At 34.3% G+C, this 70,619-nt stretch overlaps 8 protein-coding genes and 2 non-coding genes across 13 annotated transcripts; 3 read left to right on the forward strand and 7 right to left on the reverse strand.

Annotated features, from left to right (window-relative positions):
• Positions 1-7,576: 7,576 nt before the first annotated feature.
• On the forward strand, positions 7,577-12,754 carry LOC107018387 (protein LTV1 homolog). The gene is made up of 5 exons (XM_015218856.2): positions 7,577-8,124; positions 8,590-8,982; positions 10,459-11,049; positions 11,222-11,349; positions 12,309-12,754. The coding sequence occupies exons 1-5, from the start codon at positions 7,687-7,689 to the stop codon at positions 12,310-12,312; spliced, it is 1,554 nt and encodes a 517-aa protein (XP_015074342.1). The 5' UTR covers positions 7,577-7,686; the 3' UTR covers positions 12,313-12,754.
• Positions 12,755-13,756: 1,002 nt separating this feature from the next.
• Positions 13,757-13,829, reverse strand: TRNAE-CUC. Its single transcript has one exon. It is a non-coding gene; the product is annotated as a tRNA-Glu (tRNA).
• Positions 13,830-15,146: 1,317 nt separating this feature from the next.
• LOC107017859 (uncharacterized TPR repeat-containing protein At1g05150-like) lies at positions 15,147-18,305 on the reverse strand. The gene has a single exon (XM_015218139.2). The coding sequence runs from the start codon at positions 17,895-17,897 to the stop codon at positions 15,489-15,491; it is 2,409 nt and encodes an 802-aa protein (XP_015073625.1). The 5' UTR covers positions 17,898-18,305; the 3' UTR covers positions 15,147-15,488.
• Positions 18,306-20,285: 1,980 nt separating this feature from the next.
• LOC107017766 (kinesin-like protein KIN-7E) lies at positions 20,286-26,550 on the forward strand. Of its 3 annotated transcripts, none has more exons than XM_015218020.2 (14): positions 20,286-20,611; positions 21,217-21,632; positions 21,729-21,818; positions 21,902-22,002; positions 22,106-22,219; positions 22,303-22,384; positions 22,461-22,528; positions 22,620-22,682; positions 22,787-22,911; positions 23,034-23,370; positions 23,797-23,880; positions 23,969-24,829; positions 24,979-25,295; positions 25,828-26,550. In XM_015218020.2, the coding sequence occupies exons 2-14, from the start codon at positions 21,407-21,409 to the stop codon at positions 26,138-26,140; spliced, it is 2,781 nt and encodes a 926-aa protein (XP_015073506.1). In that variant the 5' UTR covers positions 20,286-20,611; positions 21,217-21,406; the 3' UTR covers positions 26,141-26,550. The 3 variants fall into 3 exon arrangements, with proteins under 3 accessions (XP_015073506.1, XP_027771917.1, XP_015073505.1); XM_027916116.1 differs by having other exon boundaries at positions 24,985-25,295; XM_015218019.2 differs by having other exon boundaries at positions 20,393-20,620.
• A 126-nt stretch (positions 26,551-26,676) lies between these two features.
• Positions 26,677-31,502, reverse strand: LOC107017767 (protein ACCUMULATION AND REPLICATION OF CHLOROPLASTS 6, chloroplastic). Its single transcript, XM_015218021.2, has 6 exons — positions 30,902-31,502; positions 29,803-30,027; positions 29,080-29,340; positions 28,023-28,992; positions 27,568-27,707; positions 26,677-27,174 (listed from the first exon to the last, which is right to left on the reverse strand). Exons 1-6 carry the CDS (start codon positions 31,469-31,471, stop codon positions 26,881-26,883), a joined length of 2,460 nt encoding a protein of 819 aa, XP_015073507.1. The 5' UTR covers positions 31,472-31,502; the 3' UTR covers positions 26,677-26,880.
• A 3,979-nt stretch (positions 31,503-35,481) lies between these two features.
• Positions 35,482-39,248, forward strand: LOC107015950 (probable LRR receptor-like serine/threonine-protein kinase At4g36180). Its single transcript, XM_015216403.2, has one exon. The coding sequence runs from the start codon at positions 35,655-35,657 to the stop codon at positions 39,063-39,065; it is 3,411 nt and encodes a 1,136-aa protein (XP_015071889.1). The 5' UTR covers positions 35,482-35,654; the 3' UTR covers positions 39,066-39,248.
• A 3,046-nt stretch (positions 39,249-42,294) lies between these two features.
• Positions 42,295-44,345, reverse strand: LOC107018262 (V-type proton ATPase subunit c2). Its single transcript, XM_015218696.2, has 3 exons — positions 44,186-44,345; positions 43,812-44,097; positions 42,295-42,686 (listed from the first exon to the last, which is right to left on the reverse strand). Exons 1-3 carry the CDS (start codon positions 44,262-44,264, stop codon positions 42,554-42,556), a joined length of 498 nt encoding a protein of 165 aa, XP_015074182.1. The 5' UTR covers positions 44,265-44,345; the 3' UTR covers positions 42,295-42,553.
• A 2,661-nt stretch (positions 44,346-47,006) lies between these two features.
• On the reverse strand, positions 47,007-60,006 carry LOC107017678 (lysine-specific histone demethylase 1 homolog 3). Of its 2 annotated transcripts, XM_015217892.2 has the most exons (9): positions 59,846-60,006; positions 57,151-59,745; positions 54,692-54,833; positions 52,145-54,511; positions 51,966-52,059; positions 51,101-51,579; positions 49,887-50,603; positions 49,686-49,760; positions 47,007-47,639 (listed from the first exon to the last, which is right to left on the reverse strand). In XM_015217892.2, exons 2-9 carry the CDS (start codon positions 59,376-59,378, stop codon positions 47,574-47,576), a joined length of 6,168 nt encoding a protein of 2,055 aa, XP_015073378.1. In that variant the 5' UTR covers positions 59,379-59,745; positions 59,846-60,006; the 3' UTR covers positions 47,007-47,573. The 2 variants fall into 2 exon arrangements, with proteins under 2 accessions (XP_015073378.1, XP_015073379.1); XM_015217893.1 differs by lacking the exon at positions 59,846-60,006 and having other exon boundaries at positions 57,151-59,839.
• On the reverse strand, positions 48,174-48,274 carry LOC114077025. The gene has a single exon (XR_003578120.1). It is a non-coding gene; the product is annotated as a U6 spliceosomal RNA (small nuclear RNA).
• Positions 60,007-63,264: 3,258 nt separating the features above from the next.
• LOC107017438 (aldehyde oxidase GLOX1-like) lies at positions 63,265-64,922 on the reverse strand. Its single transcript, XM_015217668.2, has one exon. It carries the CDS (start codon positions 64,920-64,922, stop codon positions 63,285-63,287), a length of 1,638 nt encoding a protein of 545 aa, XP_015073154.1. The 3' UTR covers positions 63,265-63,284.
• Positions 64,923-70,619: the final 5,697 nt, after the last annotated feature.

Consider the following 70,619-nt stretch of genomic DNA (forward strand, 5'->3'; position numbering starts at 1 on the left):
TCAAACACCTTAAGTGTGTCACTTAAATTGAATTAGTTGTTGCAACTACAGAATACTTGTTAGAATTAAAAAAAAAATAAGCAGAGGCACATCTAGTTACATAGATTTTAACAGCACAAACGAAAAAGTACTATAAAAGAGACTTTGAGATAGAACCAGACATGCATGAATAAATTAGAAAAAAATTGTTAATAAGTACGTATAAAATCTAATAAGAGACAATTTAAAAGTTGTCATAATGATTAAAATCAAAGAAACTGCACTAAAACAACAAAAATTTAGGGAAGAGATACATCAGCAAAAATAGCACACAATTAGAAGGCCGAACAATCAAGGAAGAAGAGGTGAAATTTGAGATTCCAAATAGAAAAATTAATTTTCATAGAAAAAGTAAAATGGAGAAAGAGGAGATAAATTACCAAAACAAATGATAGAGAAACTATGAGAAGAGTGAAGAACAAAGCCAATGTTGAAAAGAGAAGGAAGATAGAAATCTGTAAGATAGTCTGTTTGCAATATGAAGTGGTACGTGGTTTGCTAGAGGACAATACACGTGTTAGCAGAAAAAAATAGGAAAAACTAAGTTTGTTGTACAATTCAGTAAACCTTTTGTACAATCTGCTTATGCTGTGTTCGTCCTCTAATCTGTCATTTCTAAAAAGGGGGAGATAACGAAGGAAATCGATCGACGATATATACTACTTAATCAGAGTGATAAGTGTTTACCCAATTATAAAAGTTTATTATCTCAGTTTTTTTTTTTTTGTATTTTTGTAATTTTTTTATCGTTATGTTGATTATAATTTTAATGTTTTATAAGATTAATATTGATTCTTGACTAATTAATCTCTTCAATGTTTCTACTACCTTGCTGCTAAAGGTGTGGTACATGTTTAAGAAAATATTTTTTTTCATGTTTAATTAATCAAAAAATATTTTCTTTAAAAATAATAAATTACTTAACAATATTTGCTACATCCCATCAAATAAAATTTCAAAAGGATGGAATCGACGTCAAAATATCTTTTTTCCAAAATTGCCAAGACGAAAGTTATTCCTAATTATACAATAACTTCAAATTATCCATCAATATGCACTAATCATAGGGGGTGGCTCTAAAGCCAACTTAGAATTTATCGGCCTAAACATGGTCATATAAACAAAAAAAAAATTAAAAAAAACTAAATCGCTGCTACTGCAGCGACTTATTTTTTTAAAAAAAAAAAAGAAAAAAATTTTGACTTAAATCGCTGCCATTTCATTTATTTTTTAAAAAAAAATTATTAAATTTAGCAAATCGCTGGTGTTGCAGCGATTTTGCTTTTCCAGTGAGCAAAATCACTGCTCTACCAGCGATTTTGCCGTTTTGGTTAAATTTAAAATTTATATATCGTTTTAGAATTTTTGTTAACATTTTGTACCCATTAAGCTTCGGACTCCATCTTGTATATTTGATTTGTCACTTATTTAATTTAACTAGGACTTAAGTTTTCTTTTATACATACTTGAGATTTTCATAGAAGGTATACTATACCTACCCATCACCAAATCTAAGCATATATCCTTTTTTATAAGTATGGCGGAACCACAGAAGGACTGTGAAGAGATTGTTCATGCATATGATAATTTCAGTAATCGTGAGGAAATTATACATACGTATGATAATTCTGAAAATCGTGAGAAAAATGGCCGTTGCTTTATCTTGAGGACCATAGTTTTGGTTTTGTTTGCGATATCAGCAAAACATAGTTTCTATAATAATTTTGAATCGAAGTTCTTTAGGTAAAAAAAATGAATAAAAAAAATGTATCTCTTATTTTTGAATGGGGAGAAAAAATTAAAGAAAGAAGAATTAGATAAAGAAAATCAGGTTATTTAAAATTATTTTTATGATACAGACCTAGCTTATTTGCTACTTTTTTATTCAATTTTATTCGAATATATTAATTTTTATTTTTTAGGGGGTATCAAAATGGGCCATCAGTGGGCTTACAAATTGTTTGGATTTTAAGAAATTTGGGCCTATTATATGTTGGAAGGGAAAATTATAGGAAAAATAACTTAAATACATAACTATAAGTTTTATATTCTCTAATTTTCCCTTCTTTTTTTAAATATTACATAATTCTCATTTTTTTAATTTTAGTGTAAGTTTATAGATACATTACATTCTCTCTCCTATAATACACAATTACCCATTTTAATGCCTATTTTTTCTCCATTAAAACACTCAACCTTTTAAATCAGTTTTTGGATTTTGAATTTTTACCATGTAAACACTCAACCTTTTAAATCAGTTTTTTGATTTTGAATTTTTACCATGTAAACACTCAACCTTTTAAATCAGTTTTTTGATTTTGAATTATTAATTGTAATTAATTTTAAATAAAAGACCCAATTTTGAAATTTTGAAGTTCAAAATTCAAAAAATTTGAAATTTCAAAAATCAGGACAACTTCTCTTAACTTCTCCCGTTTTGTTCTTACTCCATCAAGTTTCAGTTCTTTTTTTCCCATAATCATCTTCATTCTTCTTAACCCAGCATATTTTATTGGTTTCTTCTTTTTATTTTTAATCCATCATCGTCTTTTTCTTCTTAATCTGTAATCGTCTTAACCCAGCATCTTTTTATTATTAATTCATCATCAGTTCGTCTTTTCTTCTCTTTTTTGTTTTTGTTAATTGTTTTATTACATCATAGTAATTGATCCGTTAATTAATAGAAGGATATATGATTTCGACGATGAAAATTGGAAAGAAAATAGGAAAAACTCTTTGCATGATCCTATTAATCTTTAGAATGATTCAAACAAAGACTCTGGCGAAACATCAAAATCAAAAGTTGTCAAAATACAACAAAAAAAGAAAAAAGAAGCAGCAAACATTGTTGTTAGGCCTACATTGTCTCGGGTTAGTATTTTGGTACTTAAAACTGTTGTTAAACTTAGTAAAAATTTTAAGGAATCAAGTGTGCTTGCTGATACATTTGAATAAGTGTGTATAGTGTTTTAGATGGTGAATTGATACATGAATTTGTTGTGTATCATAACATTTTATATGTATCATGAAGTTTTGAAAATTGTTATAATGTATCATTCAATAAGTTTAGTAAATGCGTCATCAACTGTGCTTGATGATACATATAGAATCAGTGTGTACAGTGTTTAGTCAATGCACTGACACATGTAGTAGATATGTATCACATGTTTTGCATGTAGTATGAATTTCTGAAAACTGATATCATGTATCAGTAAGGTATTAGTTGTTTAGTTGATGTACTGATACATGTTTTGAAAATTGTTATAATGTATCATTCACTAAGTTTAATAAATGCGTCATCAACTGTACTTGATGATACATATAGAATCAGTGTGTATATTGTTTAGTCGATGTTTCTGATACATGTATTAGATATGTATCACAAGATATAATGTTTTAGTTAATTCACTGATACATGTAGTAGACATGTATCACATGTTTTTCATGTAGTATGAATTTCTGAAAACTGAAACCATGTATCAGTAAGTTATTAGTTGTTTTATTTAGTATTTATATTTCAATATCGTTATAATTTGCTGTTTTATTTTCAAATTGCAGCCACTGAAGTACAAGATTAAAAAGATACCAACACATCCCATAAGGTTTGCTGTCAATTTTAACAACAATTTCCTAAAGGACAGGAATGTGATCAGATTCCAGAGGGGAGGAGTATCTTCAGCAGACTGATTATGCAAGGAAACTGTACTGCATATAAACACCAGAGGCAGAAGCATCTCCAGCTTCCAAAGACCTTTACTTGCTTCAAATTCATACCCTTAGGTCTTGTAATTAGAGAAGTTGTTGTATTGTCTTTTTATTCACTATGTAAGATTGTTTCTCGTGTTTTGTAGCTGTAGCATGTATAGACTTTTTGTAATTGATAGGAGTGTAGATAGTTATCATCTATTTGTTTTGTATTGAACACTATTGGATGAATAGAGTGCATCGTTCACAAAAAAAAGNAGATATAATGTTTTAGTTAATTCACTGATACATGTAGTAGACATGTATCACATGTTTTTCATGTAGTATGAATTTCTGAAAACTGAAACCATGTATCAGTAAGTTATTAGTTGTTTTATTTAGTATTTATATTTCAATATCGTTATAATTTGCTGTTTTATTTTCAAATTGCAGCCACTGAAGTACAAGATTAAAAAGATACCAACACATCCCATAAGGTTTGCTGTCAATTTTAACAACAATTTCCTAAAGGACAGGAATGTGATCAGATTCCAGAGGGGAGGAGTATCTTCAGCAGACTGATTATGCAAGGAAATTGTACTGCATATAAACACCAGAGGCAGAAGCATCTCCAGCTTCCAAAGACCTTTACTTGCAAATTCATACCCTTAGGTCTTGTAATTAGAGAAGTTGTTGTATTGTCTTTTTATTCACTATGTAAGATTGTTTCTCGTGTTTTGTAGCTGTAGCATGCATAGACTTTTTGTAATTGATAGGAGTGTAGATACTTATCATCTATTTGTTTTGTATTGAACACTATTGGATGAATAGAGTGCATGTATCAGTGAATTAACTAAAACATTATCACATGTGATACATATCTAATACATGTATCAGAAACATCGACTAAACAATATACACACTGATTCTATATGTATCATCAAGTACAGTTGATGACGCATTTATTAAACTTAGTGAATGATACATTATAACAATTTTCAAAACATGTATCAGTACATCAACTAAACAACTAATACCTNAAGCATCTCCAGCTTCCAAAGACCTTTACTTGCTTCAAATTCATACCCTTAGGTCTTGTAATTAGAGAAGTTGTTGTATTGTCTTTTTATTCACTATGTAAGATTGTTTCTCGTGTTTTGTAGCTGTAGCATGTATAGACTTTTTGTAATTGATAGGAGTGTAGATAGTTATCATCTATTTGTTTTGTATTGAACACTATTGGATGAATAGAGTGCATCGTTCACCAAAAAAAGACAGATATTCAACCAAGCATAACATACATAAAATAAATAAAAGCTAGAAACCCCAATATTCAATTATAATTAAAGAGAAACATTATATATTCTTATTGTCAGATTGACCGTAGTGTACTTTAAGGATTTCAAAGGATTCTTAGAAATGATCAACAATTATTTAAAGAAGCCAGATTGAAAAGATAAATAGACTTCCCCTTGTTCAATTATTTTTTAGAGGTTGCACGATAATAGAACAAAGCACTCCCAACACTGAATCATCTTGATCTCCTACACGATTAGCTAATTCTATATTGCCACTCACCCAAAAAATTCTTGAGTCCTCAATATGAGTAGAATTTCACCTGCACTCATCCCAATCATGGATTAACTCAAGTCTTAATACTAAAACACCAGCAAAAAGTCCAAGTCATTTTAACACAAAACAATGGAAGCAAAAAAAAAAGGCTAATTAAAAAAGGAGAAAAACAGAAGTCTTCAAAGTACAAATTTCTTTCTTATAACCCAAGTGTGCTTCCAGAAGAATGAATCCTAAAACTGAAATAGTACAAATTAACACAGAATTTGAGCTCGATGTCGATGAATCACCCATGCTATTCATTTATTATGAGTTGGCATTCATATTGTCTGAACAGACGATTCCATAACCTACTAGTATAAGCTCATCTACTGATAATTCTTAGCGACGGTTTATTGATCTACCCCAACACCTCACAGCAAAGAGAGATTAGCCACATGCCAATCCTCCCAAAACTTCAACTTTTACTGCCTATATCTCTACCCTCTTACAGCACTCTTTCCTTGATACATCAATATCCAACTCGGCTTGATACATCAATATCCAACTCGGCTGCAATTGCTGCTTTGAGATTAGAAAACGAAATTGAATCTCCAACAACGATTCCATCGATTTTGTAACTTTCATACTGCAATTCGTTCACCCAAATTCCGGAATGTCTCATCAAAATCGAAGTATTCATCTTGAAAAATCCACTGTAACAACAATAAAATTAATGTAGTTCGAAATTTAACAAATTGTTCATAAAAAATGTTTTCAAAATAGATGATATAATCTTTGATTTTCAAAATTTGAAATTAATATCCAATTACGTGCTGATTTTATAGTGATTAATGATCTGTTAACTTAAATTAAGCTGTTTTAGTAACAACATTAATTGTACCGTTTTCCCCCCATTTTTTTCTCAACAGTTTAAACTTACCATGTATCATTTACCATGTATCACTAGAGTCTAAAGTATCACAGAACAACAAAGTTAAGGGATTTTTTGTTAATACTAAATTTGTCGGGACAGAATGTAATTATTGAATTACACTATGGGATTCCTTAAATTTTTACAAAATTATATATAATATCAAATTATTAATTCAAATTAAATGATATAGTTATAGTTGATTTAATTATATCTCGTAGCAAACTATTTCTAATTCGTCTCTACCTGAGAAATCTCGCTCGCCGCTCTCGTTCTCTTTGGGCAGTCTCCCGCACCTTTCTCGCTTTTATACAAACACAAATGTATAAAATGCAATTATATTTGTAAAAAGCGAGAAATATTGTACATATACATATATTATCGTTCTCCTCTCCGAGATTTCGCTCGCCGCTCTATCAGATCTTGTTCACCAACCTCACTCGCCTCTCTCACTTTATATAAACACAAATGTGAACATTGCACTTGTATTTGTATAAAACGAGAGAACATTGTATCTACAAATACAAACGTATATATTTTCGTTATATACACTTATGATCCTACAAATACGATCTTCCCCTGCCAGTTTTCTTTTGTCTTTCTCTCTTTCTCAGTTTATACAAATACATATTATATTATTGATTCTTTTGTATGTGTATACCGAAATAAATTATATAATTGTTTCTTTTGTATCAGTATAGCGAAATATACATATTAATAGCCAAGTTTGATATGGAACGCAATTATACAAAGTTACAAACTATAGTTATAACATATACATATGAATTTTTATGTTTGCTAAATGTGAAAGTTGCTCTACATTGAGTTGTGTTCGGCTCAAAGTTTTTGATGTGGTTTGTTTGAAATTTATTCATAAAAATAAACAAATTAATGTCTATTGTATTGTCAATGAATAGTTTATTATATGCTTAATTGTTGAATGTTGGATAGAAAAAATAATAATAATTGTCATATTTTACTTTTAAAAGTAAATTTAACTAATCTTCTTCTATATAATTTTGTATATAACTTTTTAGCTGTTGAATATAAAGTTAGTTTTTCTCCATATATCATCAATATTTCATAATTTCTTTTATTATGCATCACTAAAAAATTGTCAATGACTTTTTAGAACTTGTTTAAAATCAAGTTGTGACATAGAACACTAATGCAATACAAATGGTTATGTGTCAATATATATGGTTACTTGTTTAATTTTTTTATTAATATCTATTTGCGTATGATTAAAATTTGAAGGGATAAAAGACAATAAATACAAGTTAAAATACATATTTAAATTTTAAATAATTATATAACAATAACAATAATAATTATTTGTTTATTTATTTATTATGAATATATTTGGACAAACTTAGGTTTTTAGGGTTTTAGCATACATATAGCTTCTTCTACAGACGAGCAAAAATCGAGTTCGAGAAAACACTATCTGTGCCGGCGATTGCTTTTTTTGGATAACAATGGGGAAGAAGAAGTTCATCGACAAGAAGAAATCAGCTACTTTTCAGTTATTCGCCTGTGATTCATCGGATCCAGCTTACGAATCCGGCTCCTCCGGCGCCGACAGAGTGTTCGTCAGAGTTGACAACAATACATCCTATTCAGTCGATGCCTTTCACTCCTACGATCAATTTAACCCAGATGACCCGAATTCGATTTACGCTGATGCTCCAGAAGATGAAGAGGCGTACAATGGATGGGCAGCCGGGTATTCGGGTACTGGAAATCAAGCTGTGATGTTACCTGATAATGTAAGAAAGGAGATATTGGAGCTAGGGTTTCCTGATGATGGGTATAATTACTTACATCACTTGAGGGAGATTAAGAACACTGGTGGAGGCTCTGCTTATTATGAGAATCCCAAGGCTAAGCTTACTGAGCTTCCTCGTGATGTGAAGGTTTGTTAATTCTATGAATTTTGTATTTTTTTTTTTACTTTTTCTGCCTAAAAATGTTAGCTTTGGTTGAATTAGTATTATTCTGTATCATAATTATGTAGAATTAGCATTATTTGTTTTGTATGTGAGTTTCAATGGAGTAACACTAAGGATTAAAATTTAGTCAACCCCAATTTGTTTGAACTGAGTTTAATTGTAGACTTTTAGTTGTATTATATGGAAGTAGTATTAGGATTTCAGCTTTGGTTGAATTATTATAGTGATACAATCAACTATGCCTCAATTCCCTTTTAGTTGGCGGTGTATAAAAATCCTTTATGAGTATAATTCATGATAATGATTACGTTGGTTCGTGTCAGTATACTTATTGAATGAAAGGAAAAACAAAGAATTGATTAATAATTTTTAAAGACAGTAGCTTTGTGGCTCATCTTTTCTAGTTAACAAATGTATGGTTTTGGATAGGCATATGATGCTTCAAGAGTCGCGGTTGCAAAAGTGGATGATGATTTCAATGAGAAGTATGTATACAATGTGGCAGCCAAGACGGTAGGGGTAAGAGTTCAGAAGGCAGTGGATCCTGAAGTTGCTGCTTTGCTAGATGACAGTGATTTGTCACGTTTTGGGTCTGATGATGAGGATTTAGAGTTGGAAGAAGATTTTGTTATCACGGCAAACCTACCCGATGGGGCAGATAATGTGGAACTTGACAAGAATTTAAGGTTGCTAGAGAGATCAGATGTTGACAAAGTAGGAAGCAATGATACGGCTGGACATGTGCAGAGAAATGAGGCCAAATTTGCGACTATTGAAGAGAAGCCAAGAGCACGCCGCCCTCTGGATGAACAGTTTGATATGGTAAGCTGTTTGTTTCTCCTATATTTTCTTTTTCTTTTTGTTCAAATCTATAGTTTTCTTCACGTGAATTTTTACAAGCCCGATTACGACTTAAAAGAGAGAAATATGACTCCCCCACAAAAAAAAAAAAGGTGAGGCTAAAGTGACCATAAGTGTGTTATAAGAGAACATCGGCCCATGATAAATGAATTGGTCTAGTTTGCCCTTTTTCTGGTAATGTGGTCCAGTCCATTTGGTGCTCACCTCAATCAACTCATTGAAATATTTTCTAATTTCTACCTTGCACTTGTTGAGCTCAAATTTCCCTTCTAAAAGAAAATGTTTCTATCTTGCAACTAGCACAGGTATTTGGTAGCTCTTCCTTTGTCTTAGGTAGATGGGGTTTACCTAGTCATAGTGGGGAGGCTGAGGAGCAATGTAGAATAGTGGAGGTGTGCGCAAGTTTCTATCTTTGATAGATAGGCCACCTTATTAGGTCTGAATTTGCAGCATCTGCTTTAAAAATATTTTTCCAAGACATTGTTTCTTTTTGAAATTCTTTTTCTCCTAGTGCTTTACTCGATAATAGAGGCAATCTAAGCCACCTTTTGCGTGTCTTATCATAGTAATTGCTTGTAAGATCTTTTACTATCCTTTATCAGTGTCAACTGATATAACTTCACATACATGTACAGATGGCATGTTTTCAGCTGAAATTGAGTTGAAACATTCGTTTTTTGATAAGGTAAAGGTTAGCAGAGAATGAAATTATTTTAGTCTTTGTTATAGGTATCAAGTATTTCCACTAAAGCTCATCTTTTCCCTCAAAATGACTTCTAAGTAGTACATACAGTTAGGTTTAAACTATTATTATCCAATAGATTATATGGATTTTCATGCCATTTATCTTTGCTTAATCTAATTTATTCAGCAAGCTGTTAGAATCATTCCTCGAGCTTTTTGTTCTGATGACTGGTTTCATACCATGGTTGCATCATCATTGGGCTTGAAAAAAATTATTAGTCGTTATGGGCTGAAAGAGGAAATATTTTGTCTTGCATCATTGAATGAAGCCATAAGCATGTGTTAATTTGTATGTTTAGATTATTTATATTTTCAGTCCTAAGTTGCTTCTTGGTTTTAGGGTAATTGCATTAGCTTATAATGTGTGTAGTTTGATTAATATGTATTTTTGTAGTATTTTCTGCAGTGTTTGTTTCTTTAGGTTGTTAATGTGTATGAATTTCCATGTTTAGATTTTGAGTCTACTTGTCTTTAGGTAGATGAATAAGATAGTCTGCTTATAGTAGATCTCCTTGTAAATTTAGCACCACTGTTAAGAAATGTGAAGTCTCTTTGTAAGTTTTTTATTCACTAGAGAGTTGATAATTTTACATTTGTTGTTGTTTCTTCATGATTAAGACAATGTCCGTTCTTCTTTATTGATATTTTTGATTGAAAGTTTTCTTGTCTCTGTCTTGCATCTCATCTTCTCAGCTTGAACTTGAAGAGTATGGATCTGATACCGAAGAAGAATATGATGGTGATATGATTGAGGAAAATGAATGTCACGAATCCCTTGCAGAAAAGCTTAATCATGCATTTAAGGAGCGTGCCATTGATGGCTTGGAACTCAATAATTATGGACCAGATAATGCGGAATTGCTTGAACCTGAAGCTGATGTCATAAACCGGTGCAGAGAATATGCAGAGAAGTATGAAAATGAAGGTCCAGCGGAAGAAACAGCTATTTTTGATGAAAGCAGCAGTGACTCAGAAGTATGGGATTGTGAAACTATAGTGTCAACGTATTCAAATCTTGATAACCACCCTGGAAAAATTGTAGCTCCTGAAGCAAGGAGAAAAAAGTTGCTCCCTGCTATTTCTGAAGCTTCACCTATAATATCCCTTAAAGGAAAAGCAAATCTTCCTGTAGACTATTTGCCTAGCAAGGGAAAGCATGCCTTGCTAAAGGAGGATAAGAAAAAGCAAGGTTCAGAAAAGGAGGGAAAGGACAACTCAATGAAGGAGCAGCTCAAAAGAAAGCAACATGGCCAAGAGTCAAAGGAGGAAAAGAAAGAAAGAAAGGTCAATTGTTTTGTATATCAATATTTTTTTATTGTGGAATTGTATTGCTCGATATCTCTCCTCTGCTGAGCTCGTTTTTACTTTGCCTAGTCCTTTTGGATTTACTTTTTCTTCTCAATCGTACATAAAAAATCTGATATAATGTTTTAACATTGAGGTTCTACCTTTTCAGGCTGCTGTGAAGGAAGAACGACGTGAGGCGCGCCGTATGAAAAAAGAAACGAAGGAGCTATATAAGTGTGAAGCACAGCGTGCCCAGAAGGTTGCTGCTTTTACCGGACCATCTGCCATACATCTCATGTGAGTGTCCCTTCAGAATTTTTGTCAAAATCTGGCAACATATAAATGCCTTTGTAGTTTTGTACGTCTGAATTTAGGGAGAAGTCACGTGTCTCCATGGTTTTGTAATTCTGATGGAAAAGTGAGCAAGTTGCTAGGGCGTTGGATGAAGTTTTGGTTGGATCCTTGGTGCTTTGTTCAGCTTTGCTTAGGGGGTGCAATCACTAGAGTCCATGTCCTATTTGTAGACAACTTCTTCCTTCTTTCCTACCATTAAATTCTAACGTCTTTCTAATCAATTTCTTCCATGTCATCCTTGCTGAAATTTTCTTTCCGATAGAAGTATAGCTGTCCCCGAGTTAGTGTTCACAACCCCTTGTATCAGGCTTATACTTTTGAAATTTTCTTTGGTGTTAAGCTCATTGTTTTTCCCCAATTGCAAAGAGGTGGCCCGCAGGCTAGTTCAAGAACTCTAAATACTCGTGCTCCCATGTTTATTGGTTCTAATCCAGAGAAACTTTAATTCACTACAGCATTGCAGTTACTCTGTTAACAACCCAAAAAACCATGAAGTTTGAAATGCTATGTTAAGAACCATGGAAACCAGGTCTCATAAAAAAAGAACCATGAACCAGACACCATTAACTTTAGGCGCTTTTGACATTTTAACTGACAAGTAGCTAGATGGTAACGTATACAGAAGATTTTGTCTATAGTCTAGCAATCCAAATCCAATTCTCAACTACAATCCATTCTATTATGTCTTAATGGCTATTTTCTTGCCCCTTTAACTCAAAGCAATAATTTAACAAGAAGGTACTGAATGTAGTTTTTCGTTGGCTTCAAAATTCAAAATTCAAAATTTCCTGATGGCAATTTACCAATGAAAATATCTGGTTGTGTTTCGCATTTAACAGTGGAGTAGTTTGTGGTTTCAAAAGAAAACTGATATAATCTTCGGTCTGTTTATTCTCTCACAGGTGACATTGTTTCGGTTGTGTACTTTAAAGTAAGAGCCTTTGCAGCTGTAGTTGATCCTCTATTGCACCCAAAATGGGAGCTGTTGGTTGACACGTTCTTTAAACATCAAGACGATGTGGGAAAGCTTTTCTACTCTTAGATGGTATATAATACATGATAGATCCTCGAAACAGTTCTCAGCTACATAACGTATGTGTGTGGCCAAGCAGAGTTGCAATTTTGATGAATATTTACTGTTTAATTGGTGGAGTATGCAAGACTTGTGGACATTCTATGTAGCCTTTTTACAGTGTGATGTTATTGGAGTTTTTAACAGTTTGCGAAATTCATGTCGTGCATTTAATTCTTAATTGAGTTTCATTCCTGTAAAGTTCATCATTGTGATTTGTGGATTGGAATTGGATTCTTGGAGTTCTGTTATCCTAGTGCTCAGCTGTATCTGCCATATGCTTGAATCTTTTTCTGTTGTGATGAACATACAATTTGTTCATAAGCTAATATTCACCATAAACTTGTCTGCATTTATTTGGTAGCATTACAAAGTGCGAAATCTGAATCAAGCAGATAACAACTCTTACTTACATCATTTCTTCATATCATAAACGGTGATTGCTGCTACTGAATACTGGTGTGAATTAGAGACTAACAACTGTGTTTGTAGCACTTTGCCTTGTGCTCCGTATTATGAGGAATGGGAGCTGGATCACCTCTACCGAAGTATGGTGCTGGACTCAAGGAACCATAATCTTGGTAGTGTTGTTCTGTCTGAAACTGATATGTGATATCTTTGAACTTGTTTAGTTGTTCTTCTTGGATTGACGCGTAGTTGTTGTTGAGCTGCTCTTCTTCCTGGAGTTGCGAGATTACTGATGCTGGTGAATCTGATGGTGACAATGGCGATTTTGTAGCCATGAATAGTACTATAAAAACCAGCATACATAGAAAGTGCATGATTGACCTTACAGTAAATATTGGCATGCGGAAGTGATTTATAGATTGTTGTTAGTAAATTTTGTCAATTGATGTTTAAGTTTAACTTGTGCTGGTATTTGTTATGTTTCATGTATTGGGGATGACATAATCATGGTTCTTGCATGTACAATTTTTGTGAAGCAGCTCATGTCGTCACACATTCAACTTCTTTCTAGTGCTAGTTTTCCTCGACTTCCATGCTATTCTATCTGAGATCATGTTCTTGTTCTACCTCTATTTAGGTTTCGTATTATCCACCTCTTTCATTTTTCTCACCTAATTAGATGATAAAATTAAAGTTAGTACATGTAATACATTCTACCAATCGATCCCTAAGAGATAAATTGTCATTTAGAATCTCCTATATTTTTCTTTTACCCCTTGCTTCTCTTTTCTCACTGATAAAAATTAAAAAATTATGTCATTTAAAATCTCCTATATTTTTCTTTCACTCCTAGATAAAATTAAAAAATTATTCCGTTGCCGGGACTTGAACCCGGGTCTCTCGGGTGAGAGCCGAGTATCCTAACCAACTAGACTACAACGGATTTGGAAATTTGACAGAGTATTAGTATATAAACTTATAATCTACAAATCAGAAAGGTCAACTTGACTGCAGGTAAAAAGAATCATATTCAAAAGTTGAATGACAAATTATGATAATTTTTGTAGAATAATTTGAATGCATGGAGTTCATTTACTTTGTGTTGGTTCTTTGTTAATATCAAGGATAAAAAGAAACAATTTGTTAATGTCAACAATTTACATAGATCAAAGAGTATAATAAATGATGAAATAAAGCTATTTTAAATAGTAAAAAAAATAAATTTAATCATTTTTTTCCGTTTAAACTACCTTTTATGAAAAGCCTTAAAGTAAAAGTATAATGATAAAGAATATTATAAACTATCATGATTCATAATGATAGTTAGGTCCCTGATTAGTTTTATACTTATTTCTGTATTATTTCTACTTATTCCATTATAATATTAGATTTTCATAATTGCACTCAATGTTTTATAAAATAAATAATTCAGTATTGATCGTTAAAAATTCAAGCGATAGAACAAATAAAAATGTCATAAATTATGACGTAGGCTCAATCAGAGAAACCAGCCTAGACCACAGGCCTTCATGATTAAGTGAGAGATTCCTATAAATAAATTAAATTTAAGCATTCGTTTAATATAAATATTGGATGGGATAAAAGTTTGATCTTGGTGCCAAATGGATTTTGTATAACGAAATAAAATGAATAAGGACATATAAATAAACCATTTGCTTTTTATACTTCAATAAATAATAAATATTTTGCCTAATGACTTGGTCAATACAATTGCCATTTGCTTCATCTTTTCTCTGATTGCTTAATTATTATTGCTTCAGACTCAACAATTCTTTAATACTAAGATTCTATCTTCTTATTATAAAAAATATGATTAGTATATAGTCCAGGCTGGCTAAACACATAACCAACATTCCCTTTTAATATGGCTTCCTATACACATTTGTCAGGTAGTTACAGAGCTACATTGATCCAAAGAAAAATTAAATTCCCTTCGTCGAAAAATTATAAGAAATTATTTATAATTTTTTCTTCGTCGAAAAATTATAAGAAATTATTTATAATTTTTTCTTCGTCGAAAAATTATAAGAAGTTATTTATAGTTTTTGCTATTTGTTACTATTACCTCTTTTAGTCTTTCGGAAATAATTTCTACCTTATCAAGGTAGACGTAAGATTTGCGTAATACTCTATTTCTGGTATTTCGCCGAGTTGTTGTTATTGTTGTTGCATTTACCTTCTCATATATAACCTAGATACACATATTAAAGAAATCTATGAACAAATACTCTTGTGCTAATAAGTAGAATCAATTGTTGGTTAATGCAATAAAAATCCATCCATAGCCATGTTCAGTACTACAGAATGAAAAATCAAAGGGGAGAACATAGAACTTTACACTGATGAACTTACAAGAGATACAATCCCTCAAAAAAGTCAGAAAAAAAGAAGATTTAAAGGCACCCACAAAGAACTACAAGTCCCTAAATAGTAAAATACTGCCTTTTAAACAAAGAATTGATGGTCACAACTTGAAAGGGTTATTGTACAAGAGGCATTGAAGCCCAGAGGAACATGGTTCATAAGCTAGATATAGTTCACACCCTGAACATCTGAAAAACATACACGAGTACGCGCTAGGCTAGGAAGCAGTAGGCGAGGATGAGCTTTTAGAATGGATACCGAACCACATGCACTTATCTTTCACTGCCTCAGCTTCACTAGCATATTCTTTAAATCTGTACTCTTCTTGTTTGCTGGTTGGGGGTACTTTTCCTTCACTGTAACACTGACTGCATAAGCTAAAATGTGACTTTATCTCCTTAAAGCGAGACCCAATGATTGGGTAACGACAAGTTGCACAAACATGGCTACCATGACGATTCCTATCCCCCGTTTCAAGCTTCAGCAAAGTGGACATTATACCAAAACCCCAATCAGGATCATCAAACATTGCAGTGAATTCTGCTAAAGACACTAATGACGTGTCCATCTCCCCGTGAATTTCTAGCATTTCACTTGCTCCTTGGGAAGGAATGTAAATAGCTCTCAGAAGTTTGATGTACCTTTGAGCATCAGTTTTCCTTATTTGGTTGCTACCTTCATTCACAGGACGCCACAAAAGCGCCTCATATGCAATGCGTTTTCTTTTGTCTGGTGATCCTCCACAGACAGGAGCAAGAACAGCAAAGAACATGCCCAAATCCAGCCGACCTGACTCTGACTCATCTAAAACAGAGAGAACTTTCTGGTTAATGGCTTTAACAGCACCTATAAAGGTTTCAGGCTTCAAGAATTTAAGCAATCTGTGCAGTATCTCTTCCAGTGAAGCCTTGCGTATTGACTTTTCAGGTACACCACCGGAATAAGACATTGGTACAACAGTTTCATTCATTTCCTTCTTTATCTGATCAACATCACAACGATTAAGACGAGTAATCCTCTGAAAACTTCTAATATCGAGAGCAGTAGATAAATCTGCTCTCAATGTGGTTTTCTCACCCACGGACTTGAACTTAGAGGGTTCAACAATGATAAAGGCCTCCTCCCCATTGCCACCACCATTCCCCTTCAACTTCTTTTTCTGAAGTTGTTTCAGATGTGCTACTGCATCATGCAATTCAACTCTGTTCGTCATCTTCAGAGCTTCTTTCAAAGCTTTCTTAGCTTCCTCAGTTTCCCCAGCCCCCAATAAAGCCACAGCCTTATTGAGCTGTGCTCTCCAGTGATTTGGCCAAACACTTAGTACCCTAGTGTACATCTCTGAAGCACGCTGATATCTACCCATATCCATGTAAAGTCCACCTAAATTGTACAAAGCATCAACATGACCAGGTTTCAAATCAATAGCTCTCTGAAACTCCTTAATAGCATTATCATCATCACCCATTGCGTGCAATGCAGAAGCAAGATCACAATGTGCATCAGCATAGTCACTCTTCATATAAATGGCCTCTTCTAATGCCTTAACAGCTGCCTTATACTCACCCACGCCAAAAAGTGCACTACCCAAAAGTTTCAAAGCTCTAAAATGAGTTGGACACAAAATAGCAGCCTCTCTATAATGTTCACAGGCACTTATAACCATACCTTCGCCTTCAAGAGCAATTCCCAAATTCACATGAATCTGAGGAAGCAAATAAGCCCACTGACTGCCGCCAGCTTCAGCAGCCTCCAATGCCAGCAAGAACTCCTCTTTCGACTCACTATGTCTCCCGAGCACATACAAACAATTGCCAGCCCTGAAATGTGGCCTAACATCAGCAGGCTGCAACTCACAAGCTCTCTTAAAGCTCACCAGTGCTTCCTTAAACAAATGTTGATCATACAAAACCCTGCCAATTGCCATGTGACCATCAAAAGCTTCTTCCCTTGACCTCGACCCATCAGCCCTCGACCTCAACACACCCAATTCCTTCACAAACACAGCATAGTCATGTCCAGTCTCCTCCCAATTAACACGTTTATCCGTAATCTCAGTGGAAGGCCCTAATTCCCTCGACCAACCTTCCGAATAAACATCAGAATTATCATTCTTCAGCTTCCCATCTTTCGATTGTTTCGATTTAAGCCTCTTGATCAATATCTCAAGGTCATCTACAAGCTTCCAAGTATCATCAAACACAATGCCATGATTCGGAGAAGCTGCCCAAGCTGCAGTCCGCTGTTTCTTATGAGGCTCCATCACTCTCTCATCCGCAATCGACGACGAAGAAGCCTCCTCCGCAGCAATTGAAGTTCCAGCATTATCCTCCGGCTTAAGCTCAAGCCCAAGAGCGTCAAAATCACGATCAACATCACCAGCACCATCATCATACGTACGCAAAAGTCCCTCATAAGTAAGCCCCTTTTCACCATCAATAAACTCGCTGTACGTACGGAAAACCTCATCGAGAATAGCATTAATTTGCTCTTCGCTAAACTTAACCCTAGGGTTTACAGCAACCACCAAAGCTGCCATTTCCTCTCGATTAAGACCCCCATCATGATTACCATCAAATTGCTGAAAAATCCTCTTCACCTTCTCCGATCTGCTTCCCCTCGTAGCCATTTCCCAAAAAATTAACACCAATTCAAGTACAAATTCTAACCTTTCACGTTATTGGGTGTCGAAAACTTCAATCAAGATTCAAACTTGGTGAATAAAAGGTAGAGAACCTGTAAAAATTAGGGTTTTATACTGAAAGCAAAAAAAGATGGGATTTTTAGGGTTAGGGTTTCAAAAAGAAGATAAATTAAGGAAAATTGGAGAAATAGAAAAATGGGTATTGAAAAAAGATTAAATTTATGGTATAATTTGGATCTGGAGAAAGAGAAAAAGGGCAAAGATGAAGAGGAAGAAGAAGAAGAAGACAACTGTTTTCTGTTTACATTTTTTTTCTTTTTTCTTTTCGTTCTTCTCCTGGTTGTGATGATGGGGAGTGGTGGTGGGGCAGAGTGACTGGAAAATTTCAAAGATCATAGAATTTTTTATTTTTATTTTTATTGTTGCTTTTTTTAATTTGTTTGGCTAAAATAAGAAAAAGTTTCCAACTGTCAAAGAAAAAAAGAGGTACTTAGTTAAAAAGAAGAAAAAGAAAAAAGAAAAAAGTGATTTTTGAGATTTTACATTTTAATTGGTAGATGAGACACATGTGAGTTGATGATGATTAGTAATAGACACAACACATGTCAATGTCATGCATTATTTATTTTGGTTAGGTTAAAGTTTATCTACCTAGGGTATTTTTAAATTAGGAGGTTAATACCTTGTATTGTTTAGTTAATTTATTGATTTTTATAATTAAGCATCAATTAATATGAATATTGTGATAAAATATTTATATCAATTCTTACTTTTAAAGAGTTTGTAAAATTCAAAATAGACAAATAAAAAGGAACGAATAAGAAAAAACATATATTTAGTTCGAAAGTTGCGAAGAAAATATGATTTAATGATAATCATGTTTGGGAAGACATATGTTTATGCATTTTATTTGGTTGTGGTGATATGCTGTGTGAATAATTCTTTACTATATTGGTGTGTTTATTTAGTCGTATGTTTTGTGAATCATATTTAATTTCAACTCATTTTATTATATTTGTAATTGTTTTCATGTTTTATTACATGTATTCTGATCTTTTATTACATGTATCTTGATCACACTTTTGAAGAGGTACACATCAATAGCATTGAATGTCTAATACGAATGAAATTTTATAATAGTGACTAGATATATAATTTATAGGTTTTAGACCGTTATAATAATAAAACCTAATAAAACGATCATTATATCACTTCAAATTTTATATTTTATTTTATGACTAATATTTTAAATTTACATGAAAAATTCTCTTTCGAAAAGTTAGTTCTTCATAAATTTTACCTTTTAAATTGAGAATGAAACAAGAAAAATTTGAATTACCCTTATATCGAATTGATTTTGCTGTTTAGTTTGGAAGAAGAAAGTCAAATTTAAAAGTGAAATATATAGAGATAAATATTATATATTTTGCTTGAAAGTTACACATTGCATTGTCATAACCTTGTTCTTGTAGTTAACTTATTCTTGAAAATTATTATTAATTAGTATTATTTCAGTGATATTGATTGATGAGTTGAAGAATTAATGAACAAAATCCAAATCTATAATCTTTAATTCCAATTCTACTCACATTATGAAGTTTTCTTCTAACTTCATGGCTGCCACTCATCCTATTTCTATCTTCAAATAATTTTTAGTTGATGTTGATAATTATTTATTCATAACTTAAAAACTATATTTCCACAACTTATTTAAATGGAACTAAAATTATATCTAGACGAAAAATTAATCGGAGTAGTTCAAATCCCCCTTTTAACTACATGAATCATAATTATACAATATGCTGAAGTTTTCATTTCACTCGAACAACACAATTTTACAAGTCCTATAAATAGGATCTATAAAGGATCATGTACGCAAATCTTATCCCCATCTGTAATACTACATATAGTAATACTATATCCGATCAAGTCAAGTAAAACAAAACAAAAAAACATTTACCAAGTTACAAGCAACAAACTCCATTTCACTTGAGCAATTTGCATAAATAACCTTTTTAAGGTTACTATTTTAAATTATGTCCCAATTAATCCAATGTGCTAAATTTATTCCACAAATGAACTAACAAGTACAACATGGACACAATGTAAAGAGCGTACTTGAAAAGACCTTACAAAGATTGTGATAAAGTGATAAATACTCTTTCATTCTTAATCAAAAGTCTTGAAAGAAAATACTTTACCTCAATATTAAACTTTTTAATATGAATTCAAATTTAATCAAATTCTAATATGAAAAATAAAATAACATCGACCCTTGAAAAAAAGGCCACGTTGTGCAAATGGATAAAAATGTAAAATTTTGTCATTTTTATCGGTGCTTATTTAATTCCTTGCAAATTCCAGTTGAGTCGTTATAGTTTTAGCGGTAGCTGTTTATTTCAAAGTTCCGTACAAATCGCTTTAAAATGGAAACACAGAAAACAGTGAGCGTTCCAGAAAAATTCTCAGCTCAAATTTGTTACATTTTTTCGACCATAAATCTCAAATTCCGAGTTTTTAGCGTGTTTTTCAGCTCACCCCATTATCTTTACAACAGCAAATATCATCATCTTCACCCTCTCCTCCCAAAAAAAAAAATCATAACAGTTTCTTCTTTTTCTTGCATAAACCACAAAATTTTAATTGCTGTACTTTGGTTTGCCAAAGATAATTTTCAAATACCACTACCAGCACCAAAGGTGAGCAAGGTGATGATTATTCTTGGCAATAATTTGAAAAATATGGAGCTTTTTGTAAATGATTATGGTTCAGTTTGTGGGGTTGAGGTGTTCGATGAAATGCGTCTAAGAACATGTTATGAGCTAAAGAACCAATTTTTAGGTGTTTTTTTGTTACTTTTTTTTTCCTTAGTTTGTGGGGTTGAGTTGTTTGACAGAATGCATTCAAGAGTTGCAATTTTATGAGCTAAAGAGCCCATTTTTAGGTGTTTTTTTAATTACTGATCTTTTTGAGTTTGTGGGGTTGAGTTGTTTGACAGAATGTATCCAAGAATTGCATGTGTATGAACTAAAGAACCCATTTTTAGGTGCTTTGATTTCCATAACTATTTTTCTTAGTTTGTGGGGTTGAGTTGTTTGACAGAATGCATCCAAGAATTGCATGTTTATGAGCTAAAGAACGTATTTTTAGGTGCTTTGGTTTCCATTGCTATTTTTCTCAATTTGTGGGGTTGAGTTTTTGACAAAATGCATCCAAGAACTACATGTTTATGAGTTATAGAAAACATTTTTAGGTGTTTTGTTCTTTTTCCCCCCCTGATGTTCTGTTGTCTGAATTTTGGCAGATAAGAAGATTATATACGAGTTTTTTGATCAAATTAGGCATATACAGAGGGTAGGGAGGTGGTTATAAGGCAGTTCCTCTCTTTTCATACAAAGAGAGGGACCATATGAAGATTTGTAATTCATTGATATAATCTATTTGCTGGTCCTCTTCAAGTGCATTGATTCAGGGGAAAGAAGAGGGTGCTAAAAATGAGCTCAGTTTATGGGGAGGAGGCATCTCAATATGGTGATGATCACGGATCAGTTGCACATGAAGAGAAAGAGAAGATTTTTGTTGCAGTTAGATTGAGACCTTTGAATGAGAGGGAGATTACATGTAACGATGTCTCGGATTGGGAATGCATCAATAACACCACAATTTTTTATAAAAATTCTATGTCAGAGCGTTCATTGTTTCCAACTGCTTGTGCATATGGTAAGCTTCTTCACATTTTCATTTTCCTTTGCGTTGTGTTTTTATTTTTTGAATTGAAAAGATTCCTCCTTAAAATTGGTGTATGAAATTGAACAGACCGAGTATTTGGGTATGATTGCTCCACAAGGCAGGTGTATGAGGAAGCCGCCAAAGGAGTTGCTCTTTCAGTTCTTAGTGGTATTAATTGTAAGTACTAACCCTTGTTCACGGTCCATTTTCTGCACCTACATAATGATGTTACAGTAATAACGTATGAAATATCTTTGCAGCAAGTATCTTCGCATATGGACAGACAAGTAGTGGGAAAACGTATACTATGTCTGGAATCACCGAATACACGTTAGCAGATATATATGATCATATATGCAGGGTGGGTAAACCTTTCCTATTTTCCCATGCAATTGATTTATGCTGTACAAAATTCAGAGTGTCTGATGCTTTTAAGGTACCTTTTTATTTTCAAAAACTTTTAGAACGTAGACCGAGAATTTACACTAAAATTCTCTGCCATGGAGATATACAATGAAGTTGTTAGAGACCTTCTAACCCCAGAGGACACTCCACTTAGACTCCTCGATGATCCAGAGGTGAATATATGTTTTAAGCATGATCAAGTTTTGTTTTATTCGCAGACAATATTATGCAAGTAAGTAACCTCTTTCATTTACAGAGAGGAACTGTAGTTGAAAAACTTACAGAGGTAACACTGAAGGACTGGAACCATCTAAAAGAACTGCTGTCAGTATGTGAAGGTAAAAGGCTGAGACTGCTGTGTAGTGTTTCCAGCAAGTTAATATGATATAACTTCAATTGTTACCATTCTTGCAGCTCAAAGGAAAATAGGAGAAACTGCTCTCAACGAAGTGAGCTCAAGATCTCACCAGATTCTGCGTTTGGTTAGTGCATTGGTTACAAGATGGTTTATGAATAATAATATATAAAGGAAATACATCATTTTCTTGACTTGGACAAATGATCTTTTTGCAGACAGTTGAAAGTACCGCTAAGAAATTTGTTGGCTTAAACTCAAGCACTCTGACAGCTGCAGTGGTGAGGAAAATTACCTCTGCACGGACATCACTTAGAAGGATTATTGGAGTCCTTAGTTCCTATGAAAATGATTGATAGACAATATTTTGTTCTTCTTCCTGCAGAATTTTGTTGATCTTGCTGGAAGTGAGCGTGCTTCTCAAACCATGTCAGCAAATGTAAGACTGAAAGAAGGCAGCCACATCAATCGCAGTTTGCTGACTCTTGGAACTGTCATTCGCAAATTAAGGTTGCCACATAACTACAGTTTGCTGAGCTTCAAATTTGTTTTTGTTTTGGCTTCTTCCTTAGATTGCTGAAAGGCTATTTCAATAAGTCTTGTTCATCAATATATTTTTGTACTTTTATCAGCAAAAAAGGAAATGGACATATTCCTTTCAGAGACTCGAAGCTGACACGCATACTACAGAATTCATTGGGAGGCAATGCCAGAACTGCCATCATTTGCACCATGAGTCCTGCACATAGCCATGTTGAGCAATCCAGGAACACTTTGTTGTTTGCAACTTGCGCCAAGAATGTCATTACTAACGCAAAAGTTAACGTGGTAATGTCAGAGAAGGCACTGGTGAAACAATTACGAAAAGAACTAGCTAGATTGGAAGCTGAGCTAAGGAGTTTATCGGCACTTGCTGCCTCAGGTGGATCGTCAGAGGCTCTGAAAGAAAAGGAGGATCTGATTGAAAAGGTAGCAATGGTTAACCTTTGCAATATCTAGTATTCTGGGGAACTCCTACAATATCTTTTCATACATTGTTCTTCAACCTAATTTTGATCTCTTAGGACTTCTCCATCATGCCTATAAGACATGGCAAGAAAAGAATTGTTCCAAAACTAAATGTCTCAATGATGATTTATCTTTTGGTTTGCTATGGATCTCAAAAACTTACTGTTTTAGCATCAAACATGTGAGTCTATTAATACATATGTCTGCCTTTTGGTGCAGTTTGGGCGCAGGACGTTAGTATTTGTCATAGATGACAGTTCAGATTCAGTGTTTCTCAATGATTAAATATTTATCTAACTTCAATTGCTTGAACTTCGATCTAAGTATAGTGGCTTTCATTCAAGACAAGACATCCATAACCTATTCCCTTTTTGTATGACGATGCAGATGAGCAGAGAAATAAGGGAGCTAACCCAGCAGCGTGATCTTGCTCAATCTCGTTTTCACAATTTTCCAAGTTCAGGGTCATGGGTACGTGTAGTTAGTCTTGAATGAGCTCATAAACTTTTCAATTCATAATATACATCGGGGAGCTTAATCTGTTCTCTCTCTCATGTAGACTGAACTGAGTAGTGTGTCATCTCCTGATAAGGCCCAATGGCTGGATGACTGTGCAGCATCAGAAGTATCAGAATGTGTATATCCTTTTCGTCCTGATGGTGTATCCGCTGTATCTCAATATGGCAGATACGGAGGCCTTAATTCTAACAAGCTAGGTGAACAGATTCCTGAACCTCCAGAAGATCAGTATCTCTGTGATGACACCTCCCCAAGGCTGTTTATTGAGAAATATTTTGGACCTGATCCATGTAAGGGATGGGAAAATAGTGCTCAAAGAACTGTTCAAAATTTGGAAGATAACTGCAAGGAAGTACAATGTGTTGAAGTGGATTCGAACACGAAGAGTATAAGCTCTGATAAACATTCATCACCTCGAAAGGGAGATCAGGAGTCAAGTTTCATTGACAAAGATCATAACGATAAGGAACCAAAGCAAACTAGCAATCTAGTCGTGGAACACTCTTCTTCTTCTTCTTCCGACACAGATTCTGACTCAAATAATTTACCAAGGAGCAGAAGCAGTGAAGCAATAATCATTAACGTGCCAGTATCAGAAGGATCTGAAGTAATTAAGGAAAATGTGGACATATCAAGTAAATCTGAGGAAGAGTTATCTATTAAAAAGATTGATATTGAGGAGAAACATTCTCAGCCGGAGCTTTCTGCTGATAATGTTAAGGTGTTATCAAAAGAACACAACCGCAGTTTCACGATTGAAGTAAAGCTCAAAATGTCAGGTGAAGACTGTGAGAAGATTTGTGCTGAGGAATCAAAAATGTCCGGTGAAGATAGCACAAAAATTTGTGCAGAGGGTGAGGTTGCCAAATCTGTGCCTGAGAAGCAATCAGGGTATAATTTGGTAAGTAACTTTCTGCTTGAGATTAATAGCTAGAACTGCACATCTCTTCAACACAAAAAAATTCTTAAATGTGCTTTTTAATGTATATCGATATACATACTTTGATAAGTTCGTGAAGAGATCATAAGAAATTAACTTTACCTTGTTAGGTCCAGGATGATGAGCACACCTCCAAGGACTTGGAAAACTTTGCCGCTGATTCCTTAAATTCAGAGAATGAATCAGAATTATCTCCTTCCAGACAGTGGATGGAATTTGAGAAACAAAGGCAAGAGATAATAGAACTATGGAATGCATGCAATGTGCCCCTTGTTCACAGAACATACTTTTTCCTACTCTTCAAAGGGGATCCAACTGACTCAGTTTACATGGAGGTGGAGCTTAGAAGACTGTCCTATCTTAAGAACGCATTCTCTTTAGGAGCTAAAGTTGTGAAAGACGGTCAAATTTTCTCACAGGCTGCAAGGTACTCATTTATATCTTTTTCTTTTCTGTAGTTTTTGGAGATTTCTTGCATGGGCTGCTATGTCTCAAGTTCTGTCCCACTTTCACAAGCAATGAGACAAGACAAATTTCATATCGGGAAAATGGTCAAATATACCCTTCTACTATCCTCAATATCTTAATTTTACTCTCCATTACACTTTAGATCATTCATACCCTTAGCAATTCGTCTCATATTTGTCCATGATGATAACGAAGTTCTAACATTAAGTATAACAAAGGGTAATTTTAAACCAAAAGTAGAGTCTAACACCTTTTTCCTAGAATTATTTACACGTGTGGAGTCCACATTAGAGCTCTGCTAAAGTCAAGGGCAAATACGAGACAATGTGCTAACAGCAAGTCCAAAAATATAGTGGGGAGTAAGATTAAGATATTTCGTACAGTAGAAGAAGGGTAGATTTCGAAGTTTTTTCCTTTAATATATTTCAAAATTAATCTATCTGAAAGTATGATAAAAATTGATCCTCAAGTACTCTAATCCTTTCGAACAGTTTAAATGCTCTGAATCGCGAGAGGGAAATGCTGAGCAAGTTGCTTCTTAAGAAGTTTTCTTCAAAGGAGAGAGACAGCTTATACGAGAAACGGGGCATTGGTCTTAAAACTAAAAGAAGAAGACTTCAACTGTGCCATCAGTTATGGAAAGATACCAAAGACATGGATCACATTAAGGAAAGTGCAGCACTCATCTCAAAATTAGTTGGATTCGAAGCACAAAACGAAGTCCCAAAAGAGATGTTTGAACTCAACTTCTCACCAGGGCCAAAAAATCTCAGGTCTTTCAGCTGGAAACCAAGAAAAGCCTAATGTGATCTTCTAAAGCAAAAGATTTAAGGATTATTTGAAGCATTGTAGTGGCTTCAAAATGAATTAACCCCCCCTAATTCATGTAAAGTTTAGAAGTTAAACCACCCCCATAGTATCTAAATATACACAAAAGATGTCCCATACTTGTACTTAATACACCTTCTCCCTACTCATCGACGAGCTTTATTAATGTACATTATGTATATTCAATCCACAACCTCGAGATCTCAAGTTCAGAGAGTCATCCCTGTATGTAGATGTAAGAGGAAGATATATTGCAGCTTATATGTATGTAAAACAAGACTCAAAATCGTTGGGACAGCATAGGATAATTGTCTTCAAAAGGCATCATATTTTGCAGTTCTTTTGTTCTGGTTGGAATATAAACCCACATCACCTTCTTTTCCTTCTCCTTATCTGTTTGGTTTTTCCTGGGATACTTGTCAATACAATTAAGCCAACTAGTTCACAAAATATGTACAGAAAAGACCAAAATATAAGTATATAAAACCTATACATTGCATACTCAGCGCGAATTCGGCAACGGTAACCTCTGTTTCATTATAGCATTTAACTCGAGATGAATCCGATCATTTTTTTTTACTACACTCAGCAATTCTTTGGATCCAAACAAGGTACATTATAATTAGCCGAAACTAACCATTTACCTGACTTTGAAAGTAAAGCAAAATAATCAAAAAGATGCACTTTACATGAAACTTTGTCAACATATACATCCATTATCGCGATTTAAGAACGGCTCCTTCCACGATTTTCCAACCGGAGTTTGCCCAGGACATGTCGTACCTAGTTGTATAGGTAGTACTGTATGAGTCATTGTGCTCTGGATGGGCTACATCAGTTAAACTTGCTGATTCCTCTAGAGTAGCTTCCACAGTAGCACGTCGGCCATCAGCTGAGACAGTTACACTGTCAATGGCAAGGTTTAAAAGCTTGTACTCCCAAAACCAACCGTGCTGCGCAATTTCTGTTGCGCGGTCTGTCCAAATCTTCAGCATCTGACCATCCAAAACCTGTCATTTTGAACAATGTCGTCAGGCAAAATACAAAGGCGACACCAGAAATAGCAAGGAGGTGGATAAGCTGCATTTGGACAACAGCAAACAACAAAAAAGATGCTGGGTAGTTCCTCACGAAGCAACTCGTGTTGAGCAGCTGAATTCTACAAGAAATCATTTGGCTCTTACAAAAAGTTGGTGTGTATGACATTTTACTGTAAAGATAATATCATAACATTGTATAGAAATTGAAATAGAGCAGCTAACACACAATCCTATCTCTTGCTTTGGCAGGAAGCAAAATCCATTAAGAATTATCTCAAGGCTTTCAGGTTCTATTGCATTTCACGTTATACTATAGTGAAACATAATCAACACTATAAAAAGAAAGGCATTACATATTCATACCTCTGACAATCTGTTGAGACAGTGATCGATTCCAAGAGACTGGGATTTGATATTCTGCCACTTCCGAACTATATTTTCTGCAAGCCTTGCATCCATTCTAGGAACCTCACGAGGATTTTCAACTGGTGAGGCAGAGGCATCTGCAGTAGCAGATAAAAATTTCTGATATTCAGAAAAAAAGGGAAGGTTGGAGAAAGAAAGCAGAACTGAAACCCTCGCACAAGAATTTATAAGAACCCCCGACTTAAGAAAATATAATAATAACAATAACAGAAGAAGATAATTATTATTAGATAGCTGTACAACTACCACTTGTAACACATTATAAGATCTTTTCTCTCGAATCCAGGTCGTTGACTGAAGCAGCAGAGAAAAGAAAAAGAGAACGGCTCCACAGGTCATATTTCGCCAACCCCGAGAGTTATTTAGAAACTAAAATGATCAGTGAGTCATACCCACATTGATGACATCCGAGGCAATGGCTGAAACAGAAGCACTAGCACTATGGTGAACTGAAGACCCGTGTCTAAAGGAAGAAAGCTTCAATCCAACCAAAGTCAAGAGCCCAACCGCTACTCCAGCACACATAATCTTCACACTTGCATCTTTTATTCTGTCAGTTATCACATCTTGCTCTTGATAGTTAGAACTCTTTCTCTCAGGATCCCCAACAGTCGTTATAAAATTACTTTGATCACGGGGTTCTCCAAGATCCTCAAATGGCTTAGCAATATCAAATTCGTTCATCTCATTGTCGCCATATCGCCTTACACTGCCTTCCTTGTCACCAGCAGGAAAAACTTTCTGTAATGCCTGAATTGCACTAGCCTTAACACTATCAAGCACAGCTGTAGCTTCAGCTCCAATCCTTGCAATAGCTGCAGCAGCAGCTAAAGGTGAAGCACCACCACCTTCCAGCCTTTCCAAATATCTTAAAACAGTAGGGTCATCATAATAGTCTCCAAGCTTGAAATTGACATCTTCTGTCTCTCTGAATCTGGGAAAGACCACTTCCATCAACCAGGTCTCCAAAAGCTTACATAGTCCAGGGAGAAGATCATTTTCGTTGTCATCCTTCGAGTGTTCAGCAACAAAAGTCACTATAGATGGATCTCTATAAGGGGAGTCCTCACTGTCTAGGCCCAACCATGAGCGACATCCATCGACTTCTCCAACAAGCAGTGAACAAAGGCCCCTCTCCAAAGCAAAGTCTATTTCACGGTTTTCTCTAACAGTGTACACAGACACAGAACTGCCATAAGCTGTAACTTTGGTCTGCTGAAGCTGCTGAAAAAGGTTATCAGCATCTTGAATGAGATGAGGCTTTTTTCCAACAAAAGCTTGAGCAACAAGTGCAAGCGCCACCCCGTAAACTTCAAAGCTTTCTGCAGGAATGTTACTTGGCGTTGCGACGAAGAGGTCCACCTTTTAAAAAGAAGAGGAAAATGAAGAAAAGGAGTGAAAAGAAAAGTTACAAAAGAAACCGAAATATATGAATGAAGTTAAGCCAACCTGCTCAGCAGCTGTCATTCGTAGGAAGGCCTCATTCATGAAATCTTCTCGTGTGAACCCCCCTGAAATTGCAGCTGCTCCTCCTCCTCCAACAGCCCACAAGATATTGCGCACACCTTGAAGACCCTCTGCTCTTTTCATTCGGTATTCATCACCAAGAGGAAAAGCTAGAAGTTCAAGTGCATAGCGTGGATTTATCTCTTCTAATGTCTCATCTATCTGGGATTGCAGATCAAGGGCAAGATTACTTGCACCTTCTTCCTGGAAAAGGAAGGCAGAAAGTTCCTCATTAATTGCTCTTCACTGTAAGCTTACAATTCGCTCCAGAAAAGACATGCATCAGCATTAAAGCAGATGAGAGGGAAAGAAAAATTGCACAGGCACACAGACCACACACACAAACATTAGCAAAAACAAACAAAACGAGATGTCTTAAGTGTTTGCCCACGACTAATATCTAAGACTATTGAATGATGGATGACCTAGAAGAGCACTATACTCATTAATAGGTAGATCAAAATGAAGTTAGCATTCAGTACAACGGTACAAACCCTCTTCCACTACTGAAGTCGTTTGTTAAGAGACATTTGCAGCTGTAAAAAAGCTGTGTCATAGTGCATAAACTATAGAAAGCAGATATAACCATGTGTGTTCCCTTTATAGAATTTCAAATATACCATCATATTCACTCTAACTTACTCATATCATCAGAAGTCACTATACCTGCAACAGCTTAAGTGCTCTTTCAAGCAGTTCACAACCTTGAACAAAATCAGGAGGTGAAATTGCCATCGCATCTCGCGAATGGTCAACATAAGCGAGTGCCATTGCCAAGACCACATCTTGCTTGAATGACTTTGGCAAACGCTCTTTCAACAAGCTTTCCCCAATCTGAAGAACTACTTCAGTCTCACCAGCTTCTTGCAAAACACACAATGCTCCCGGAACCTGTAAAAGCCATGACATGCTTTTAAATTCTTTGCATCCCACAAAAACTTTTAGAATATTTAATTTTTATAACCAACCCAGGTACAAATTTTACTACACTATCAATTAGTTATGCATTGAGAGCTAATTACAAGTAATTTCTAGTAGTAAGTGTAGACTGTTAATCTGGAAAATAGGTAAGTGACATGTTACAACAGGTTAAATTACACTGGTCATGTTTTTTTTGAGACAAGGTAACTTTAAATTACACTGGTCATGTACAAAACCTTTTCTTTAATTTGCATAACTTAAACAATTACCTTTACCAATAGAAAGTGTGGTTTGGTAAGCAACAACTCATTAAACTACAATGATCATGTTGTTCTCACCGTATACAACCTTCTCTTATAACCGCGGAATTAGTTTTGGCCCAATCCTTAGGAACAACCGCAGCCTTCAAAACTCAGGAATAAAGGGCCCGTCCCTCTATCCTTCTCCGCTTAAATACTAGGCTTAGTTTGCATAGCTAGAATCTATGACCCAAATTACAAGTCCCTCAACCTTGGCGACTTGAACTAAGCCTAGATGCTCTCATTGTATATAACTTAAAAACTACAAACTTCTACAATTTATTCACTGCTACTTGCAATTGGTAATTTGTAAAATATGATAAGCAACATGCTACAATTATTAGCTAAATTATACAGATAGTATATAATTGAAAAAAGGCATCTAAGATCAACCTGACTTACTTGGGGAGCCTAAGTTAATACAGATAAACTTAATTCCAAGTTTCAAACTCCCTATAGCACTTTTCAATTAGCTAAAAAAATTATTCAATTAAGAATGTGGGCAGTAAATAAAAAAAATGGAGTAATTGAAGGTAAAATGGTACTTTATCCCAGGGGACCGGAGTTAGAATAGTATCGAACTCATGCTGAGCGAGGCCTTGATTGTATTCTCTACGAGAGGTAGAGTCAGCAAGGGTTTCACAAGCAGCTTGAAGAATCTGTCGTCGGCCAATCAATGCCTCTTGACTGTACCCGTACTGCGGCGGCTTAGTAATCCTAGCATCGTAGCATCTCCTGATACCATCACCGAGGAAGTGAGCTTCAGCACCAAGCACTCTATAAAAGTCTATAGGCATTGAAATGTGGCGGTCTGAAGGAGCAACGGGAGGAGGAATAGTCGTAACAGAGGTTGTAGAAGTTGAATTCTGGAAATCCGATGAGTCGGAGGTGGTGGTGGTGGAAGGAAGGAATTGGAAATCGGCGAGAAGACGATCCGCCCATTTACTGGCGGAGAAGTTCGTCGGTACACTACTTGTTCCACCGGTAACACTACTAGCTCCTCCGGTAACAGCATTGAGTCTCAGCGGCTTCTTACCGGCGCCGCCGGCTAGTTGAAATGGTGGTGAAAGGCGTGCAGTACAAATGCCAAAGCTTAGGTGTGTTAATGCCTCCATTGTTAAGGAAGCTTCAAAATGTGCTCATAATTCATTGTTTTTAACTCTTTCAGATATTTTTTGTTCACTCGTAAAGCAATTGGGCCGACTCTTTTCATATGGGCTAAAATTTCTTGTTGGGCTTCGAAACTGAATCTTATGGATGGATAAGTGGATAGGCCCGTTTCATTTGAATGATTAGATGGCCAATTGCACGGTTTGCTATTTGAATGAACTTATAGTTATCAGATATTATGATGCGAAAATATAAATGTAGATTTCGTAAAAAAAGTTACTCTTCCCGTCTCATTTTGTATGCCATTTTTCGCATTTTGAGATTCAAACAAGTCTATCAACAGACCATAAGTTTTTCATAGACCTTTTTAATATTTTGAATTATCAATTATTATGATTTATAGTACTCTTTATGTAGTTTATAAATATATAAATTTCATTTTTAAAAAATTTAAAAATTCCATACGCAAATGTCCGGTCAAAGTTAAACTGTTTGATTCTTGAAAAACGAAAAAAATCACATAAAATGGGACGGATTGAGTATTTATTTTGAGGGCTAAGAATTAAAGACCAACACAAAATAAGGACAAAACTGCAAAAGACACGTTTTATATCAATCTCTAAATTAAAGGAGTTTTTTACGAGTAAAATTGGACGGAATTGTGGTTCAAATATGAAGGAAAATATTTTATGAAAAATCAGTTTCGTGGTGAAAAATGTTTGTGACACATATAACAACTATATTATACGAAAATAAAACACGGTGATAGTGTTTTGACGATCGTAAAATTGTTGTATTTGTAAAGAAAAAAAACAAACAAATAGAGCTTTAGAAGTTACTTGCAATGTTTAAGCTGACCACTTCTAGAGTATTCGACAAACACAAAAAACCAGATGACATGGAACATATCGCCATTGACAAAACATGAAGACAACTTCAATCTCACATTCTGCAAGTACAACAATAAAAACGACAACCTTAAATTCATTACATTAAGGGATCGGAATCAAAATTTCTCCATACTTTTTATTATCATCATATTTATATCGAACCAAATTAAATCATATATCGAATCGGAATAAGTTTGAATATTGCAACAAATTCATTGCTATTCCGTCCTAATAATTAGTGGGTGGTCCCATTAACACCAGTAAGTATTTATTTTTGTCATAGTTGACATTTATAGTCATTTGATTGACTCAAAGCATGCAACTTTTATAATTAACAACATCTTAATCATGGTCCCTAATCTTATTTACAATGTGTCTTATCTTTCTTTGTTTTTTTCTTATATACATCATTAAAATAGAGACTATTATTTCACCATTCCAAAGTAATACCATCTAAATATAATCATTTGGTTAAGTGAGGAGTAATAGTAATTACTTTAAGTATTAATAGCGAAATCAGAAATTTGAATTAGAGGATTCAAAAGTTAATAGCTATACAAAGAAGTTATTGATTCAAGGAGTATTATAGATTTAGTTAGTCTTCTTCATGTATTAGTAATACGTGAATTCTTATTTCACGTCTCATCCTTTATGAGATAGCATGCGATCTTCATATATAACTGATACGAGCGTTATTTTATACCTATTTCTGTGATAGGGATTATTTTTGGTAGTGTGGCAAACCAAGAGACCCCATATAGACTAAAGATAAACGAGAAATGTTACTATTATTGGGATGTTTAGTTTGTTAGAAATGGTTAACTATTTTTGGAGTGACATATATAATATCATTGTATATCTTTTGTACTAGCAACTACATCTATGTATACTACTCAATTCACCCCCCCCCCCCTCCCTATCTACCTAAAACCAACTCAACATATACCATATTTCAACCATAAGAGTTTGAGTAGTGGGTGATAGTGAATAGTGGGTCCAAAGAATATTGTTCATTGCATTCAACTTCCTCACATCTTAAAAGTGATATATGGAGTTGAAAGAGGCAATGGCAATGGAACAAGTGGACACACTACCATCAACTATCGTGATGAAATGAATAGAATTTCTCCCGTTCTTAATAAAAAGTCTGGGATTCAAACTTTTCAGGTTGGTATTTTAAAAAAAAATCTAGTAGTGAGGAGCAAATTGCAACGATACTTGATTTTGATGTTGTTGTTTGACATTTGCTCATTTTTTAAAAATGTATACACACTTCGAAATAATTTCAAATATAGTTGATTTGACAAAAATCTTAACTTCAAACACAATTTTTATAATTTTATATGACTGAAGTTTAAACACATATGATATTGTCTAAATAGACTTTCCCGTGAATTTTTTACGGTTGGAAGCTACTATTTCTCTTATTGTGTTTGAAGTTTCATATAATTGAAGTCCAAACACACATTGACGACGTCCTATTTGACTCTCTCGTGATATTTTTTTATCGTATAGTACTGGTGTTTGTCTTAATAATCCAATACGAAATGAATCGATTTTAAACGAGATGGTAACGTAGATATCGATTATCGATTAAGAAAGATAAATTTATAAAGTGCAATTGGACACGAAATTAAGAGGCCCCCAATTGATGACATTGATTGCAAAAATGAAAAGAAAAATGGCTTTATTTATTAATCAATCTAAACTTTAAAGAACATATATAATGAAGATATCAGGCTAAAGGAGTGAACATCGGCTTTTAATGTTATAGACATTATATTATACATATTTGATACTTACGTGACCCTCTCAACTAGAAAACACAAAGAATCAAGTCGCATTTAATCATTGCCAAATGCACTTTTACCTTCATTTATATTAATGTCAATTAATCATAGAATTATTTTGTCAAAAGCCGCAGAAAGGTAGTAAACCCTTATTTTCAGCCCCTTTTAAAGACCACTTTTTCATAATTTAAAAAGTAAAAAAAATGTTAAAAATGGCCCATAAGATTTAATGTAACCAACCATAAAATAGAACGTTTTATTTTTATCGAAGTAATCTCTCTACTTTGAGATAAGAATAAAATTTGTATATACTTTATCTAGTTTAGACTATATTTCGTCGAATCATACTGAATATATAATTATAAATATTTATCCTTATAAAAAGCGTAGATATATTATGTCGATAAGAATATAGTAATGATAAAGACAAATTCGATTCATAAAGTTAAATTATTTTTCATTGGAGTGGATTATCTCCCCTTACATTAGATTAAATTTTTTGTTGTATAAATAAATCACTTCCATCATATTTATACTGTTACGAATAAAGACAATTTTATGGGAAGAGGTAAAAGGGGAAACAGACCAACAGAAGAAAGGTAAAAATAAATATAAAAAGAGAAACGCATAGGCCCACAAAGGGTAAAATTTATCCACTTATAGTTACATCAAATTAACATGTAGATGTCATCATATATATGGGATTATAAAGTTTTTTCAATTTAATCATAATATAATATAATTTTAACATATATTTTTGTTTCTTTAAATCACTTAATTATAATTAACTATAGATAGCGATTATGAAAAACAATCTCTCTGTATCATAAAGATAAGATTAGGTCGGAATACATTCTTATCCGGTCCACACTTCACTTACGAAAATTACTCCACTTATTATTGTTCTTACTCAATTTATTTGCTTTATTTTTCCATTTTCGTGATTTAACTAGGTAAATATTTATCAATATTTTTAAAATATATTTTTACTTTTACTGATATGAGAAGAAGAATAATTTATGATTTTGAAATAAAATTTTCAAATATCTATATTTTAATATTAAATTAACTAGTTACATATAAGTTCTTATTATTTATATAAAACAAAATTAATTAAATTGATCATCGAAAATAAAAAATATACTTAGTAATACATAAATTAATGTCATTGATGTAGCAACAAATGTTTTACACCATACTTGTGCAAGTGATATTTTTCATCTCAAAATAATATTAACAAAAACGCGTAATAGATCGTTATAATAGTTTAATTAGACGTAAATATTGAATGAAATAAATATTTAGTACCAAAAGCCACAGTGCATAGCACAACACATGGCGTTAGTCTTTGTCAGTGCTGCTGCTTCTTCTTCTTCTCAAACTGAAACTTTTTTTTTCAGTTCATACGCTCCTCTCTTCCCCACTTCCATTAACACCCACCATTCTTGATTTTTCCTCCATTTGATCTTCTTCTTCTTCTCTACCCTTACCCACCACCACTCTTTCTCATGTCAACGGCTACTTTTCTTCTCTCTCCGCCATTGGTGGTGGTGGCACTTACATTGCTACTTATCAGTGTTTTTTCCATGGCTGAAAACGTTATAGAGACGGAAATGGCAGCGTTAATGTCATTCAAAAGGAATTTGGAAGACCCACTTGGGGTATTAGACGGTTGGGATTTATCTACCTCATTAGCTCCGTGTGATTGGCGTGGGGTTCTGTGTGATGCCGGCAGAGTTCGTGAACTCCGCCTACCTGGGTTACAGCTGAGTGGGCGGTTAACTGACCAGGTTGGTAATTTACGCCAGCTACGGAGGTTAAGCCTACATTCTAACAACTTTAATGGCTCTGTACCACGCTCTTTAGCTCAATGTGCTTTGCTACGCGCTGTTTACTTCCATTACAACTCTTTTTCCGGCGAACTCCCGCCGGCTATCTCGAACCTTACCAATCTTCAAGTTTTAAACCTTGCTCACAACTTTCTCTCCGGTCATGTCTCTGGTAATGTTCCAGCAAGTCTTAGGTTTCTCGATCTTTCTTCTAATCTCCTCTCCGGTGGCATTCCGGGTAACTTTTCAGCTGATTCTCAGCTCGAACTGTTAAACTTGTCGTTTAACCGGTTCTCCGGTGAGATTCCGGCGAGTATCGGAGCTTTACAGAAGTTAGAGTATCTCTGGCTTGATTCTAACCAACTTTACGGCACTATACCTTCAGCAATCTCTAACATTTCCACATTAATACACTTGAGCAGTAGTGATAATCATTTGCAGGGATTAATCCCGGCAACAATCGGTTCACTTTCCAGTTTACAGGTAATCACATTGTCGCAAAATCAACTATCGGGTGTGGTCCCTGCATCTTTTTTCTGTAATGGGTCAGTAAATGCTCATGCTATTAGGATCATTGAGCTGAGTTTCAATGCAATCACGGGTTTAACTAAACCTGAAAATGCGACATGTTTGAGTGCTTTAGAAGTCTTGACCCTTCACGGGAATCACATTAATGGTGTTTTTCCTGAATGGTTGACGAATTTTTCGTCTTTGAAGGTTCTTGATATCTCCGGGAATGCAATTTCTGGAACTCTGCCAAATGATATAGGGAATTTAAGGTTCCTTGAGGAGCTTAGACTGGGTAACAATACATTAACTGGTGATATTCCTTCTAGTATTGTGAACTTTGGTTCATTGGGGGTACTTGATTTAGGTGGAAATCGGTTTTCTGGATTGATTCCACAGTTCTTGGGTAAAATGACAGGGTTGAGAATGCTGTCTCTTAGTGGAAATCGCTTTTCTGGTTCAATTCCGGATAGTTTGGGGAGTCTTTATCAGCTGGAGTTTTTGGATTTGAGCATGAATGATTTGAATGGTAGTTTGCCTCAAAACCTTATGTTGCTTAGCAATTTGACTAGTTTGAACTTGTCCAGCAACTTGTTATATGGTGAAATTCCAAGAGGAATTGGAAACTTGCATGGGTTAGAGGTTTTAAATGTTAGCAATTGTGGGTTCTCAGGGAACATTCCGACTAGTATCGGAAGTTTGTTGAGGCTGACAACTCTTGATGTGAGCAAGCAAAACCTATCTGGTGAATTACCCTTTGACATTTTCGGGTTGCCAAGTCTACGAGTTGTGGCTTTACAAGAGAACATGTTAACTGGGGATGGTCTTGAAGGTTTTAGCAGTTTATCTGGTCTGGAATATTTGAATCTGTCATCTAATGCCTTTTATGGACAAATTCCGAAGACATATGGTTTCCTGACATCCTTGAAAGTTCTTTCTATGTCTAACAGTGGTATTAATGGCTCAATTCCAGCAGAGTTGGGTAACTGTTCAGGCCTTCAAGTGCTTGAGCTTCGAGGAAATAAGTTAACAGGTCGAATTCCGAAGGATTTCTCACGTTTATCTCATCTAAGGAAGCTTGATTTGGGACACAATGGATTAACCGGGGAAATCCCTGAAAACATCTCTAATTGTTTGTCTTTGGCTACTCTCTTGTTGGATTCTAACCATATTTCAGGTCACATACCAGAGTCGTTGTCGAAATTATCAAACTTGGAAATGCTGGATCTCTCTTCAAATAATTTGAATGGATCAATTCCTTCAAGTCTGTCTCTGATTTCCAGCCTGAGGTACTTGAATATTTCCCATAATCATCTCGAGGGTGAGATTCCAGAGGCGTTGGGTTCTCGGTTCAAGGACCCTTCTTTGTTTGCTGCGAATAATGATTTGTGTGGAAAGCCATTGAAGGAGTGCAATGACGCTAGAAGGAAAAGAAAGAAGTTGATCTTGTTCATTGTTTTGGCTGCTGTAGGGGCCTTTTTCGTGGCAGTGTTTTGTTGTGGGTACATCTACGGCCTTATACTTTGGCACAAAAAGTTAAAAGGTTCAGCTGAAGGGAAGAAGCGAAGCCCAGGCCGTGCGAGTTCAGGAGGAGAAGGGGGCCGTGGAAGTGGAGAGAATGGAGGTCCAAAGCTTGTTATGTTTAACAACAAAATCACTTATGCAGAGACTTTAGAAGCGACAAGACAATTTGATGAGGAAAATGTGTTAAGCCGTGGAAAGTATGGCCTAGTATTCAAAGCCACTTTTGCAGATGGAATGGTCTTGGCTATCCGTCGCCTTCCTGATACATCAATCGAAGTGAACACATTCCGGAAGGAAGCTGAATCCCTCGGCAAGGTGAAACATCGCAATCTGACTGTTGTTCGTGGATACTATGCAGGACCGCCACCTGATGTTCGATTTGTTGTGTACGATTACATGCCTAATGGAAATCTTGCCACACTTTTACAAGAGGCATCTCATCAGGATGGCCATGTGCTCAATTGGCCAATGCGCCACCTGATTGCTCTTGGCATTGCTCGTGGCTTAGCTTACCTTCATTCCGTTTCATTGATTCATGGGGATGTAAAGCCACAAAATGTATTGTTTGATGCAGATTTTGAAGCTCATCTTTCGGATTTTGGTTTAGATAAACTAAGCCTAGTAGCAACCCCAGCAGAGACTTCAACATCTTCCACCCCAGTTGGAACTCTAGGCTACATTGCACCTGAAGTGGCATTAACTGGACAACCCACAAAAGAAGCTGATGTATACAGTTTTGGGATTGTATTGTTAGAGATACTAACAGGAAGAAAGCCAGTAATGTTCAACGGGGACGAGGACATTGTCAAGTGGGTGAAGAGACAACTACAAAGAGGCCAAATTTCAGAATTGCTCGAGCCGGGGTTGCTGGAACTGGATCCTGAATCATCAGAATGGGAAGAGTTTTTGTTGGGAATCAAAGTTGGTTTGCTTTGCACCATGCCTGATCCTCTAGAAAGACCATCGATGACCGATATTGTATTCATGCTCGAAGGCTGCAGAGTTGGTCCTGACATTCCCTCTTCAGCTGATCCTACAACTCTTCCTTCACCAATGTGATATGAAAATTCAGTTCTTTGCAATGAAATCAATTTGCAAGAAAAATTTTCTCAGCTCAATGTTGTTCATGCATTTCTTCAATGTATTGTTATTACTCCATTCATTATCATTTTGTTTGTACATTGTTCATTCAAGAGTTTGTTGGTTCTGTGCAAGTATTATATTTCAAGTCTATTTTCTCAATGGCTTTAGTAACCCTTTGATTATCAGGTTGACTTATTGGTTATCAGTTTGTAGAAATGCTAAATCGTTATAGAATCATTAAAATATTAGCTTATCGGTTATTAATTTATCGGGTTTTGATCGTTATCGATTTAACCATTAAAGATTTGACACAAAAGAAAAAAATATTGAAAATCACTTAGAAACAAAGTGATATGTATATATATGATTTTTTATCCGAATATATAGTCATATGGAATATCTATAACTTATTTTTTTATCACAAATTCTTTTGTTGATTAAACTTTGTTTCTTTTGGGACGGAGAATACAATATAATAAAGTGGTAATGTATGTACTTTTTTATAATTGAGAAATTAGGGAATCAAGTAGGAACAAAAAAAATGAATTCCCGCCAAAATAGTAATAAAAAAAAATATAGAATATGTACAAGTGGAAAATACGAGTATATTATAAATAAGAAAGTAGCCGTTAATGTGACAGTGAAAACTGAAGCCAAAAAGCTTTTTTTATGGGAAATGGAAATTGTAGGGTCCCAGACGTTAGCATCTGTCCAAATAATGATATCTGATGTTCGATACACATTAAAATTTAACTAAATTTAAATTAAAGGTAAAGTATTTTTAACAAAGATAATTTCATACTTTAAATTATCGAAGGTAAATAAGTGATTTTGTATCAAATAAGACTCAAATTCGAAATCTATCACTCAAATGAAAGAGTATTTATCATTTCATCGAGATTTAGTAATTATAGTTTATGGGGAAAGGAAATGAGGACCAATATTTTATGTGTAAATTTAGGTGACAAGTGCTTTTACTGCTATTTGGGAATTGGTTGGTCCAAATAACAAATTTTACGGAAATAAGCTATACTTTGACCATCTATGTGGTCCTCTGTTGTGTCTTATTGTGATAATTTGTCATAAATATATTTGAAAAAATATATTATAGTTAGAACTATATTTTAAGGTAAAATTCAATTTTATGAACATATTCGGATACGTACGTTACCATCATAGTGATACTAGAAGCTCATATTCAAATTTAGTGATCAAATCTCAATGCAATACGAGTTTTAAAATCATGAAATTCAAATGAATATTTAAACTAATTTTGATATGTTCAATTAATTTTACGAGATATATGTTATTTTTTATCCGCACACATCGAAAGGGTGGAGAGAAACCCAAGTCTTGTGAATTTCTGACTCAATGTAAATTATGAGTTTTCAAAACAGTGTCTATATAACATCAGTAAGTACTTGACTGAAATGAGGGGTCAGTGTTCAGATATAAAATTTATATATCGATGTAATTTTAACCTATGGTGAAATATCATTATTTATTGCATAGTCTGATTCACCACTCTCATAAAAAGTCATCACTTTTTTGTCATTTAGAGGCAGGTTCTTTATCCAAGTACAAAAGATAAATTTAAATTGTTTTATATACATACACTACAATAAATAAAGCACTATTATTTTACGGTATTTATAGTTGTATACAATTTAATATTCATGAAAATTCCAAGAATGAAGTAGCTTAACGGTCGAAAATACTGGCATATTATGGATTGCTTTGCTGGTGATGTTAAATAGAAAATAATCCATGTAGCATGTGCTACATATAGTAGCATCATGTATCATTATAAAATATGATAAATTCATTGTAGACTTCTATCTCGTTTATTTGATAAAAGCGAATTTAGAACTTATTTTATTCTAACATTTTCAATATACTTTACGAGAGTCGTTTTGCAATTATGTCCATGATATGTGTTGTATAATAGTTCGTATTTATATTAGTTGCTCATCGGGTTTTCTCCTTCACTTTAACTATTTTAGTTTTTCAATGAGACGATAACATAATTCTTAAAAGTAATGATTACTTTTGAAAAAAATATGTGAATTCATAATCTCCTTATAAAACTAAAGTATATTATGTATATATTTTCTGAAATATATATCAAAATATGTTTCCTTACCTTTTTTTTTTTTTGAAAAAAATCTGGTCACACCCATGTTTTTAGTAATGCATTTATATTTTTCTGAGTGAAAAAGTTTAAATATGTCATTGAATTTTTAGAAAAAGCTCATTTATGTCATTCGTTAAAAGTTTGGCTCATCTATGTCATTACCGTTTAAGAAAAAGACGCATTCATGCCTTTATTTTTTAATAGTGATTTTGCAAAATTATTTTTGATATATGGCATATTATAATTCGGCCACGTCATTAATTTTTATAAAAAAAAAATTAAAATTCTGAATAAAAATTAAAATTAAAATAACCCACCAAAGTAAAAACCCACTCAAATTTTAAAATAGATATCCCTAATTTATTATGGTGGGTTATTTTAATTCAATTTTTGTTTAGAAATTTGATTTCTTTCATTAAAAAAATTAATGACGTTGCCGAATTATAATTGATCACATGTCAAAAATGATTTGGCGAAATCACTGTTAAAAAATAATAACATAAATGAGCCTTTTCTTAAACAGATAAATAAGCCAAACTTTTAACAAAAAACATAAATAAGCCTTTTCTAAACGATCGATGACATATTTAAGCCTTTTCCCTTTTTAAAAATTCTTAGATTAGCCTTCGTAGACCGATGAAATTAGTTTATGTTGATGATCACTGATGTCATTATCTCTAACAATAATGGGAGTACACGTGTCTTCATAAAGGCCAACCAAAACCAAAAAATAATAGTGAAAAAAAATACCATATCCTCTAGGTATTGATCTTGCGACTAAAATTAAACTCACTCTCCCAGTTTAAATACCATTAGGGATATAAGCCATATTTCATGTTTTTAAAAAGGCAACATGTGTCGGAAATTACGGTCAATCACAACTTCATATCAAGTCAAAACTAGACAAACAGATTGAAAACGAAAGGAGCAGTTCTTTTGAAGTCAGGAAGCAGGTAAAAGTTTATTGTCCTTCTTTTTAATATAATCAACAGAAGAGTAAAATATATATCATTCAAAGCTGATACCAAGGTCCAAGTAGCAGAAATCAATAGATGTAAAATGGCAAAGATATCCAGAAACAAATGAAAGCTTGAAGTAAAGTCAATATAAATTAATACAAGGAACATTTTACAGCAATCCAATTATTTGTCTTTCAAAAATATCCGAAAAGTTTGATATCTTTATTGAGGGAATCTTCTAGCCAAGCAATCAAATACATAATCACGAAGGCCAAAACTAAACAAAATGTAATCCAACAGCCAAACTAGCTCATCGAACGAGGAAGAACACAAAGATACTTCACAATTATGGAACAGGTGACACTCTTTCTCTACTCTGCTCTAGATTGACCAGCACGAGAAGAAAGGATGATACCGACAATAAGGCCGTATAGAGCCAAGGCTTCAGCAAAAATAAGGATCAGAATCATTCCAACAAAAAGCTTTGGCTGCTGTGCATTAGCTCTGGAAACAACAGAAACAAAGAAATGCACCATTAATTGGTCTGTCCTCTCATCTCAAGTGAGGAAACCTCCTTCTGAGTAAAGGATAAATGAAGTTAGCAGAACTATATGAATGTCGAATGCTAAAACGGAAGTTGTGACTATCAACCCCTACATTAGTTAACCAACAAAGCCTACAACACAAGACTGCAACTGTATATATACTCAGTTAAGCCACCAAGGTATAAAAGTCTAACAGCTACGCATACGATTTTAAACTTGATGGATAAAGGACCTACATCTATAACCCTCTCCACTTAAATATAAATCTAGTGGCAGGATTTGAACCCATGTCATGCGCCTAACACATACATCATGTGTTACACCAAAGCTGCCCTGGAAGTTCTCTTGAGACTAACAAAGGAAAAAGAATCCTTAAAGGTGAATTTAATCTCTAATTTCCCGTTCGAACCCCAATATGCAGAATTGCTGTATCCCAAAGTTCAGTCCAACCCCACCATGCAGAATTGATAATCCGAACGTTATAATCACCACTCTCCAGTCCCCCCTTCCCCCTCTTTTGCACCTTCCCCTATCCACACCAATCAGTCATGAAGAACAATTTATAGTCCTTAAACAGAATCCAGGATCTATTTATTCACTAAAGGCCATCTATTATTTTTATCACAGTCAACCACATGCAAGTAAAGATCAAGTTGCAATGAAACTCAAGTTTAAAGGAAAAAGAAACAACTCAAATATTTGGTATCCTAATATCTCTCCACCAAATACACAATTCACCATTTACTCATTTCAGACAAATCATGAAAATCCTAAAAAAGAGTGATCTTTTTTAATGAAGGACACCAATAAAAGAGTGATCTTTTAATAAAGGACAACCAATAAAAGCTTGGCTAGTAAGTAAATCCAGACAGATCATACATAGAAATGCCAAAAGGTAAAAAAAAATCTGCCATAACTGATTAAAGATCCAAACCCACATGCTCTTCACATCTATCACAATACCAGCATATAATTAAACATAATGCAATATCAAAAAACTATATCTTTATGAATCTCTATATCATTTCTGCAATAGCACAATGATTAAACACAATACAGAAAATTAGCAATAATAGTAAAATACCTAACACCAGCATCACCAACGATTCCGATAGCCATACCAGCAGAAAGACCAGCAAGTCCACAAGCAAGACCAGATGAAAGGTGAGCATATCCATCAAATAGATAATACGACTTAGTTTTCGGGTTAATCCCAGTACTAATAATCACAGCAATAATTAACCCATAAATACCCAAAACTCCAGCCATAACAACTGGAACAATTGACTTCATTACCAATTCCGGCCTCATTACACCCATCGACGCTACTCCTACCCCACTCTTCGCTGTACCATAAGCTGCACCCATACCTAAATTCAGAAAAAAAAAATTAGATTTAGATTCAAAATACATAAAATTGAAAAAATCATAGCTTAGATCTAATGGAAAAAGAATTACAGGAGAAGACTAAGGCAGCTGCAGCGCCGAGGAAGCCAAAAAACGGTGCCGTTTCATCGCCGCTAAACGTAGAAGCCATTTTTATCTTCTTCGAATTGGGAAATTGAAGTGATTTGCGATCTGAGTGTTTATTGGAATCGATTGATTGATTGATCTAAAATGCTTCTGTTAAATAATACATTTGAGATCGTCAACCTGATCCATCACTTGAGCTCTAAATGGGCCTTAACCCGACTCTGACTAATCAAGTATCTGTGGGCCTAAAGCCCATCCTCCGAACATGAATTTGCAACTTTAGCCATTTCAGACATAAGGTGTCTAAAGTTCTATATTTAAAATCCACGACATTAATAACATATCCAGTATAATCTCACAAATACGTGTCCATCTCACAAATACGGTGTGAAGAGAGTAGTGTGTGCGCGAATACCTTATCCCTATCTCATTGAGACAGATAGGTTGTTTCCAGTAGACCCTTGGCTTAACCCCACCCCCCAAAAATGAAAAAGGAAACAAATAGAAAAAGAGAATACGAAAATGAAAGCAATAACAATAACAACAATATAACTAGTGGAATCTCAAAAAAGGTAAAGTATACACATACCATATCCGTACTACAGAGTTGAGGAGATAGTTTCTTTATAACCCTCAACTCAAGTATATGACATATTAAGAATAAGAAAAGAGTAACGAAATAACACAAGCGTCAAATATTTGCGTAAAACCATCCCAAACTTTTGTCGAACTCGTATTTTTAAACTTTGATGATTCATTTCACTCGTGGTAATACCTCACCATTTTATCAATAGTCTCATTTCATTTTGTTCATAGTAGTACCTCCATCCATTTCATCCATGACCTCAATTTTAGTTTTATATTCATTTTCACCCCCGTGATTACATTATTTATCCATCATGGTACGTCATACATTTCATGCTAAATAAAATTACAATTTAAATAACAAAAAATAGTGAAATGACCAACATCGAGCACAAGTTTCAAATAAAAACAAAAAAGAAATAGAAGCGAAGGAACGATTGTCCTTAAACATGCATACGCGATTCGTACTGCGTATTTGTGCACGAAATCTAAAAGACTAAATGGTATATAGGTCGTACCATAGAAATTTTACACCATAATCCAACAAAAAGTTTCAAACATAAGGCCACTGGGCAGACTACTTAACAAGAAGCACTGGCATTTCAGCTTCAGCGACCATGTTTAAGCCTCATAGGAACGGTTTCTTCAATCTTCCACATAGATATGATTAGTGTACGCTGTCAAAATCAGAAAGAGGCACTATTAAACATTTAAGCAAAACATTAAACAAAGATAATAGGGGCAAATATCAGGGGAGGAAGGGAGATAATACCGTGAAATCGGTAGAGGCAACTGAAATGATGAATCAACAGCTGCAAATCATCAATTATCTTGTAACAGAGATCTTACTGGCAAGCAAGTGCTTGTGCGCCGTGACAGCAAACAGGAACTAAATGCACATAGAAGATTCAGTAGATCGAGGCAGACAACAGATGTAGGAAGCGACGTTATGAACTGCAGTCCTCACTAGGGCACACATAAGCACAGAAATCACAATCATGCATCAAGAAGTTACTACATGCCAAGGGAATTATGTAAAAGCTGTTGTGTATATGACTTCCATACTAGCATATTGAAATCTGACATTGAACTAAATGACGGAAGTGGAAATAGTTACTTCTGCAAAGAGAATCAGCACATACATACTTGGCTAATTAAAAGACTATGAAGTCCACTACAATTGGCCAGTGAACAATGATCACTGGCCTAAAGAATTTCAGGCTTCCTCTTTGTATGCCTGCCTGACCTGAACATCAGAAGACTTATATTTCCTACTGCATTGAACATGAGGAAAACGAGAGATTTTGATTGGACGTTAGCAATCCAATCAAGAACCTCTTCCCCAATTCAACATCATTCTGCACTGAACAACATAGCTGATATTTTCATCTTTATCTACTGCCAGTAGTACACATACTGCCGGTACCGGTACTCATTCCAAGATGTTCAATATGAGAAGTTATATGTTTCTGCAGAACTGTATACGATCACATTTCACCAACCTCAAACCGAGGGTATACTACTAGCCTGATGGATAGACCCATCTCATTGAAATCTTAAGAGAAACAGAGGGTGAGACAATAGGAGGAAAAATGACCACAATTTACCAAAATAAAAGCAGGCCCTCAAAAGTAAATAGGAAGGCCGAGTGAAATCACAACCTGTAAGGACTGGAAATAGCAAGTCGTCCAAAGAGAAGGCTCTCCTCCTGCTGCCAAGTAGTCTCTCAGCTCTCAGCTATATGCATAACCTGACAATAAAGGAAATATATAAGACCAGATAATGTATGTGAGAAATCAAGGGATTAATAGTGTTATGCACATGCATCTTTTCATCAATTGCAAACTTCTAATGCAGAATTAAAATGTCTTTGACTAACTTATCCCTTGAAAGAATTGAGTACACAGGGCAACAATCACCTCAGTTTCAACAAAAAAATGGAAGGCGATATAGAAAACTCACTTATGTACTCCCTGTTCTTTTGGCCTTCTTCACTGGATAGTGCTTAGGGATTAAGAAACCTCGTATCAAGCCACTTGGACACAATCACCAAAAGCACACATCTCAACAATGTTCTCTTTGATTGAGTGGAGCAATCCAAGATCATAGAAAGACATTCAATATAGCATATCTAAGAGATTTCATCTACACTATAAGAAAAAAAATCTTTACGAGGGGAGATAGAAGGAGGATTTTGTTTTTACTTATTCTGAGAAATCAATATTTCAAAATGAAGGAAGCATATGACGCCCTCAAAATGTTCTGTATATTTGTTCCAATGATAACAATCCTGAGCTGTACACATACCAAAACTAAAGAAAAGTCAGAAGTGATTGTTCATCAAAGGGGAACCCTGAACTGAAAGAAACAAAGGGCTACTTTTCTTCTATATAATACAACTTCAAATCTGACTACCAATTCTAAACCTAATCTTGCTATCTCTTAAGGAATTCACGTCAGTCAGCAGGAGTAGTAGTATAAAATTCACATGACAGACATGTTTTCACCGACTTTATCACCTTGAGATTGTTTCTTGCAGACACCGCAACAGAAATGTCAAAAGTCTCAAATTTGCAGGACAATTAATCAGTCTCTTACAATAAACAGTCCATGATACATTCAACAAAAGAGTCTCTGAAGACGATAACTAGCTTGGCAAGGATAATTGTTCAATGAAGCCTGCATTCCTCACTCGTCCATGATTGTTGCACCCACTCGTGAAAAAGTTGATGAGACTAATCACCCTGCGGTAAAGCATCAATAAGAGTGACTGCTCATCCTTTGTCCATTATGATTTTGCACCCGGCTTCATCTGAATATGCCTTTCAACCAACTTGTCCACGAAATCTCTAATCTGCAAATTACCAATACAAAAAATCAAAGGCAGAAAAGCAATGAAAAGTGAAAATAAATACCAAGCATATTGAGCGAATGCTATAAAAAAATACAAGTGTTTTTAGTTGGAGTATATCTCCAAACAGATCCACATAATTTTTATTTTTAGGCTTATTTTATTTTTATCATAATAATCCAACCTATCCAAAGGTCTGTATGGAGGACGATATAATGATAGAGGATAAGAAAAACATCCCTGTATTACCATTCCCATATCTTATGACATATTTGCTCTTCCACGGTTTTGAGATGCGAAAGATGGCTAAAGGTTTTCATGTACAATATAAACGTTTGTTGGGGTGAAGGGATGATCTGGAAAAAAAGCAACCATTTTGATGATTACATACTATTGAGAACTCCAGAAAAAGGAAGGAGTGCAAATAATACAAGATTAAGGGTCAAGTTTTTATTCCAACACCAAATCTCTTCACTTGCACAAGCTTGGAGAGCTAGAGTAGAATATTTTCACTCTCAGCAATGTTTTCAGCTGAGGACAAATGAATGAAGGCTTGAAGATTCGTGTTTGTCATCCTTGTGGACAGGCCATGCTAATCTTTCTGTATTGTTCCATTTTATAGGATGTCACCAGAAGACTATACATGGTCATGGAGGCAAGAAGAGTAAATAGATTCATGTTTTGTTTCCTTTTTTTACTGAGGGGATTAGTCGTACTTTGCAAGGTTTGACAAGATAAACCCAATTTAAAGAAAGAAATAACTACTATCTATGCAAACTTAAGAGTACTCGTTATAAGAGCTTTAAGATATCTATGTTTGGAAGTTAAAAAAAGGAGGAAACAATAAATCAGCATAGCTTCTTACAGGCTGTCCTGTCCAGTCTAGAATTTGAATAAATAGGCTTCTCCCCTCCCCTTACTCTCAAACCAAACAAGAGAAAACAGTTCCCTTTCACTATCTCCTCCACTTGCCCATTCCCATTTCTCTTTTCTTTCTTCTTCTTATTTTCTGTATTTACCCCTTTGGGTGAGCGCAGGGTAAAGCCCCCACTCCTATGCAAACCACACCGAAGCGGTAACCCGCACTAACCAAGCTTGGTGCGACGAGCTCGATCTAGAAGGCAAATCCCTTGCTTTCGCTGGCAAGGGATTTCGAACTTTGGGACCTCCAACATGGAAGTCCCAAGTCCAAATCACTGCCTAACTTACCCCCAAAACAAAATTTCCACTTTCAGCTACAAGATATACGTAAAGGCACTTTATCTGATAACAGTGAATGGTGGGAAAGTTTGTTCAACAATCTCACATTCAACCAATCAATTATGCCTCAATCTCACTCAATCCCATCCTTTCAATACTAGACAATTTGGCTTTTAAGGAAAGTTAAGAGACTAAACCTAGATTAAAGGTTCTCTATATCTCATACTCATCCCTATGGACTAAACCAGGTAAACATCATACCTAATGCAAGTAAGAAAATACGAGTCATTTGCATGAGAAAAAGCAGATGTCTTTTTCCCTTTTCCAAGTTCTAAGATATACAAATGAATGTTTGCCTAATTTCCAACAACTAGGCCAAGAGTGGCTCTTCTGTATACAGGAACCCATAATACCAAGGATAAATCACAATTCACACCTAAAGGTCCAATCAATAGTTTAACCTCTAAACCTTCACTATCCACAAAAGAGGGGGAAATCCTTTTCTGAGAAAGCAAAAAAGGGGCAGGTCTTCCACACTCTTTTTAACACTTGGCATTTGGTGAACTGCCGTATGAATTAAAAGGAACTGACGTGAAAGGTCTTTGGCCAGACTAAATTATCCAATAGTAGAATTTTATACACTAAGAGTAGGGTCAGTCTTCCATAGGCTTATGCTTATTTGCATTTAATGTAACTCACAACTTTATTAGCTTTGTGTCGCTTTTGAAATGCTTATATATTGCAGATCCAATTTCTAGTTTAAAGAAACTTTAAGAGTAGCGCAACAATAAGCAGTTAGAACCTATTAAACAATGCAAAAAGGTGACATCAACTGAGAGTAGTTTGTACCTTGTTTTTACGTTTGAAATCAAGAAACTCGTACACATGCATGGCCTTTTTAGCATCTGTGGCATGTTCCATTACCTGGAGTTGGGAACAGGATCAGTTAATTATAGATATAAAAGATTAAAGAACCTCAATTATGGAAACAAAGAATAAAGAATCGAACAGGCTACGAGAAGTTAGGGTGAGTCAGGACAAAAATCAGACCTTTGTAGCAGTTTTCTTCATTATGGATTTATACCCATCCCTGTCGAGTTTCCTTGCTTTATAAAGAGGCATCAGCAAAGACGCAACATAATCTACAACAGCCTGCTTAATTCTTTTTGCTCCTCTCGGTTGATTATCTAATGCCTCTTTATTTACAGTAATTTGTGAGGCAGAGCTTTCACACACTAACACATCATGCTTTCTCATATCCATTTTGGAACTCACGTTTGAATCCTCTTCATCAGTGACATGCATCACTGGATCATAGAAATCTGAATTAGCAGCAGCTGCTTGACATTGCCACATTTCAATGGCATTGTAATCCTTTATCCCCACACTATTTGAGCTATCAACCCATGCTTTGGTGAATATACTACTATCTACAGGTGCACATTCTGCAGAGTGCTCCTTATAGTTAAGCTGACTTGCATTGTCATTTGAGAGGCTACGCTGTGAGCGATTATCAACAGACATTTTTGAACTGTCAAGGTTCACACCAGCAGCAGAAAAATCAACAGACCAATCCCTCACCCGGCAATTGCGAGAATCAATTTCGGATAAACAATCTTGCCTTCCTACCACACCGCCAGGCCAATTCCTTCTGATGTCAGACTCATCCATATTTGCATATTGTTCCCGTCGAGCAAATTTGTGAAATGAGGGTATCTTAGGAAGCTGCAGTGGCATGTTACACTTGGCACCAGATGAAGCATAAGCCTGCAATGAAGGGTAATCATTGTACAGCTGCTTAAGAGAAAACCAAGATTTATTTGACAAAAAAGAACATAAGACAGACAAAAACATTTGCAATATAGAGAAGCCCAAAAGCAAAGTAATAGAGAATCCAACTTTGTGTTTTCCCCCTTTTTAATAACTTATATACTCGAGGAATAATAATTAAAAAATAAAAAAATATAGCATATTCCCTTCTCATATTGAACAAATGAATCAACACGACTAATAAATCTTGGGATGATACACCATTATGTTGCTTTTGGGCTGCACCACATTATAAATGTTTTTATCTGTCTTTTTCTTTTTTTTCTAAAGCAACAATAACAGAGAATCTAGCTTGTGTGTTTCCCCTTTTTTCAATAACTTGCATACTCGAGGAATAACCAAAAAAACAGTAAAAATGTAGCACATCCCCATATTGAACAAAGGAGTCACAACAGTTAATAAATCTAGGATACAATACATTATAAGACACTAACCTCAGCAGCTGCTAGAGCAGCAAGGCGAGCAGCTTCTGCAGCAGCAAACGCAGCCTTCTCTTCCTCAGACATGGGAAAATTTTGTGTTTCCTCACTGGTATCATTTTGCCTTCCTACTGAAGCTTGAGAGGTTGATGGTTCAACAACTGGAATAGCTCCTAACGTGGCTGGCCTGACATTGAGCTTCTTGTTGTTGACACTAACAGCTAAGTGATTTCCAGCCGATGAAAAAACTTTAGAACTCCGTTTACTGTCTACTGCTGAAGGATGACTGCGAATAGGTGGTTTGCCAGGTGCTGCAATGTGTTTGCTCTTCGAAGTATCAGTGGCAGTGGATTGTCTTAGTAATTTCAGACCACCATTAGCAGCCTTCTCCTTTCGAAAAAGTTCTATCCATACATTGACAAGCTGACTTGCTACAGCACGTATGTCACGGCTAGTATGCACACAGACTTTTTCTTTAACCGTTTTCCCAATACCTGAATAAAATATGACAGGAATAGGATCAGTTAAATCAATGCAAGGACAAAGCAAATACGCTAATGATATGACAATTATAAGGATCATTAGCCATTAATGGATATAGAAAGCAAATATTTTGAGTTTAAAGCATACAAGCTGAAAAATATGAAACATTAACAGAAAATATTGATAGCCCCGATGGGGTTGTGCACATAAATAATTTGAAGGTACAAATCAGCTTATAGCAAACAATATCGGAATAAAGGTGAACAGTTCCAGAATGGCAGGACTGCCTCTTCGACCCACCCCCAAAAAGAAATCTCAAAAGAAGGTTCACAATAGAAAAACCAAAGGAGAGCAGAAGGGGGTGGGGGTTAGTTCCTTTACTCAAAGGGGAATGTACCTGACAGTCGGACTGCAAGCAAATCAGTTGAAACAAGTACTAGTAGACGAACACAATGGCGCAAAAGTTGGGTCCCATCCTTTCCCATGGAGTCCTGTGACCAACAAACATTAGTCAGACAACAAGCAATTAGTGTTCAACAGATATGGCATGAAACTAAAATATGTGACGATTAATACCAGCATCCACAAATTAAGTGTGCTAAGCCCTTCTTTAGTTCCAGCAAAAGATCTCAAAACTTCTACCGGAAGTTTCAACAATTCTTTTGCGAGATGCAATCTTCCTGCTGTTGTATTGGCCTTACAGAACATGTCCCTTAGCAAATTCTCCCGGGTCACGATCTTCACCCCATCCAAAGACTCCTTGCACAAAACACTTGAGAGCTCCACTGCTTCAAGTCTTTTCATAATGTCCCTTATTTCACTCCTTTCAACATCTGAATGCCTCATTGCATCCTCCATTGCCTCTACTTCTGCTGTGTAATCAGTGCCTGTAGTCAATATGTCAATTATGCGCACAGCTTCACGTAACCCACTCATCATTGCACCACCAACCGTGTCAGGGTGCTCCTTGCAGGTAGCTTCACCTGCAAAAAATAAACAGTTCTCCACAGGCCGGCCCAATATGTCATAATCTTCTCCCGATGACCCTACAGCCACATAAGAGTAAGCCCCGTAGCTATAAGGATCTTTTCCCCAGTTGGTGACCACTGAAGCAACTGGATCAGGTACCATTTTCTCACCATAAAGCTTTCGCAGAACCAGTAACGAATGCTTTACATGGTCATCGGAGCTCATTTCCTGGCCATCTATAGCAGCTTTTCCAACCACTAACGCTATAAGAACAGGTGCCCCAACAGTTTTCTTGACATTCCAGAACATAAAGCACCTGCCCCTCTCGTCCGTATCTTCAGCAGTAGCACCAAAGTAATCAATAGAATCATCCCAAAATACTTCAGGAAACTCCAAGACAACTTTATTAAGGACACCAAAACCAAGCCTTTGGATAGATAAATCTTTCCAGTGGGGTAAAGGTGGTGAAAATTTAATGGTTTCCGCCTTAAGACACCCTAATGGAACTGTTATAAGCACTGCATCTCCAGAAAACTCTCGTCCATTTGTCGTGGAGACTTTTACCTTGTTAAACAAATCATTACTTGAAGGAACATCTTTTTTGCAATATGAAATATCAGTAACAATGTGGTTCAAGTGAACGCAAAGTTCCTCACCTAGTGCTTCAACAACGGAGCTGTAGCCGCCTTTAATCATACAATGAGCTCCACCAAAACCTCCATATGTATCATCCTGATTCCAATAAGGAAGAGAGACTTCTTTAAGCAATGCAGCACAACCATACTCCAAGTTAGCAAAATGCCAATCCATTACCCTCCTCTCAGGGGGGCTCAAGATCTCTACCTTAGAATTATTGCTTTGAGGAACTCCGCCATCAGAAAGTGCCATGGATTCCACTGCTGTCACTGATAATTTTTGTGGTTCATTACCCATATGATTTCTCGTAGAACGGGCCTTCTGACGCTTCTTAAGGGCATATTCTAAACCATCCTCCAGGGACATCCGCATCGCATGCTCCCCTTTTTGAGCAACCAACAGTACCATGTCATCCAATAAGCTATTGAATTCTGCTTCCAATGCTTCATCCAGATCTACTGGTACTTTCTGGCCAGTAGCTACATCGTACAGGGGACAATCACTGTTCAATACAGTCAATTCAAGACCCAACTGTGCACAAATCAATGAAGAAGGATCTGGTCTTCTTTCAGTCGCCACATCTGCCTCAATACCAGTAATAATGCTAGCACCAAGGTCCACTGGAACAGATAGAGACGAGCGGTCCGTAAAAACACGACCACCTATTCTACTTCTGGCCTCGAGCACGGTGACATGGAAACCTTGGCGCTTCAGGTGCCGTGCTGCAGTTAGGCCAGCAGGACCCGCACCAACAACAATTATTTCTTTTTTCCCTTTTGCATCACAGCAAGTGTTTAGGCTTTGACTCCCTAATGAGTCAGGTGTGAACCCACAAGAATCTTCTGAAATCACAATGTGTTTATCGGCTGCTCTACCATCAATCTCTGTATTGTTGGGAGGCAAAAGATCTGGATCTACAATATTCTGTAATTCACTATCCTTAACTTCACTTGAAGGCACTTGAGCAACTAAACCTAGATCAAATGGTTGACGCGGTGACTGAATATCAAGATAACCATTTACACGGCAATCATCAATAGGACATTCTCGCGGCTCTGCTAAAGTAGATAACTCTATGGCCCGCCTATCAATGAGCTGGCAATCAGCTCCACATTTTTCTGTCTTTTTCCCTTCATCAGATAAGACATCATTCTTCTCCGGCATGATAATCTCAGAACTCTTTGACCTCCCAAGAATAAAAGAAACTCCATCATCTCTATCAGCAACAGAAGCTCCAGATTTTTCTATAGTCTTCTCTTCCTTCAAAATTTTCAAGCTGTGTTCAACACCATTTTCAGCTTTATCCTTTTCAGAAGCAATTCCAAAATTTATGTAGCCCTGTTTAAAAGTGGTTAAATTGTGAAAAATAATGATAAGCAAGCAAGCAAGCAAAGAGAAGGTCATGAACCAAAGTAGTTTTATATAGAAAGATCATACAAAAAAGAAGGGACGGATCTCCTTTGTAAATCTTGAATAAGAATGTTCAAATGTTAACTAGGAGGATTGCAATAAACTTACACATTGATCAAGAAATGAATAGATTTGCCGTATTAAAGAAGCCCGGGGTGACTCATCCGCTAAAGGGGTTTCAGACACTCCACATTCTGAAAGTGGCAAGACGCGACTGATGTCTTTATTCCAAAGGCTCAAAATCTGATTCCTGCATCGCAACAAAGATTCACCAAAAAAGTTGAGTCAATTCTGAAAATATGTAAAACAAAGATGATTACACTGCATCATAACAGAAAGTTAACATGCAGATTACACTATGACCCCAACCTACGCAAGTTAACAATTGAAAGTGCCAAAACAAAAAACTCCTCAGTCACAAAGCTTAGATTTCCACTGCCCACTAACAAATAATTTAGAGAGTAAGAAAGCTTTCAAGAATAGTTTAGAGAGAGCTTTTTTAACATTGAAGAAATCCCCTACGGGCTGCTGGTCCGACTTAGTGCACTGGTTCGAAACTCTGGAGTGTATGCCTCTGCCTCTATATTGTAGTTATAAGAGAGAAAACATGTTCAAAGAAAAAATAAGTATCCGGAACAATATTCTTATTGTCCATGCATGAGCATACATAAGTCCACCTTCCTAAAGAGTGGCTTTTGTATAAATTCTATGAGAAGGGGCAAGATCGGGCGCGCATAATTTACAGTAGATGCTGCAAGTTAGGGTAAGGTGAGAACCCTAAAGACCCACCCACCTGCATTACATAGAAATTTTAAATTCTCTCGTTTTATTTAGAAAAGAAATTTAGCTTTATAGTATTACCATCCTAAACGGATCATCGCCTCTCATGTTCTTTGAATACTTGCAGTGCTCGTGAACAATATGTTTGTTGAGAAGAAAGGTGGAGATTGGAAAAGTAAAAGTGGAGTGTCAGGATATATCTCTTGTTTGCTGAGATACAACCAAAAGTGAGGGGTTTGATTTCCCTACAGATCAGCTGTTCCAATCCGTCTAGAACTGAAATGAAATCAAACTAGAAAGGATGTTTGCTTTTACCCCTTCCAAGTTGCAACCATACCCAACTCAAAATAAAATAATCAATATTCACCAAAGAAGGAAAGAAGTTAGCTTCTCTGTATCGTACCCTCCCTTCCCTACTGGGAACCAAACATATTCTAATGATATTCTCATAGGATGCATCAAGGAACAATTGGTACTTTGGATCTCTAGATAGATTTGAAACTAATAACCCGTTCGAAAAGGAAACTACTTGTTCCCTTCTCTTACAGACCACCAGGATATGAATGTAAAGACGCATAAAAGGAGAATGAAAAACCTACCTATCCAACAAACTGCTTTTACACACATTAATTAAAAAGGTACTTTTCAATTTACCTTATCAATGAAGTACAGAAATTATGTTCCAGTCATTCATAAACTAGAAGTATATTTAGCTTTACCAAAATTATCTAAAATACTAAACAAAGTAAGCTTAACAAAACATTGGATAAACCAGATACCTCTTTTGTTGATCAATGGTTATCACAGAAGGTGACGATAAGAGATGACACCAATGTGACCACGTCAGAAACCAATAAGTTGTTCCAATTACATAGCCAACTAAAGAAATAGTGTGTGCACATTCAAAAAAGTAAACCTATTACATCATAGATAGATAGATAGAGAGAGAGAGAGAGGGGGGGGGGGGTCAAAGTTCAAATTCTAAGAGAACAAGGGAAGGATAGATACTAGCCCCAAGGGCTTTAGTCTAGTAGTAACAGTGCAGCCTGTAATGTGTGGGTTAGGTGCATGCCACAGGTCAAACCTTGCAGCAGAAAAAAGATGATCCTAATATTTGAATGGAGAATGGTAGGGGCCCGCCCATTATCACCATGTTTGAACCGTTCGTCTGGGGCATTTCTTGGTAATCAGGAAAAAGGGGAGGAAAGATACTAGGCTTTTAAGTCATACTTTATCTAAACTAAACCTTCAGGCAGCATCACCTGTCTAAAAGAGAGATGAAGAACTTTTTGCAATATCGTCCCAGTATTTACTGAAACTAACAAGAAAGACGGCCATTGCTTGCCAGCAGACTAAACAGAGCACGCATCTAAATTATGTTGTAAGTATTCATAAATGAAACCATTATCTAGAAATTTCACCCCTTTCACCATAAGAACTATCTTTGAACATTATTTGTATGGTCTTTTGCCCTCAAAAGGAGGTCCCTAGTTCTAACTCTTACAAGAGTTCTTTTTAATCGTTAAACCCTTCGACGAGTTCTATCTAATGCCTTTTCAAGGAAAGCAGGAGCATATTTATTTCTCTGTTCAAATAGCCATAGATTAGCTTAAGTTTTGCAATAATGAACCGGCGCATAGATTAGAATGAACCCAAAGAAGCAAAATTAAAGGAAACATTATAAACATAATTTAATTATCTCATGGAAAAATCTCTTGTCAGGCACTTAATAACAAGGTATTAGAAGAGAGCTGATATGGTATTCAGAGTGCAAAATTTGTCATTACCTGCATTCCAGAAATTCCAGTAGTCCAACTCTGCGCTTCAGGAGCTCCTTAAACTTGATTCTTTCTACTGGGCCAACTTCACGAGCTTTAAGTCCAACAGATACTGCTGCTATCCCGCCATTTTCGGTATCCATAACAGTCAACGACGACTCAAGCTTCTCTCTTGTTTTGAAGGCATTTCTACCCTCTCCATCTTGATGACTTAAAAAAAGATCTTGCCCATGCACCAGAACGTCCCAATCCACATCCCCCTCATAGGCCATATCCCCGTGCCTGCGCTTTTTGGTCTTGCGTGAAGCACGTTGACCTGAAAAGATTCTCTGCTCTTTTTCTTCAGCTGCCAGCTTAGACTCAGTCTCTTCAGCAACACTTTCATCACATTCTGGTGTAATTGACGGAGAAGATGTGTCATCAGCCTCATCATCTCCAGAAACAAAGACACGACTTTGATGATGTGCACCTTCACAATTCTCATCAGCCAGTTCACTCTGATGGAAAACCAAACTGCATTTGCGCAATGAGGTAGCAGCATTATCAATAGTCAATTGTTTGGAAGAATCATATAAGTCATCATCATTTTCCATGATTTGGTCCTCTTGCTTCATCTGGCTGGCATTAACTTGCTGACTCCTTCCTATAGACACCGGAGACAACCCACCTGCAAGCACTTGACCATCCTCCTTTGGCAAAGAAACTGGAGAACAAGCTTGCTCATTAACAGAATCACCAGAAATTCGCTGCTGATCATCAAAGTCACTTGAACACTTCTCTACTGCAATAAAATCGGGCGTCAAACGAACTTGAGCATACCCAGAACCTTCCATGTCTGTCTTCTCCTTGGATGCAGTTGAGCCTTCCAACCGGAAAGTGGAGGAAATCAAAGTCCGACTAAACACATTGCAGATGCTTCCTTCAGATGTATGATCAAGTTTGTTCAATAGCTGAACACTTCTACAAGAACCTGAATCATCTACTCGATTTGAAGAGCACATTTGATCATCTACATGAGTTTCTCGGCTGCTTAAAATTGCATTCACATCTATATCAGCATTGAACTTGGTTTCTATCACGGGATGCTCAAGCATCTCAACATTCTCAGGAGTAATGATACCTGCAGAAGAAACATCACGACCTGTTGCCATTGAACTATCACTAAAACCATCCTTGGAAGCAGACTGTTCATATGTTGTGGCAGTTTCCTCCTCACTAAGTTTACTATGACATTTGACCTCACCATCTAGGACACCTGCGATCTTATTAAAACACGCTGGTAAATCTAATTGAGATCCTCCAATGGAAGAAGCATCATCTATGGCGATGCTTGATTTCAACAACTCAACATTGTTCAATGCAGATGAAAAAAGCTCTGGCCTTGAATCAGATTGTAATTGAATGAGTTGCACAAATTCTTTATTTTCAGACAAGTGCATATCGACTGAACCTCTATCAAGTGCAACATGTACATTCTCATTGGATTCAGGAATTTCTTCAACCAATTTCTGGCACATATTTTTGGATATGGAAGGAAAGATTTCGGTTGCAGTAGGGCAAGAGTTCAAAACGTCACATAAAACTTCACTTTCCTTCCCTCTTTTCAACTGCAAAGAGCTGTGTGATTTCTTAAACAGACCAGATTGTGCTTTCTTCAGAAAAGCTGATAGTGAATCTTCTAGAATACCATTCATGCAATTCGGAGGGCTTTTTCCACTCTCTTTATCATTTTGCAGGGAAATATCCTCAGATATCTCTACTTTCTTCAGCTCCGAAGAAACCTTTGGTCTCTTACCTTTTCTCTTATTCCCTTTCTCAAAACCCTTATCAATTATCCCTTCAGATAGACATTCAACATCTGACAGACCCTTTTCCACAATTTTTGCCACTGCCTTCACAGACCCATCTGGAGATTCCACTGTTAACTTACTGGCATTGCTACTTGAGCTTTTCCCAATTGTTGACACAGATCCACTATCCTTCTTCGGACCCCTCAATTTCTTCCTAAAACTAGCTAATGTATCATCCATGCCAACCAAATGTTCATCCTTAACCGCCGTTTTCTGAACCACATCCTTACTACCACCTAAATCCACCTTCGCTTTCTTCGATTGTTTTTTGCTTTTTAACTTCAACAAAGACCCAATAGGCTCATCATCTCCTGAATCAAACTTCATCTCAATCCGCTTGTTAGTTCCTCTCTCTAACCTTAACTCAACATTTTCTTCCTCCCCCATATCTAGCAAACCCTTATTAGGGTTATCAATTTATACTTACACCTCCTCCCTCCACATATAACATACAACCCTTCCAAACACTAAATCAGCAAAACAAATCCAAATTTCACAAATCCTTAAGATATCAATAAACTTACACTTCCTCCCTCCACATATAAACCTGGCAAAAAATCCTTCTCACATACAACATACAACAGATTACTAAATCATCCAAACAAATCCCAATTTCATATACACAACAATAACATTCATATCCTAAAACACAAATCTTCTCCCTTTGAACCAATGCAAACAATTCCACAATACTATTTCAGTTTCCAGTAACTAAAAAAACATCAAATTACGCTAAACTCAACACTTCCCACACCTGTAAATCGTTAACAACACAAAACAGCTCAAAATTGAGAACAAAAAGTAACAAAATTACCAGAAAATTAGGGTTTTTTTTTTTTTTGAAAGGATCGGACCTGAATGTTGAAGCTGTTGTTCCTTAGGTCGCGTGAGTGAAATCTTCTAAGAGAGAGAGTGGAGAACAAGAGGGGCTGCGCGCGTTAGCATCACCGGCTGAAGGAAAACACTATTCCTACTGTCTCAATGAAAGATTTGATGTATGATATATAAAATGTATATTGGGATATATGTTTTTGGGGGGATTTATAATAATACACAAAAAGAGGGTTAAATGTTTTTGGTGTGAATAACCCTTGTTTTATTAGAAGTTGGTAAGTAAATGACAAAAAGTAATTATGAAAATTAGATTCCATTTAATGTGTAACGTAAACTTCTGTTAGAGTGTTTGTCGTTGGGCGTTACATTCAGAGTAATGTAAAGTGTTGTATTCAAATGTAACGTGGCATGCTATTAGAATGTTAAGATCAATCAATGTATCATTTTGATTTTTAATGAATTGGATGTATGCTTTGAATTTATACAATAATAAGGTTAATTAAGAGTTTGGTGATTTTTTATATTATGATAATGTTGTTGATGTTGCGTTTGTATGAACATGAATGTGGTTAGTTAATTAGGTTGAAATTCTCTTAAATGTAATGTACCATATTCTTGAATTGTTAAGATTAGTCAATATCGATTTTTGTTATTAGTGATTTACGGGTGTCTGGATTTGTTTAATAATAAGGTTAGTTATGAGTTTACCGATCTTTTATGCCACGATAATGTCATTTAATATCGCGTTTGTATGAATCTAAATGCGATCAATTAGGTTGACATTTATGATCTCTTAAATGTAACGTGACATGTTATTGGATTGTTAAGATCAATTAATAACTATTTTAATCCTTGATGATAGTAGGATGTCTTGATTCGTAAAATAATAAGATTAATATATGAGTTTGTCGATCTTTCACATTGTAATAATGTCATGTTTGTACAAAATCTTATTATAACCAGTTAGGTTGAATCTTTTAAGCATAACACGGCAACCAACAATAATGATTTAATTCTCGATGATTTTATGAATATCATGATATATTCACAACACAATAAAGTTAATTATGAGTTTACCCGATCTTTTATATTACGATAATATCATTTGATGATATATTTGTACTAACTTGCGTGTGAACAATTAAATTGCAATTCTTTTAAATAAAATTTATGGTTTTTAATTACTTTTTATTTTTGTGAAAGCTAGTTACAATTTTAATTTTATTACAATTATCTCATAAACTGAATTTGATCAATTAGGTTGGAATTCTCTTAAATAAAATTATGATCCTTTATTTTTATATTTTTATTTTTGGCAGTGCTAGTTACAACTTTAGTTTATTGTAAGTTATCTTGTATTTCTTATTAAGTTCAAGTTATTGTGAGTAATCAATATGAATCGTCATAAAAATATATTGACTTGTTCGTTAAGGTAAAAAATGACTAAATATTGTCTGAACTTCTGGAAGAGAACAAACAAATATAATGTGACACTTTTATAATTTATCGATTAAATTTGTTAAGCTAATTTATTTATGTTTTGTGTTGAATTTTTATCATTATAATTCGTATTTTAGAGTGAGAAAGAGGAGATCGAGGAGAAGCAAGTGATAGGAGCATTAGAAGGAAAATTCAAGTTCTTGAATTTAAACATGTGATTTTGCTTGAACGTAACGTGACATGTTATTGGTTGCTAATATTAGCTAACAATAACCTTAATTCATAAATACCATGATCCGTACAATAATAAAGTAAATTATACATTTAAACGGTTTTTCATATCACGACTTTGTTATTTAATTTCATGATTGTACAAACCTAAATACGAGCAATTAGGTTGAAATTCTCTTAAATATAACGTAACATGTTATTGGATTATTGAAAATAGCTTACAACAACCTTAATCCTTAACGATTGTATGTCTTTCCTAATTTGTACATTAATTAAGTCAATTGTGAATTTAAAGATCTTTCTATCAAGATAATAACATCCAATATCGTATTAGCATAAACCTTAAAGCGATCGATTAAGTTGAGATTCTGTTAAATATATTGTGACATGTCATTAGATTGTTAAGATCAATCAATAACGACCTTAATCCCTAATGATATTACAAGTATATATCATGATTTGTATAATAATACAGTCAATTATGAGTTTATATTTTCTTTTATCACATATTTTCAGCTTCTTTTCTAATGAATGAATTCATCTTCCTTATTAAGTTTGAATCAACTGTTCCTTCAAAATTCTATGATATAATATTTATAATTTAATTTTTTATATGTGTTGCACGTGTATGTCAAATTAATAGTACATGATTCTACAAATACCATTAATATATATATAAATTTTAATTTGATTAAATAAATTAATATACCATAAGAAAGATTAAAGTATTAAAAGTTTTCATAAATAATCAATATGAATTGACATATAATAATATATTGACTTATTTGTCGAGGTAAATATGACTTAATATGGTCTGAATCTATAAAGATGATCAAACAAACATAACGTAACATTTTATTACGTTATTGTTCATATATATTTAAATATAGATTTTTATGCCCATGAAAGAGCCTTGCTTTTTTATTTCATTTAAGTAGAAAAATGGGAAAAAATCAAAAAAATAGGATTATTAGAGAAAATTAAATTATTTAATTTAAATGTACAACGTTTAATTTCGTTAAAATATTTTAATTCACTTAAATGTAATGTGACGTGTTATTAGATTGATATGATTGGACAACAAATATTTTTATCCATAAGAATTATATGGACAATAAGGTCAATAATAGATTTATTAAATTTTTTTCACGTCACGAAATATCATTAGAAATCATATTTTTACAAACTTGAATGCAATCAATTAAGTTGAATTTCTTTTAAATGTAACATGATATGTTATTGAATTATTAAGATCGATCATAATAACCTTAAGTCTCAATAATTATATGAATGTTCTGATTTGAATAACAAAATAAGACATTTATATATGAATGTACTAGTCTTTCATGTCAACTGTCAAAAAAAAGTCATTCAATGTCATATTTATACAAATTCAAGAATATAAATTAAATATGATTTTATAAACCAAGTTCAAGAGGTCAATTTTTTTAAAAATGCATAGTAGATATAATTTCTAATTAATCATAGTCTAGCTAATAAGAAAATATATAAAGACAGAATATGTTGAAGAAGCATGGTCACAATTATATAATTAACATTATATTACCCCCTTTTTTAATTTACATACCACCACATTATATCACATCATTTATATTATCTTTCAAGTGTTTTAATTTATTAATATCCAAGAAAATGACTGCAATATATCGTCAATAAAAAATACAAAACAATTAATATATATTATTATTAATTTATTATTACAATTTTATTTTTATTTTTGAAAATCGAAGAAAAAATTAATCTCTATCACAAATATAACCAATGTGGTTATTGAATCTTGATCCAAATTCCTTCACTTGGTATATCTTGATTAACCACAAATAACAAATAATAACCTGGTGGTGCTAATTTACCTGAATTAGGGAAAATTGAACTGACTTGATAAGTGAGTATTCCGGTCCTTTTTACCTTTTCATTCGAAAGAATAAGCATTCTTTGATTCATAGTATTCGAATGTGTGTTAAATCCGGGTGCAACCATCGTCACCTTGATCAAATTTGTGTTGACGAGTGATCCAGAAAGAGTAAAACGAATATTAAGACGTTGTCCATACTTGATCTTTTTATGAGAACCCGGAAAAATGATTTGTGGTCGCAAATTAGCAGAGTTTGAATCCAAGTAGGATGGTGAGAATGCCTCTAAACTTAAATCCGTTGGAAAAAGAACTCTAGTGAAATTGTAAAGCTCATTTGGATTACTACCACCAACAAGAACTCGTCCATCACGGAGTAAAACTGCTGTTGAGTGATACATTCTAGGTATTGCATTCGGATTTTGTATCTCGAATCTAGAACCAGACGGGTTATCGGGTCGGTAAATTACCGGACTCAAAACCGGGTTCCTAGCAATTCCCCATCCAGCCGTACCCGCCGCGGCTCCATTTACAATCAAGACATTTCCATTTGGTAAAATTACCATATCACCCATTGTTCGAGCTAGTGGCATTGTCTCCATGTTCCATTGTGGATTCGGGTCTGTAATTGTAATCCGCCCACAAGTATTTAACGCACCTACAAAAGTATTAGCTCTTGCCGCTTTGAGATATGAGCCAATTGGGGCTCCACCACATACCAAAACCTCAGCTTGAATTGTTTGTGCCTTTAAAGGAAGAAGAACTGCAGAACCCGTACTTGGATAATTTCTTGGATCGCCACCAGGTATTTGTGGATACGTTTTCACTATCGTATTTGTTGTGTAATCGAGTAATATAGCTCGATTGTTTGCGAAAATGAATAAATTTCCGTCCACGTTGAGAAAAACAAATGGGTAGAGATTGTTTTCCTCTTTAGGAACATTAGTTTGTTGAATAAACGGTAGATTAAATACTTTGTTTGTTGACGCAGTTTTAGGAAAAAACTCGTAATTAAAAGTATCACGGCCTCCTATTATAATTTGGCTTCCGTCAGGAAGAATATGATTGGTGGAATACCATCGACTTTGAATTAATCCATTTCCAATTTCTTGCCAGTCACAAGTGCTACACGGTTTGAACGTTCTCACCATATTTCTTCCATCGTTGAATCCACCGGTTTGAACCAACGTACCGTCAGAGGTGGCAGAGCCCGAGGAGCACCACACATCGGTCTGGACCATGAGAGGTCGTATTGAATTAGTAGACACGTCATATTCTACAGAGTGGGCAGTACAATCGATTTTTAATACAAGGTCTTTAGGATTGTTACGACATTTGCCATTAGGCAAGGAAATATTAGATGCACCAAAATCAGTACGATCATATATAATGACTCTATCGTTGTTGAGGAGTTGCATGTGCATAGCGGAAATGCCAATGTTGGACATAAGTAAGTCCCATTTGCCACCTGCAGCATTAGCTAAGTTTAAGTCATGACATGATAGTAAAAGAAGAATAATGTTGAAAACAAAATTTGTTTTTTTAGTCATCATAATTAGGTGTATATGAATTTTAGACAAAAAAGATAAATAGAGAAGAGTGTGTTATGAAAATGTGAAGTAGGGGTATCCTTTATATACTCTTGGGGTTTATCTTTTAATATTTGAAATAATACAAATATTAGTTTGCAAAAAATAATTTTGTCTGGAGAAAGAATGACATTTCATAATGTGAAATTGAGCTTAGGAATATTTTGAAGGATTTAGTCAACACCATCTCAAATAAAATAAAATAGAAAGCCATGTAGCTATAGTTTTCCCTCCTTGTGGAGGTGTATGAATACTTTGAAGTACTAGAAAGAAAGAGGTAATTGGACGAGAGATGATGCAATTCAGTTTATCGAGAAAATTATGATCGTATATAGAAGGTTATGAATTGTAGGTGTTATAGACCATAGTAGAAGATTTGTATAGAAAAACATTGTATTCCTCCCATTTTCTTATCCCTTAGATTTATGTTGCTATTTGTTGTTTCTTGTGATCTGACGTATAGAAAAACCTGTCATTATTTTTTTTTCAAATTAATTTGAACTGTTTTTCGTAGAGTCGATGGTGTATCATGATATACACTTTGCCTCCTAGAACAGTCTCATCACAATTGTAAATGAGGTGTAATTGGTCTCCACAAATTTACACTAAATATGTGATCTACTAGTAAATATTTTTGTAATTTGAGTTAGATCCAGTTTCATTTTTAAAAAATCTGTTTCTATTGTTTATTTTATGTATAATATGCAGGGAATGTATATCTTACATACTTTCAATTTGGTCAGATGTACCCTCCCCAAAATTAAAGATATAAATAATAATTATAGAAGTTTATAGTTTTATTAATTTAATTAATTCCTCCATCTGTCAAAGATCTCTCTTGTTTAGAAATCAAATTACTAATTTTTAATTAAATTTCTTAATTTGCATTCATATCTTTGGCATTATTTATAATTATGCAATTGCCATACATAGTATTTTCATCAATATATGCTGATCATGGTTGCTTAGTGCACAACTACATAATCAATTGTTTATGTGTTCAATTACTTCTGCATTATTAATCACAATTAGTACGAGTATTATAATGTTTAAACTAAGTAATTTATAGTCTAATATGAGAATAGATATTTATGAAGAAAAATTGAAGAATAAACAAATTAAATTAGTCTAGCAAGTCAACTCCTTACTTTGCTTTCTATTTCTTCTTTCTTATCTTTTGTATTTTCATCATCTTGATAAGCTTTGATGGGAGTAGAGTTTAGCTAGTTTCATCGAACCTAATAATTATTTTTATATATTTTTTAATAAAAATTTAATATATATATAAAAAAAATTAGTCGCTAATTAAAATTCAATAACTTATAAGGGTTATAATTGTCCAAACCAATTTTGTGGACCTTTTCACTGTTGATACTTGTCCAAACCAACTTTGTGGACCGTTTCATTATTAATTCTTGTCCAAACCAATTTTGTGGACCGTTTCATTGTTAATTCTTGTCCAAACCAATTTTGTGGACCGTTTCATTGTTGACACTTGTTCAAAGTAACTTTGTGGACCGTTAAATGACATCATCTAAATTTGGATCGTCATACCCTTCAAAATTACATCTTTTAAAATTTTGATCGTCATATCTTTAGACAGATCTATAATTGTAGTTAAAAGATTTTGACAAAATTTAATAATTTAAACCTAAAATTTTATTATGATTCTAAATACGGTATGTACATAATTAATTCTAAACTTAAATTTATGAATTTATCTTTGTTTATATATGATTTATCAAAAGTTAGTGAGGCAACACTTGAAACACCAATAACACATTATAATTTTGTTGCTTAAAATTGATGTTTTACTGATTCACTAGTTTTGTTTTGTTAATTTAAAGAACAAAATTAAAGGAACCATTGAGAAGGATTAATTGTCAAATGACAAATGTTCGTACATGCAAAAGCAGCTTAATTATAAAAATTATCATAATAATATACGAAGCATTATGAATATATAATTGAGTACTTAATTAAATTAATTCTAAAGATCAAATAATACAATTAACTAGCTTAACTAGTGCATGGGTGTTTAAGTACTCTTCTAATAATTATTTGCTTAGCCTTAAAAATGTATGTGGATATATGGAAAAGAATATCAAATCTTTTTATTTAGAAATTTAAAGATTTTTTTTTCATTAAAAAAGAAGAAGAAGCAAGAAGTCAAACATGAAATTTCCTTTCAAATTGAATATGCATTTGTTTGACTTTTGCAGGATTAATTATAAGGAAGAAATTAAGTTAAAATATTCAAAATTTAATAATTGACGGAGAAACGTGTGGATGGGTGGCGTTGTGTGGAATATATATATTTTTTTTCGAAATGAAAATTAAAATTTATACACACATATTAGCATTCTAGTTTAGTCGATTAATTATAATTAAGCTGATGTTTACCATTCTTCTTAGTTGGTTAGTAATTGTGATTTTTTTTAGCAATTTATCTGAATTTGTAAACAATGAGAAGACAGACTTGGATCTAGCCACCGCCTCACCCCAAGCTACTGAGTAGTCGAAAAGAATTTAACATCTATTATATATATATTAAAAATATTATTTTAATTATGTATAAATAGTATTCCCTTTGTTTCAAAAAGAATGTCTTTATTTCCTTTTTAGTTTGTTTAAAAAAGAATGATCCCTTTTCTTTTTTGGCAACACTTTAATTTTAACTTTCCATGTGACATGTTTAAGACAACAAGATTAAAGAGCATTTTGATACATTTGATATAACTTTAATTTAGAACCACAAAATTAAAAAGTCTTCTTTCTTTGCTTAAATTCCGTTCCAAGTCAAACTAGGTCGTCATTTTTTAAATGGAGAGAGTATAATTTACCATCAAAGAAGGTCCGGTGTACCAAAGTGGCTCCGCCCTGGTTAGCTATGGGTAAAAAATCACAAGATCATAAATGATTTTACATTTCCGAACTCAATATCTCACAACTCAAAATTAAATATTTGAAACATGAACGATATAAGGTGAAAAGTTCAAAATATCAATAAATAATAAATAAAATAATTCTAATTTTAACTTCAATACCTTATTAAATACATGGACCTTAAAACCTAATTTAATTAAAAAAAAAGGATTACCTCATAAGATAAGGTCATTAATTAAATTTCTACATCATTATTGCATAAAACTTCAAACTCCTTCCATAAGAAAAAGTCTAGAGATGTTTACAAAAAAATTAGTTCACTAGATTATTTTATTAGATATGCAAAATTAATGAAAATTTTGAAAGGGGATTAAACTTGCTACACTCTTAACAAATAAACAAAAACCGTCTATTTTTTCTAATTTATAGCTATTCGGTCAAGCTATTTAAATTGACTTATTTTAAGAGTATTTTTTTAAAAAGAAAAATCATTTGGTAAAAAGCAGTTTGTATTTGATCAATAATTTTTTTGAAAAATAAATATTCTTTTCATTCACTTTTATTTATAACAGTTTGACTTGACAAATCCATTAAGAAAATAATTACTGATATGGTAATTTACCAAACTATTCCTATTAGATGACTTTTAGTACTAAGTCTTGAAAAATGATTTGAAGAAAGGGTATTTAATGTCAAGGATAAATATGAAAATATGTTGTTGTCTTTTCTTAATATGGTAAAAGTAACAAATAAAAATAAAAATCCATTTAAAAAAAAAAGTGAACGAAGAAAGTACTTTTTAGCATCAATTAATGTATATCCAGAACTTTTTAAAAGTGTTTCGAAGTGTATTTTTTTCAAAAATATTTTGGAAAAGAACTAAATTTTTAAAAACTTCTAAACACAATTCTTGCTACTCTCTAAAACAGTTATTTTCTCCTCAAAACTTTTAACTTTTTTTTAAAAAATAAGTATCTTTAGGGAAAATTAAACATTTTTTACCTTCCTAAAACCTGACTAAAGAGACTATTAACCTCTCTTCAAATATTTGTATTAGCAATTCTATCAACTTGCTTATTTAAAACAACCCAATAATTTGGAAAGCTTTGTTAATTGTTCCATCCCTTAATAATGAGGGTCAATCTTCTAATGTAGATCCTTAATACTCATAATATTACTTCTTCCGTTCGGTTTTGTTTGTCATGGTTTTTATTTTTAGAGTCAAACTATATAAACTTTGATTAACACTTTAAGATGTATTTTTTCATCATATTAATATGCAAAAAATTGTAATTTATAGTACTTTTCATATAGTTCTAGAATATCTAATTCTTTTTTTTATTTAAATATCAAATTAATGTGATCTAATTTACCTTTGAAAATTACTCAAATTGACTTTCGGTAAACACAACATGACAAATAATTTCGGACGGAGGAAGTATTTATTATATTGTTGTTAAAAATTTATTGAAAAAAACGATAACAACCAACTTATGTACATTATTTATAAAACTGAGAACATTTAGCGGAGACAACGGTAAAATGAATTTTCATGCTCGAGAATATATAGACAAATCAATTATGTACGATAAACGAACTTAGACAATATTTAAATATGCATGGTACTTCACATATGAATCAATATATTAATAACTATATAGAATATATATTTTAAATATTAATTGAGAAAAGATTCTCTATTACGTGCACCTAGGCATTCAACAATTAATTAATTTATTTTTTTACGTAAGTCTCATAGTGTTCAACGCTAATTACATATTCACTCACTCTTTTTCAAATTACAAAATTTCTTAAAATTTATGAATTTTGGATACATCACTAGACTTTCAAATACATTACTAGACTTTCGGATACATCACAGGACATATGGATATATAGACGAGAGATGTATCCGAGAGGGAAGAAATATATCAGGGAGGGAATAAGACAACCAAATACAACAGTGGACTTCCGGATACATGATCAGCAGAGTCGGGATACATAGATGACGGATGTATCAGGGAGGAGAGAGATGTATCCGAGAGGGGATAAAATATATCAGCGAGAGGAGAGTGATGTATTCGAGAAGGGATTTTTGGAAAACGTTTCAATGGTAGGAAATTATAAAGATTATGCTATTAAGGTGAAAAAAAATTAAAAAAGAAGAAAATAAAAATACTAAAATTGATCTCATTAGGTCCAAACTTTATTTTCTTTGACAAATCCAATTTTAAGTACCTATTATTATTAATAATTAGTATTAGGGCATAATAATATTCGACCAGGTTAAAAGTAGAGTATACAACCTAGTATATATTCCTAGCATCAATTGACCTGTAAAAGTTGATTAACACGCACGAAATTTTATCTTTTAGGCACGTGCACTTTTTATTGCATGCTTTATTAACTATATTCCACATGTTTTTTTTTTATATTCTAGATCATATAATATAAATGTTAATTATAATATATAGTTGTAACTTTAATTACGCTAAAAAGTATATTTAGTTATGAACGTTATTTTGTTGTTCAAGCCGGTTAAGGATGATGATATATTTCAATATACATATTATAATATTGAAAAACGTATTTAAAAATATAAAAATTTTACTCTTAATAAATTTAAGCGATGTTATTTTTAAAAGATTAGTAACCATTTTTAGCTAGTAATGCACTTTAATTATTACGAATAACTAGTAACTAGTAATAGTTTTTAAAAGATTGTAATCTTACAAATATTATTCCTTTCTTCGCCGATCAACAAACTATATATAT

The sequence above is a fragment of the Solanum pennellii genome, chromosome 4, assembly GCF_001406875.1.
Source record: "Solanum pennellii chromosome 4, SPENNV200".
Classification (NCBI taxonomy): domain Eukaryota; kingdom Viridiplantae; phylum Streptophyta; class Magnoliopsida; order Solanales; family Solanaceae; genus Solanum; species Solanum pennellii.

Coding starts and splice junctions, on each gene's coding strand:
- LOC107018387 (XM_015218856.2), top strand. CDS start 7,687: ATGGGGAAGAAGAAGTTCATCGACAAGAAGAAATCAGCTACTTTTCAG. Junction 8,125..8,589: donor AGCTTCCTCGTGATGTGAAG/GTTTGTTAATTC, acceptor GGTTTTGGATAG/GCATATGATGCTTCAAGAGT. Junction 8,983..10,458: donor TGGATGAACAGTTTGATATG/GTAAGCTGTTTG, acceptor TCATCTTCTCAG/CTTGAACTTGAAGAGTATGG.
- LOC107017859 (XM_015218139.2), bottom strand. CDS start 17,897: ATGGCTACGAGGGGAAGCAGATCGGAGAAGGTGAAGAGGATTTTTCAG.
- LOC107017766 (XM_015218020.2), top strand. CDS start 21,407: ATGAGCTCAGTTTATGGGGAGGAGGCATCTCAATATGGTGATGATCAC. Junction 22,683..22,786: donor GCACTCTGACAGCTGCAGTG/GTGAGGAAAATT, acceptor TTCTTCCTGCAG/AATTTTGTTGATCTTGCTGG. Junction 25,296..25,827: donor ATTTTCTCACAGGCTGCAAG/GTACTCATTTAT, acceptor CCTTTCGAACAG/TTTAAATGCTCTGAATCGCG.
- LOC107017767 (XM_015218021.2), bottom strand. CDS start 31,471: ATGGAGGCATTAACACACCTAAGCTTTGGCATTTGTACTGCACGCCTT. Junction 29,341..29,802: donor GAGCACTTAAGCTGTTGCAG/GTATAGTGACTT, acceptor TTCCTTTTCCAG/GAAGAAGGTGCAAGTAATCT. Junction 28,993..29,079: donor GAATGACAGCTGCTGAGCAG/GTTGGCTTAACT, acceptor TCTTTTTAAAAG/GTGGACCTCTTCGTCGCAAC.
- LOC107015950 (XM_015216403.2), top strand. CDS start 35,655: ATGTCAACGGCTACTTTTCTTCTCTCTCCGCCATTGGTGGTGGTGGCA.
- LOC107018262 (XM_015218696.2), bottom strand. CDS start 44,264: ATGGCTTCTACGTTTAGCGGCGATGAAACGGCACCGTTTTTTGGCTTC. Junction 44,098..44,185: donor AGCTGCCTTAGTCTTCTCCT/GTAATTCTTTTT, acceptor TTCTGAATTTAG/GTATGGGTGCAGCTTATGGT. Junction 42,687..43,811: donor GTTGGTGATGCTGGTGTTAG/GTATTTTACTAT, acceptor TGTTGTTTCCAG/AGCTAATGCACAGCAGCCAA.
- LOC107017678 (XM_015217892.2), bottom strand. CDS start 59,378: ATGGGGGAGGAAGAAAATGTTGAGTTAAGGTTAGAGAGAGGAACTAAC. Junction 51,580..51,965: donor GCTTGCAGTCCGACTGTCAG/GTACATTCCCCT, acceptor TATTTTATTCAG/GTATTGGGAAAACGGTTAAA. Junction 47,640..49,685: donor ATTTCAAACGTAAAAACAAG/GTACAAACTACT, acceptor GGTAATTTGCAG/ATTAGAGATTTCGTGGACAA.
- LOC107017438 (XM_015217668.2), bottom strand. CDS start 64,922: ATGATGACTAAAAAAACAAATTTTGTTTTCAACATTATTCTTCTTTTA.